The sequence below is a fragment of the Melospiza melodia genome, chromosome 3 (genome assembly GCF_035770615.1).
Source record: "Melospiza melodia melodia isolate bMelMel2 chromosome 3, bMelMel2.pri, whole genome shotgun sequence".
Taxonomy (NCBI): Eukaryota; Metazoa; Chordata; class Aves; order Passeriformes; family Passerellidae; genus Melospiza; species Melospiza melodia.
In genome coordinates, this window is record NC_086196.1 from 28,333,081 (window position 1) to 28,394,028 (window position 60,948).

Here is a 60,948-nt window from a genome sequence, read left to right on the forward strand (position 1 = left end):
TTAGTAAACGTAACTTTGAACACAGTTTATCAGATATGTCTTTCAAGTAAGCTCAGCCACCTTCAGCATCTCCTTAAGGCTCAGATATACTTTTCCTGATCCATATCATGTCAGTGACTTCAAGGCATCACAGAGTGCACCTGGTAAAGACTTAGTGATTCTGACTGAGTCTCACAAACAGTTTGGGAAAGATGTATGCCAACTTTTCTTGTCAATTTTATTCTGCTTTTCAAACAGTATTAAGAGAACAAAATTCATTAATATGGGAAAATGACAGTCTTTTTTTGAGGGTACTGATTACCTTTTGGTCAGTTTCAGTAATGATGTCACATTGATGATTCTTTTTAAACAACATACTGTTTTGTAAAATAGCTAAGGACTCTGTGTGCTCTTAGGTGAAAAGATAGTAGCCAAAGCCCTCAGTGCTTCTACACTATCATTCTCAATCAGAGTACTACATCAAAGCGGAAGTAATCATCCAGAATTGGATTATAATGTAGAGAAGACTGAAAGGACAGTCTAGTAATTTAACTTTCACATTGAATAGGTGAGAATTAGTTTGCCTTCTGTCTTCTAAGGCAAGAGATAGGAATGAAAAATTGAATGCAATTGTATGCACAGATTACTGGATACAATACCATTCAATACTGGATTGAATGGTTGTTTTTTGGTTTTTGATTTGGGTTTTTGGTTTTCTGGGTTTTTTTTTTCTAAGGAACTAAACAGTATAAACCTAAAGCTGTTCTTTTGACTCAAAAGGCTGAAAACAGAATATGTTTATTAAACCAGATCTCAAATATAAGGCCCAAATTGTTAGATTAGCAGTGTGCCATTCTGGCCATTTGTTTTACTAGCTCAGCCATTCCACTGGCAGGAAAGGCAATATGAGGTTTTGAAAGACATGCTAAGCTTTCTGACAAGTACAGAGCAAGAATGAAAACACAAAATTAGCTCAATTTTAAAAATTGATTAGTATTATTCAAAATGTTACATTACTTTGGTTATTTCAAATAATTGCTCGTAATGAGGAGTTACTAAAAATCTAGCTTCTGTTCTGTCTTCCATATAGGTTAGCCTTTACCAAACTAATTACTCTGCATCCTCTCTTTCTCTGAGTTGGGTCTGATTATTTTCCTGTGCAAAGATTAAGCCCCTACATGCTGAAATCTGGCATTTTGGAATTTATAAAATACTGTTACCATAATAAATACATTGTTTTGTCTTAGTCACATTTCTACCAGCTTTACTGTAGATATATCTGCTTGATTGTCTTGTCCAATGTAGTAGATCAGAGCCCAGGCACAGAGGACAATTATTAGCTGCACAGGCAGGATTAATCTTTACAGCTTCAAAGCCCAGTACTTAAAGCCTTGCCTTAAAGCCTTACATACTCTTGGGACAAAAAGTACTTGCTTTGGTCTAAAGGCTTGTGTTGTTAACCTGTCAGTAAAATGACTGTTCCTCTTCTTTTTTCTGCAGAAAAATGCAGTGGTTCCACTTACAGGACATCGTGTGTACTGTCTAATTTATTAATGTATCACAGGTTACTTTGTATTTAATGAGGCCTTATTGATCTGCTGAATCTGTTCCTACTTTGGTGTTCTCCTCTTACAAGACTGTAACATCATCTTTTTATGATAATTTCTCACAGTTTTCTTTCTCTTTAGTTTTCCTACCTAGTTTCTTCTGTTGTTGGTTACAGTAAAATTTAGGAGTGTGTCATACACATGTAAGCTTCAAGCTAACACAGCAAAAATGTTTTACTAACATTTTATAGATACATTTGAAGAACCTGCTGTGATTCTGTTTTCTTTTTGCATAAAATGTCTGTCACATCCTAATGCAAGAAAACAGTTCCAAATATTCTGACAACTTCCATAAATATTTTTATTTATCCTAAGACAGCATAAAAGTTTTTGTCTTTGGGTTTTGGTGTTGGGGTTTTTTTTTCATTGTTGCTGTTTTTTCTTAAGTGTTTTGTCACTTGACTACTTCTGACCCTAATTTTTGCATTCATCTTAGCTTAACAGGTAAAAAATATTTTATATGTTATGCTTGGTAATTCTGCGGCAGAATTCAGAAACGGATATAAAAAGTTTAAAATAAATTGAAAAGGACTTTGTACTTACTAAAAGATAAGATTTCGGGAGAGGAAAAAGAATGCATGTGCATGTTTACATTATGTAACAGAAGCCCTTCTGATTTTGGCAGAGTACAACTGTCATATGTTCATCTTTCAGTTCCTTTGGTAACTTTCTCCTCTAACTGTTTTCTGCCCCCAAATAAGAGTCTGTAAGTTTTCTTTGCTGTGAACTCTGTCCTTTTCAGCTCCTCAGTTTGGGGTCCTTGGCTGGAGTAAAGGTGTGTCATTCTTTTCAAAGCACTGAGTGTTTTAGTCTAATGCAGAAGAACTTTTATGTATTAGAGACTGTTTAAAGTAGTTCCTCAGGGGTATCAAGATCCAAAATGCAATTTCCGTGGACTGAGAATCCAGGTACTATCTTTGTACAGAAGTGAAGAATATAGGCCAAAGACTTTAGTGGGGACATATTTTTGTGGTTAGTGGGAGGTGTTTGGGTTTTTTCACTCTGGGTCTTTGTCAAAATGTGGATACCTCAATTGCCATTTAGACTTTAGAATATTTGAAAAGGACCTTCAAATTCCAAGAGGAGATTTCTCTCCTTCTCTCTCTCCCCACCTCCTAGTCCCATTCTGGAGAAAAACTTCAGTCTGTTTTGTTGTTTTTGCTTTGTTTTTTTCTTTTTCATAAAAGGTCAAAACTTTGGCCACATGTGTGTCTAGTTTCAGCAGCTGAATGTACTGTTCTCCTGGCTAATGCAAGTCTTAACTGTTTTCTTTTTTTTCCTTTTTATCTGAACACAAAGACATGCCATTTGCCTTAAACTTTGTGTTTGTTTTTCATTACTTTTAAATTACTTTCAACAATTTATACAATATGAGTACATACTGTATACAATATGTACATATACAATATGGGGCTTTGCTAAGCAAGAGCAATATGGTTCTGGAAAGCAGCAACTCCTTTTTCAATAAGGGTCAGGAAAATTTGCTGTGAAAGATAAAAAGAAAAGTAACTTCAATTTAAGCTTCCAGGTAATAATAGCTTGAGTTTGTTCCTTGGTTTGAAATATCACACATGTGCTTGGTTTTAGGGCATCTCACAGATCAGATACAGATATCTTCTAGCCTTGGACTTTTGGTCAGTCATATTCATATTGTAAGGTATGAGAGGCCTTTATAGGTGCTGCTGGAGAGTGTCAGTATTGCTACTATGAAGTTTTTCTGGTCACACACTGTGGCTACAGCCTCTGTAGTCCTCTGTTGGCACTGTGGTACAAAAGGACTTTTCATGGTGAGCCACTTAACACATTATCTTCAGTTAAAAATGAAGATAAGGCACAAACTGCTGTCTCGGAAGGCACAGTTTGTCTGATCCCGAAATGCTGACCATTCATGCAAGTCTAACTGCTGTATCTAAAGAGCTGTATAAACAATGTTCTTATTTTGGAATTTAAAGACCTCATTTCAGTTAATGTGAATGTTAGAAGTGCACAAACTTGTTTGTTCTGGTTCTTCAAGCTCATTTTCCTTCTGTCATATGACACTAAGGGGACAGACAGGTTCTTTTAAGGATCCTGGGCATCACAATGATAGCACCAACCTGTAGTTACAATTAAAACTTTATTTTCTTCACAGTCTACTATGATTAGTATAGAACAGAATTTACAGTTAGTATGGCACAGGATTTCTAGAAGCAGAATCAATGTAGTACAATTTATAACTGCATAATACAGCACTTGCAATGCAATTATTCTTACAATTCCTAATCACCTGGAGCCTCTGCAGGTTGAGTCAGGTCTTAATATGTGGTTTGCTGTATCAATATAATAACCATAATCTAGACTCACATTCATATACAAGAATACAAGTGACTCCCTCAAACCTCCAGCAGTACAGGCATCCCTGGTCATGGGGATGTCTTGAGTCTTGCAGTCCAGCAGCAGTTTGGGTCCAAGTTCTCCACTTAGGACTTGATGATTTTGCAGCCAGCTCTGTGTGCAGTTAGGCTTCCCTCAGAGTCGACAACAGCACATCCCTGGCTGGGTGCCTGGGGCCTTCAGGGCTGGCAGGCAAGGCAGTAATTGTCATGGTGCTCAGCAACCTTGAGACGGGTCAAGGGGAAAAAGAAATCTCTTTGCTTTGTCTGCTTGGTTCACAGGACCTTTGGAACCTGATAACAGGGGGAAGGGAATGAATCCTCTGCTCAGACACAGAGAGTGGTGGCTTGACTTACGAAACGCTGTTAGTTAGGCTAACCACAGTGGGGGATACTGGTCACAGATATGTGCTTTCCTTTCCATGAGCCTTTTGAGAATATGAAGGAGATGTTGTGGATGCTGAGAACTGGTCAGAGGAAAAAGTCAGATAAACTTTCCCAGGCATTGCTCCTTGAAGTTTTGGGACATTTCAGAGAAGGAATTAAAACAACTCCTAATCTTTGCAGCTGGTGTTGTTTTCTCATAAGGATGTTTACAAAAGGGCACTGTATCTAATTAGCCAATGGTGTGAGTAATATTGATTGAGGACCAGCCAGGTCCACCTGTATCATTATTGTCTATAAAAATGTGTGTTTTTAATAAAGTTGGTTTTTTATAAAGTCGGCTTTTTTTACCTTCTGAGGCTTAGGATTCTATGTGTTGCTTCATTTAGCCATACTCAATACAATAGCAACAAGATACTGACTACAGTAAGTTGTTAAGCGTTTGTTTAGTCTCTTTCCCACTGCTTTTATTCAGTGGCAACAACCATTTTGGTTGTTTTAGGGACTTTTATCCTGCACAGAAATTGGTAAGCATGATCTAGAGGAGATTGACACAAGGTGTTAGTTCATCAGGTTCAAGGAAAGCACGATGTAACTGATTCCACAGTTTGACCATTAAAACAGTATGTTAAACCCCTCTAAAGTAGGTATTTATCAGAGCTGAGCATATGTGTTCTCTCTTGGTTTATAGGTGGGAGGTTACTTGTTTTCTTTTTTCTTATTTTCATCCTCAACAGTCAAAATCCTTGTATGTTTGGGTACTGCTGGGAAAAGTAATTCCAATTTTTCTCTGGAAAACGATCCCATTATAAACCTGCACCACTGCTGGTTGCCATAGGGGTCTGCTTAATGGGATTGGACTGATTTGCTAATGAAATGTGGTAGCTAACAGCTTACTGTGTACTGCATTTCATAGGCTGGGCCACTGAATTTGATTTAGGTAAAGCACTGCCCTTTTTTAGCAATGCTGAACTACATTCCTAAATAACATCTTTAGGATCCCAATACTAACCAACTTAGTAATAATTTTATTTGTGACCAGGTATCAAGCAGGGAAGACAAGAAATAATCAAACTACTAAACTGAAGAACTCTAACTTGAAAATTAGATCTCTAAAGTCACCTTCTTCCAGTATGCAATAAATTACTTTTTAGATGTTCATGGCTCCCTGAATCTGGATTCATTAGCTTAGGTGTCATCTTTTGAGAGGCCTGAAGGTGGCTGAAATGCAGCATGCCTGGAGTGCCTTATGCCTGTTGCAGTTTGTTGAGTCCGATGTGCAACTGATTTATGAGAATGCATTTCTTAAGCAGAATTTAACATCTTGTAAAAGAAAGTTAGGGAATCTAAACTGCTTAGCATGTCATGTTCTTCTACAACCTTTTTTCTTGGAGAACCTCTAGTGGTGAAAGCCAAGGTGCCATCTGAGGGCTGGTACCTCACTGATACCTTTTCACAACTTTTGAACACTTTCCTGAAGAGTTGATCTTTAAAGCTACTTCAGGAGACGGTGTCAGTACCTTGGATAATTTGTCAGTACATCATTTCTGCTTCTTCAGGTGAATCATCTGTTCATGATGATTGTTAGCCAACTTCCTCTCCCATGTTGCTTCATGTTTTCTAATAGAAACAGCTTCTGAAATACAAAAAATTCTTTTATTAAACACCATTACAATAATGAAGTTCTTCCCAGTCCCCAGGGATTCAATTTCTTCCTGCTGCCTTTTTCCACTGAATTGCATTACAAAATTAACATAGTGTAAGGGTGCTGCTTTCTCAATCTAGGGAGTTCCCAAAAATGCAATGCTTTCTGATATATCAAGGCACTTTTTATTTGGCCTAGATTTTTTGCTGTGCATGACATTTTGATGAAGTGCTGTAACAGTCTTGAAACTACATGAATCTTGCTAAACCAGTATCCTGATTTTTCACTATCATCTCTTTGCAGAGACTAAGTGCGGTAAAATGATATATATCAGCTGAGGTTTGTGGAGGGAGGTAGTTGTCTTTTATTACACTGGCTTGTAATGGGACAGGCTGCCACACAAGCTTTTGGTCACATGGTGACCTCAGAAGGCTTATGTGCCCAGACGCTCATCAGGGTTTTCTTCCAGCTATATTAGTTAATCTAATAAAAGGAATTACCTCTCCATAGAAACACTGCCTGACTTGCAGATTTCATGGTCTAAATGTACAGCAACATGGTAACCATTTTCAAGTCTGAACAGTGTGCTTTTCTATGTAATCACACCATTTCTCTCCTCTTTTGTTTGCCATATGCACCCTTCTTTTCAGGTCTAGGGGGTTTTATACTTGAGATGTAAAGTCCTCTTTAATCACTGTGAATTGTAATTAAATTGGGAAACAAAATCTGTCTAAATTGAAATGGAAAATTTTGCTTTGCAGTGCCTCTGGCATGTTTCACCATCAATTTAGAGCACGTTTTTAGTAAGTGAGATCCATATTTATAACTCTGGGAACCTAAAGGTCATCCATGTTTCAGGTATAAGCAGGTGTAATCTATCACCATGTCATGTTTGCTTTAAAACTAATTTGTGTGCATCAGCAGTACAATGCTTCATGGGACATTTATTGTTGCCTTCCAGTTACTGAGTGAGGGATATTAGAAACTTGTTTACAAGATCTACTTTATGCAAGATTATTTCCTGTTTGAGATAACGATTACACTTAAAAGCAGTTTAACTAATGAAGTGTTAGAATGTGTCAGTAATGGTCTCTTTACTTGCCCTGTTTTATCTCCACAGATCTCTGTTTTCATGTAAATAGGCTTTACAGGAGCATGATTGTTTTAAAGAGTTTAATGTTGCTTACAACATTCCAATCTCCCTTCACCTTTTCTTCTGTAAATGATAGGCTTTTTTAAGATCCACTGAAATATTCCCCTTGAACTTTCAAGGGAAAAAGAGCCCTTTGAAAGGAAATTATTGATCTTAATGCAGAAACAATGAGGCATCGATAGCTCTGTTGAGGCAGTGAGTAACCATAGCTCCAGAGTGATGCTAAAACATAAAACTTGCTATGGTTTAAAATTGTGTCATTATGTTCAGCTTACTTAAGTACTTCTGACACGGAGGAGCATACTGTGTCCACCTGTGTTTGCCAACTGTATGGACTTCCAAGACAAATTTTGGCTCAAACAGGTAAAATATTGTGGAGGTTTATTTTGCTTCTCTCCAGAATTCTTTACTTACACCTGATTATTCTGAGGTATTTCAGGTTAAATATTTAATGTCTTTCCTTATCTTAGAAATGTGTTTGTATATAAGAAGTATCAATATGACATATCTGTCTATGCAGTTAAAATGATCAAGAGGAGGGAGACAGCAAGACACCTTTGCTCTGGTGGTTTTCACACTGTCAACAATACCTGTAGTACCTCTGCTTCATTAGTAATATTTTTTTTGCAGGCAATTTAAGGCTCATGGCTGTTCATTATGTAAGTTTTTGGGGTTTTTAACTGTGATCTAATTAGTTATTGAGAAAACTGATTTTTGTAAGAGCAGAAAATATAGCCATAGAGCCCAAAAATATACATTTTCATAAACTGTGTGCATTTACTTTTCTATTAAAATGTGCAACCATTCCTCAAGTCTTCTAATGACTATCTGAAGTCAGAGCTCTGTGTTTTCGATGTTATTGAAGTTACAATACTCTCATAAGTAATATATAAACCTCCAGCTGTAGCCTTCTCCAAGGCTTTTATTATGGCTCTTGAAAATTATGTATTAAATGAATTTTGGTCAGTTGCTAGTAGGTTATCCTTACCTTATCTATCCTTACCTGGGTATCAGTACTCTTCTGATTCATATCTCTTGTGTTGTTTTGGAAGTTACAGCATTCTTAATGTTAGGACAGAGGAATTTAATATAGTTAATGCCACCTCATGGTTCTGAGGTTTTTGTCTTATAAGTGAAAACAATAACTCACATGTTGCTTAGCTTGATTGTGAATGAACATCTGGAGTTCAACTGATGTAGGAAAAAATACTTTTACTAACTGGAGTGGCAAGTGGTCTGTTCTCCAGATCACATTCCCTCCTCCCCTCCCCACCCCCCAAAAAAACCCCTCACATTACAATCTTATAGTCCAACTCTTGGCCTGACACAAACCCAAACAAACAAACAAAACCACTAAATGAAAGCAATAGTGAAACTTTCACTTTCTGAAAACATTTGGCCAGGTGTTCTGCATTGTCTGTATCTCTACTATAGTATCTCCTATGGGTTCCTCTTAAAATTTCAGTCTCTTTTTTCAGATCCAATTTAAGAAATTTCATCTCTTGACAGTCAAGTAATCTAAATGTGTGGCTAGCGGGGTTTTAGTCCTTTTGCTTCATAGTTATTTGAGTTACTTAAAATTTATACTTCTACACAAGTGCTTGTAAATGACAGACACTTTTTTCCAAACCATTTTTTTAATATAACACCTTCTGGTGTTCGAATTCTACGTCTAAATCTGTTTCAAGCCTATTTCTGAAAGGAACTCCTGAAAAATTTGTTGTCTTATAATATGCGGAGTTGGAAAGAACCCATCAGGATCATTGAGTCCAACTCCTGGCCCTGCACAGGAGCCCCAAGAGTCACACCACATGCCTGAAAGTGTTGTCCAAACACTTCTTGAACTCTGTCAGCTTGATGCTGTGACCACCTTTTTGGGAGCTCTCCAGTGCCCAACCATCCTCTGGGTGGAAAACCTTTTCCTGATATCCAGCCTAAACCTCCCCTGACACAGATTCATGCCATTTTCTCAATTAGTGTCACTGGTCATGAAAGTGGTAGGTAAGAACATACATATACAGCACTTGTAATATTAATAGATTTAGATTTGTTTTTTACCAGATGTCTTTTGCAGGTCCCTTAAAAGTAAACAATCCATACCCTTGAGATAGAAGTTTAAAACTACTGGTCTCTATTCCCATAAAATTTGTTTTGTTTGTTTGTTTCTTTGTTTTCCCTGTATTCTCAGCCAGTAACTGTTCTATCACAAACCCCAAGAACTTACACTCCTCTCTAGACTAACTGGTGATGTTCAACACAAATTTGTGCTGTCATGCCTCCAGCTCACTCAGTCTGCATTTGAATTCACAGCTTATGGATAGATGTTACAATTAACAAAGTAGTTAATTCATAGTAGTAAACAGTCAGTTCTACTTGATCCTCCCTAAAGATGTTGAGAAAGGAATTCTTCCTCTCAGATGTTTTTCATTTGTCCCTAGGCTCTAACTCTCATTAGCTTTTTAGCTTAGTAATAACTATCATCACTTAATGCTGATGCAGCTAATGGAGTTTTTGCAGTGTTTGTTTTTCTTATTGCCAACGGGGATCTAAATAATATGAAAACAACAAGGAGTGTATACACTGAAAAATATGAAGTAACTTTTGTGACCTCCCTGTAAGAGTGCTCTCACTCCATTCTGTATAGCACCAGTGCAGTTTTTGGGTAGTCTCAGTGTTAAGGGGTGTGGGTGTTTAAATTAAAAGGAAAAACCAGGTGCTTAACTGGAACAGTTCTCATGTGTTCTGTTGTGTATTTTTCAGGGTCAAATATCTGATTGAAAAAAGTGGGTTCTTCATGGCATTGTGAAAATATGCCACAAATGACAGTAATTCTTACTACCTACATGTGGTCATTCTAACTTGCTGTTCTTTAAAATATTTTTAAACCTTCAAGTTAATATCATGCAGTGTTGAATTGGCATCTGTTCAGTCCTGAGACAAAGAATCTCAAAGTTGAACAAAATGTTTTAGTAGTCACACTATACTGTTAGCACAGTAATCTCAATATTTGGAAATTGAGGAGTAAGCTTTATTATTAGACTCATCTGGAAAATATTCACTTCCTGAAAGATATCCTACATAAAGTCTTGCTATGCTACTTAATATCTGAACTATTGAGCAAGAATGTTATGTAACTTGAGTTTAATCTTTTACATGCTAGTTGTAAGGGGCTGTAATTCAGCAAGCATGGTAAAAATTTTAAATTAAACGAGTACTTTTTTTTTTTCAAATCCTTTGGATTTTCATCTGGGAACACTCACTTCCCTACTGAACTTTAAAGTGCCAGATCCTTTTTTGGGAATAGAAAAGATCAATTTTCTGAATTTTAAAAGATTTATTTATTTTAAACTTCTGATACAACCAAAATATTGAAAGAAATGGGGTTTGGAGCCTTCAGAGAGGAGAGGGTTTTTGAGGGACTGTATAAAAATAGTATGCCCTACTGAAAGAGCAGGAAAATGAATTGGTGGCCTTAGAGCTGCAGTCATAAGAGGACCATATAAAAGCACTAAACAACCCTACTGACAAAAAATTATATTGTTAAATGTAGGGATGAAGATCAAAATGTCAGAAAATTTACCTTTCTCTGAAAAAGGGATTTTGGTAAATTCAATGAATCACATTTCTGAATTTGGAAATACAGTGTTAGGAAGCCCATTCTTGATCCTTGTTGATGTTGATCAACTCATTTGTGTTATTAATGACTGAAGCTCAAAGCCCTCATATGCTCTGTAGTACCTACACTTAAGAGCAAACCTACTACTGGAATGGGCTGTCAGGGAGGTGGTAGAGCCATGTCCCTGAAGCTGTTTAGGAAAAGAATGGATATGGCACTTAGTGCCATGGTTTAGTTGATAAGGTGATGTTAGGTCATAGGCTGGACTTGATGGTGTCCAAAGTCTTTTCCAACCTACTTGATTCTGCCATTCAAAGAAGATCTACGCTCTCTGTTGTCCCTAAACTGTGCTGAAGCAAGGCCATTTTAGAGGTTATTCAATACTGTCATTTCTGTTTGTGACTGTAGCACTCTTCCTCACATTTCTTGTATAATCTAAGCTAAACTTCAATAATTCCTTGCAACATAAATTAAATAGGGCCATACAGTTATGAATTTTATTTTTATTTCGCTTTACATTGATTAAAGATTTAATTGTTTCAAAGAAAAATGCAGCCTTGTACAGGGAAAAGTTTGGGGCTGGGATTTTTTTGTTTGTTTCTGTTTGAGGGGTTTTTTGCCTAAAAGCAACCATTGAGATGCCTTTTTTTTTTCCTTTCAGAGTTTGGAAAATTAATGTCATGGGACAGGAAGCAGAACCAAAGTTGAAGCTGGAGTTGGTGGTCTTGATCAACGAAGAGTTGGAGCAGACACATCTCAAACACAGAAAAGGACAGCTAAAGAGTAAGAGCAGTGTATTTAATTTTAGGAGGAAAACAGTTCCAGAATTTTTAGATCTAGCTAAGCAAGGAAGCTTAGCTTGATCTTGAAGTTTAGCGTTGTGCAACAAGGAGGAGAGAGCTTTTCTGTAACCAAGTTGAACTAATGTCCTTCCTTCTTGTATCCTGTTTGCCTTCAGCTGCGGCTGAAGTTGCCCTGATTCATGACAGCTGGTTCAGCATTTTTGAGCTTGTGATCACAGCTGGTTTGAGTTAACTGATTTTAAACTAAAAAGGGGAAAATTAGTAGTAGGAGAAAGGAAGAGTATTGTGTGGGGTAGGAGGGCATGTTGGGAAGGATCAGTAGATATTACACGTTTGAATGTTGAAAAGAGTAATGAGATAGCTAACAATAGTGGGCTGATCCATAACCCTACCTGTCCTTTTTGTTCCTGAATAAGAACAAGAAATAGAGCTTTTGCAAGTTCTAGTAAGATACAAGAAGGCTGGGAAGGGTCCCTTCTGGTGGCAGAACAAGGATGAGAAACACTGACATTTTTCTGGCTCTGTAGAGACTCTTTCCTCACAGACCTGCTGGTTTTCAGGGTATTACTTGTTTTTATTTGGTAAATTATGAGTTGAAAAGTGAATTTTGGGGTTTTTGTTTGCTTGGGTTTTCTGTTTTTGTTGTAAGTGGAGTTAAGGCAGATATGGGCAGTGATGAGGACAGTGTGTTCAGTCACTGTAAGTTGTTGTGTTCCAACAGTTGCTCCAAGTGAGTCATGACACAGATGCATTTCAGCTCTTGCTGTTGAGTGTGGAGTTCTGCCATGTACAAAAGTAAAGGCCTCAGAATGGCAGCTTGGGTTCAGTGCTGGTCTGAAGTGGGAATGGGCTTTTTTGGCTCCCTACCCAAGGAGTGCACGTGCCAGTTGTTAGTGCAACTTCTCTGTTAAGAACAGGTATTCTAGTTAGGCTCTTAAAAGGGACTTTGAATAGTATTCAGCATATGGGTATGCCAGAATGAACGTACATTGTGGACTCTGGAACTACCATCTGACATGCTAATGAGATACACCTTCCTGAACAAAACAAAGACATGAAGCTGTTGCTGTTTTGAATCCACTGCTGTTCTTTCAGACAGCTCAGGTAATACTTGAGATGTGCCAGGCAAAATCCAACAAATTTGAACCAGGTGTCCTTTGGTTTAAAACTGCCTCTCTAGAATATGCTTAAGAGTGTGTTAATCTTTGGCATATGTTTTTGCTGATGTCAGGTTATCTTGCAGAATGGTAATTTAATGAAGCTTTTTTTACATGGATAAATTTTCCTCCATGCTTTCTGGTGGGTTGGTGTTGAGAAGTTGTTGAGCAAATGTGTCCTATTTTGTAGTTATGCTTTAACTTCTTTGCTAGAATCAAAAGACCAAATAAGTTGATAGGCAGACCACTGTGTTTTGACTCCAAGAGAACAGAACAAAAGTTTAAGAAAATGTAGTGATTGCAGTCTGTATGCTCCTGGAGCTGCCTACCCAAATAGTATGAGTGAGCACTTCAAGAAGGCTGAGATTGAGAAGCTTGCTGCTAATTCTGAGGAACTCAGAGTACAACTAAGTTATTTCACATCTCTGCTGCAGGGTATATGAAACAGCCAGCACTTTATAAACAAAGTGAAAATTAGATCAAGATTTGCACAAAGTTTTGGTGTCATTAAATTATTTCACCAACTTCCCTGCTACAGTCAGTAGAATTTGTTTACTCTGTTGTAGTTTGAAGCATTTCTGTTGTTTAAAAGATTTACCTCTCCTAAGTCTCCTCAGGCTTCCCTCCAACTGCAAGATCATTAGCTGAAACATTCTAAGAAATAATCCAGATCTGGTCCCTATTGTCAGTGTAAAGTTATGGGAAAAATAATTTGTTTGTTGACTATTTACTGTGTATGCACACAGAGGTGCCCATGGTGCTTGTGACTTCCAAAAATGCTGAAAATTAACATATAGTTGAAATGACATGATTCTGTGATATCAAACAATTTGACTTGCTGATAGGATCCTTTGCTTTAGTGAAGAACTATCCTTTTTTACACCTTTGATCATACAGTTTGAGAGAGAATGTGCATAAGCACAGTAATATGAACACAGGGGTTAAAATGGAATTTACTCCATAAGAAGTCACTAAAACTGATGTGCAAAACAAGTCAGTCATTTAAGAAAAACACAGCTGTGGGCTGTGTACAACCCAAAATTTGCTCATCACTTGCATTTCAACTCCTGTCTGGCATGGTTACTAATCATGTTACCAAGAAAAACTCCATAACTGGATGAATGTTATCCTAACGTGTGCATAAAATCAAAGAAACGAAATTGTTAGTTAAAACTTCTGCTCATTTTATGCAAGGAGGCACGTGGCTGGCTTCAGTCACTTTTGGTTGTTTTTTTCAGTAGGTCTAATTTTTATTGGGGTTACCTTTTATTGGAACACTTCTAAATAACTTGGGGTTGCACAGCACATGATGAGTTAATGCTTTCTTTTTATTTTTAGTATGCTAGAACTATCTGTTCCATCCTACAGCATGAGCTGGCTTTTTTTTTCCCTTGGTCACATTCCTTACAGTTCATCTGCCTATAAATGTTTTTAGACTACATCAAATGATGATGCTAAGATACTGCTGTGTGAAGTCATTTACAATAAAAATCAAACATAAAATTTTGTGGCTCATTTTGCCCAAACACATTCCACTACTACTACAAAATCAACCAACCTCTACTTTTAATAAAAATCTTATTTGGAAGCTTTTAATCTAAAATCAGCATTTGTGACAGTTGTTGATAATGTCTGTGGGGGACATTTTTGTTTCTAGTAAAATGACTTGAGGTTTGTGGAAAGCAAAGAGCAAAAGTTTATTTGTGATTAGGGCAGGCAGTGTGAAATGTCTCAGACTTGGGGAGAATCTGAATGTGTTTTCCAAGACACTAAGAAATTAAGGAGCCTAAAAGAGGATATATTCTTGTTTGGCTAGCAAGTTATGTTTTCTGAGAGGTGAGTGATTTTCACTTGATAATCTTCATCCAAAACAACACTGTGATTTTGGGATGTTGTGGTATAAAGCATTGTATATTTACAAAGCAGCAGAGGTTGCTACTTCTTGCTTTACCTCAGTAATTATTGATCTAAAAATACTAACAAATTTAGAGCTGCCTGCAGTTCACAAACTGTAGATTTTGCAGCAGGCTCCCCTGGATTTCCGAGCATACTTCACAAGTAATGCTTCCACTGGTGCAGCCTTGAACTTAAACTGCTTTTAAGTCATAGATCTTGTGATCCCACAGTGGAAAAAGAAAACAGGTGGTAGGGCTAGATGTAATGGCTCTTTCCATTTTTACCAATGCTCTGACAGCTTGCCCTAGGAAGCTTTCCCTTTAGAAAAGAGATAAAATAGTAGGCAGAACTGCCCAGGCATATACAGTGCATGTCAGCCTCTGACTCTTCCCATAAACCTTTAAACTATATATTAAGAATTGGTCCTTTACTTGTTTATGCAGCAACAAAACATTTTATTCTTCCTTGAAAAAAAGCCAAACTTTTGTTGTCAGTGTAGGACATGTCTGACAATGCCTATGCATGGCTTTAAAAAAAGTCTTGAGTAATTGATTCAATGCAATATCTCTATATTCTTTACCAGATCCAGACCAGTATCTAAATAGAGCTGCATACACCCACAGTCTTCTATGTAATAATTCTTGTGTATTTAATATTAGTGTCTTCTAACACAGTTCCTTTTACCTCATGGTAGAAAAGGTTTTGAAATGAGAAATCTGTATGTGTTTGAGTCAGTATAAACAGCTTTGCACTGGTATAGTTCTCATCAACAGCCACTCGGGGATGAGCAGAGCACCATGTCACTGGCACAAACCTAGACTGCATCAAGAAAGAAGGAACAAGCAGAACTGATCCTATTTTATCTGTATCACCACAGCAGATACTATGTTAGGACTCTTCAACACTCAAATGAGCATTGCATCCACATTTGGATCTTCCCTATAAGAATGCTCAGGGAAATGAGGCTTAAATACCTGTGCATAATATGTCATGTCTGGCATGTCAGTATCCAAATCTTGGTGGGTTAACCAAGCTTTTTTGAAAAAGCATGTTGACTTACTTCACTGATTTGATATTATTTTCTTCTATGATGCAGCCTTTTCTTCAAATCCGTGTGCTAGTTAAGTATAGCAATGATGGCTTACATGAGTTATCTCAAATGAGTATTTAAAGGGTTAGACTCTTGATTCAAATCATAATGATTTTATCCTTTAGATAGTGGGGTGACTCAAAATGCCTTTGTCAGATGTCTTTAACCTCTCCAGCTGTCCTGTCAGTGAGGATGAGTCAGAAACTGGAGTCCTACAACTAACACGCCCTAAATGTGGAAAGCTCAGCTGTTGCCATAACTGATTTGGCAGCTTGGAGCAGGATGGGGACTGGTGTATTACTGAAGTGACAGTAGCTTTTCCAGAGTGCTCCTGCATCTTTCAGAGAAGAGAGGAAAGTCTTGTCCTTTGTTTTATTCTACACTGGTAGTAAAAACAGTATTTTCCAAGGGAACTGAGCTGACTGGGCTATAGTAGAAACAATGACCTTGGTAACTTCTGAGGCTGACAGTATGGAATGCTTTGTTCACTTCCTACGCTGGCATTTGGGGCAAGGTGCTGAACTTGTAGAACATGTATGTGGTACAGGATGTGATTGGTCTGTGGTCCCCTGGAGTCTGAAGAAAGGTGTCTAGTCCAGGCAGAGAGGACTCCATTAAGAACTGGGCATTCCCACTGCTTGGTAGATATATATTTATATATATGTATATATACATATATGGCATACACACAGACTGAATTCATGTGTTCAGTCCTGAGATATCTATACCTGTGTCACCCAATGCTAAGGGGACAGACAAGTTCTTTTAGGGATCTTAGGCAGAAGGATGATCATGATGATAACCTGTAGTAGCAATTAAAGCTTTATTTTCTTAGCAAACTATTAAAATTAGTATATCAAAGAATTTATCGCTAGAATGGCACTGGATTTCTAGAAGCAGAATGAAGGTAGTCCAATTAAGAAGTATCCTAATACAGCATTTATAATACAACTTAACTTACAATTACAGCTCTGTGTGCTGTTAGGCTTCCCTCAGGGTCAACAGCACCTCTCTGGCTGGGTGCCTGGGGCCTCCAGGGCTGGCAGGCAAGGGAGTAATTATCCTGGCGCCCAGCAACCTTGAGGCGGGTTGGGAGGGGAAGAAGAAATCTCTTTGCTTTGTCTGCTTGGTTCATAGGACCTTCAGGGCCTGATAATGAGGGAAAGTGAATAAATACATTACCTACTTGGTTACAGAGAGCAGCTGCTTGGCTTATAGAACAGCATTGGTTATCCCAACCATACAATGTAGGGTCAGGAGCAGGGGGTACTGGTCTCATACATATGATGGTTTTTGTAGCACTGTCCTATGGATGTTAAGTAGAAATACCCTTCCTCACAGTGAGAGTAAGAAAATACTTCATAGAAAGCCATTCTGCAAACTGTAGTTAGAGTAAGTTGCATTTGTGGCCTTTGCTGCCTTGAGGCCTTCCAAAGGGGAGCTCTGCACTTCATGACCACCTGGCAACTGCATATACAACAGTGATTTTACTCTTTTCAACTAGCCATAGTTATAATCTGCTATGGTCATATATTTTTTCCCCTGATCCAAAGAAACTCCACAGATCTAACAGCAATTTTTAAATTTGTATTTGTTTTAAAATTTCATTTAAAATTTCAGGTCTGTAGGAATAACGAAACAATGCTTTCCTGAGGTTTTGTTGATGGTTACTATGGCTGCATGTTTGAGTAGATTTGTGTTTTGGTTTTGCTTTCAAGGTAATGTTAAGACTATTACACAAACAATGCTTTCATTTTACTTCCACAATGTCTACTACAGGCTTCAACAGAAATGCACACAGGAAAGGATATTTAGTTTTAGCATTTTCATTATTATCTTTAAAATGCAGCTTTTACAGCAGTAATAATAAAATTTTCAACTGTTTTTGCTTGTTTTTTTTAGCTAGCTGGATTTTGAGTAGTCTGCTGAATAGTTGTGAAAAGGAATTAGTGTGTATAATAAAGTTACTAAGCCTGAGATCTCCTTTAGTCAGGATCTGTTTTCAAGTACTTGAAAATAGAATTGTCTTTCAATTGGCTTTTATTGTGCCTCACCTCTCTTCATAAATCCTTTGCTGGGTGGAGAGAATCCCAAGGTATAGTGTGCCCTAACTCAAGCTTCTTAGCTCTTCACTTCCAGAGCTAGGACATTGTTTTGGCTGGGATGCTGCAACTGCTTTTGGATCTGAATTACTTGAACTGGACTATAGAACTGATACAGGATAAAAGCTCACTCCCCCCAGGTGTCTAAAGAATTATTTTTGTGTGTGTGTTTTTTAATTCAATTTGCCTTGATCTAATAGTTATTGCAACCTAGTGTGGGAGGTAGCACAGCAGTAAGAGAGTGAAAAGCATTGAATAACACTGCATTGTAAGGGAAGACAGAGCAGGGAGAAATTTTTATTGAAGTAGAGTCTTTCATGTTCTCAGGATTCTTGCAGCGTTCTCTCTGTGAAGGAGCAGCACTTAGTTGAAGTTAGGAGGAGCAGTGTCCTAACAATAGCATGGAGAAAAACCTTTGTTTCTTTAAAAGACATATTATTTGAATGTAACTAGTAAATGTGCAAGTGGAATGTCCTACTGTGTGTTACTGGCTTGGTAAAAGAAGAACATAGGATACAGCTTTCAGAGTACAGATTCTGGTTCATAATACTTGCCAGTAATGTCATGCTTTTGAAAGAAATAATGTGGCCAGTAAGACCAGAGCAGTGACTGCCCCTCTGTACTCGGGACTGATAAGGACACACCTTGAGTCCTGTGTCCAGTTTTGGGCCTCTCGCTACAAGAAAATATTGAGGTGCTGGAGCATGTCCTGAGAAGGGAAATTGAGCTGGTGAAGGGTCTGGACAAGTCATACGAAGAGCAGCTGGGATTGTTTAGCCTGGAGAAAAGGAGACTCAGAGGAGATCTTATCACTGTCCACAACTACCTGAAGGGAGGGTATAGCCAGGTGGAGGTCAGTCTCTTTTCTCAAGTAATAAGCAAAGGGACAAGAGGAAATGACCTCAAGTTGCATCAGGGGAGGTTTAGATCAGATATTAGGGAAAATCTCTTCACTGAAAAGGTGGTGAAGCATTGTAACAGGCTGCCCAGAGAAGTGGTGGAGTCCTCATCCCTGGAGATTTTTAAAAGACAAGTAGCATGGTGCTTAGGGACATGTTTTAGTGGTGCACTTGGCAGTGCTAGGTTGATGGCAGGACCTGATTATCTTAAAGGTCTTTTCCAACCTAAATGATTCCATGGTTTTCTAATTTTCAAGTGCTTTGCTCATACAGCAAATTATGACTACAATCATAAGGTGCTCTAAGAACACCTGACACTTGTACCCCAGCACTGAAGGATGGACCTTAATGATGAGGAGTGAAGTCAAATGAATATTAATTTATTTGTTATGTCCCCAAAAGATGTATTAGCCCATACCCATAGATGGGCTATGACTGTACCTCTTATCTAGAGCAGGGGAGAGGAGAAAGAGACAGTGTTGAGACTACATTAAAATTCCAGGATAAGGCACCAAATATGTGTAAACCACAGACAGAATCTGCCAGAACTGTGAAGTCAAGATGCTCTGTGTTGAGCTCTTACATCTGCATAATACAGAAAACTACCAGTTGCAGGGGGTTCTCAATTTAATGGTCAATTTGTGTGGGGAAGAATAAGCAGCCTAGCACAGCAGACAACATTGATGCACATTCAATAAGGGCTTGATTACATTTGACTAACTTACCAAAGGTGATGACAGCTGCAATTGCAGTTACAGCATAGATAGCCTTTCAGTCACCAGCTGTCCACTCAACTCTGGTGTGTGGCTGCTTCAGCAGTACTTTTAACCAAACTGGGAAGGAAATAGCAAAATCCTGCGGAAACTACAGTAAATCATTGCTTTTCTCCTAGTATCTCTGACAATACAGGAAAACTAGTAAATTTGGGCATGTTTCTGGAAATCAATTTTTTTTTCCCTTTATAAAAACTTATGGGAGCCTGAACAAACAATGAGAACAGTAGATCAGGTACTGACATAGGATATTACAGTTCCATCTATTCAGATTCAGGTAAATTAGATTGAAATTAGCCAGTTTGGTTTGTTTTGTTTTCAGTCTCGGTGTTTTAGGGTTTAAACAAGCTGAAGAGAGTTTTTAAATGGAGATTAGCATGGGGAGATATGATATGACAGATTCCATACCCACAGAGCAGGTGGTTTTTATCCATTCAAATCATATCTCTGAATGGCCTTGAGAGCAGACTAATCTAATCTAATTTAATATTGAAATAATGTTAATTTTAAAACTTAATGAGAACGTTGTTACTTTTCTGTGTCAAATACATGGTTAAGATTGCTAACTGGTACTTTGCAAAGAATTTCCACTGTGCTTTTGATAAGAATAAACCATTGCAAGGGACCTGCAAAACAATGCAATTCTGCATGGAAGAAAGCTTTGCCATGCTCTGGAATTGAGCTGATAGAACAGTTATTATATGGAGTCCTAATGTTTGGAATGTGAAATTCCTAATTCCAGTCCTAATGTTTGGAATGTGAAATTGCATGAGGTGGAGGCCTTAGAATAAGTAAATCATGCATGTAGTATGTGGTTTTAAACTAGCTTCCGGCGAGATGAAAGTTTCTTTTCATGCTTTACTCTGATTTATGAGCCCTTCATTGTCACAATGTTCTGAACTTCTATGCAACAAAATCTTTTTTGAAGCACAGAAAATTGTGCTAACAGGTTTTTGTATCTACTTTTCATTTTAGAGTAAAACTGTTACGTTTGGATGACCAAATGAGCACAAGTACTTTGGGTTTTTTTTTACCATTGAACTTCCATAATTGCTAAGACATGGTCACAGCAAGCTGCTCTAAAACTTCAATGAAGTTTTCTCCCAGGTGTACAGCCCATGAAACCCCCTTCCCTCTTTTTTACAAATCTACCATATTTTTGAAAGCTTCAATATAAAGATTAACTTTGTAGAAAATGCTGAAAATCAGGTAATCTGGCCTGAACTCATTGTTAGCAGGTTAAGAAATGGGTTTCAACTCAGATATTTCTTGCCTCCTTTTTTTAAGATAGGTTTTTTATGGCTTCAGGCCTTTTAAATCTGGAATTTTTTAAAGACACTAAGTTTAATTAAATGCTATTTCCACTAAACAATGCTATAGCTTGTTTAGAATATATCTTTTCCAAGTTTGTAACTTTTCCTCATATTATGAGAAAACAGTCTTTACCAAACACCAAGCATTTTCAAGGTATATGGAAGATCTTGTCTAATTGGGAAAGTCTGTTTCAAGTATTCCTCACACATAAGCAAATAAGAAATGGATACCATTTCTGTGCTATTTGCACAGCAAGCTGTCTTTGATGATTTGTAGTCAATATGAATGTAGGTCTGAATTTTCCTTTCAAGAAAGAAAAGCCATTGATCATGAATGGAAGATGGTTTCAGTTATCATAGCTTAATTTTAAATATACTGCGGGGATCAGTTATCAAAACTTAATTTTGAAACTTGATGCCAGCCTTTGTTTTATCACTGTCTGGTGTGCTGACTGTGCCATCTGTTCTTCCTGCAGGGCCTAAGAAGGAAAATTAATCACTCAGCCATCCAAAACACTGAGTGGTACTTGAATCACATGCACAAGGATGGCATAACACTAACTGAATAGATATTACTTTGGAAGATTAATTGTCTTAGGGTAACTTTATGATGCTGACTGGTATGCCCATTCTTCTGTTTAGCCCAGAAATAAGTTTTGCACCTTTAAAACTAGTGAAGTGGGGGGAGAAGGAGAAGCAGTGGAATGTCTGAGGCAGTTGTTTTCAAAACATAGAGAGCTTCAGCATTTTTCTCTCCTGGACTGTGTTGTCTGCAGCATGGATGGACAGCAGGAGAAGGCTCTCCTTTGCTTTTTAGTTAGTGTTTTTTAGCTAGCTGAGGCAGTGAAGTTCCCTGGACTATGTTTTTTCTTTTTCTTGGAACTGTTCAAACCTGCTCTGGACTGAAAACCCACAGGAGCACCAGCAGCTCACACCTGTGGCCCACTGGGGCCTGGGATGTGGCATTTTACAGTGCAAGAGGGATTGACGAGAGATTGAGCAAGCTGAGTTACAGCCTACGACAATGACTTGCTGAATTTGCCATCTCTTCAGAACAATTAGAGGTTTTATTGTTTAATATTATTTATTTTTATGCTTGTGCGTACTTTTCTTGTTAAATAAAAAGTTTTTTCCACTTTTCTCCAAGGAATTTTTTTCCCAAACCAACTGGAGGTGAGCCTGCTTGGGTTTGCTTTCTGGAGGGACCCCATTTGGAGGTTTCCTCCTAAATTTGCCCTAAACCACAATTAATCTCTATAGAAGCTCTCTGAAATGTCATCTACCTTGTCTACTCTAGCTGGTTTCATTACAAATACAGCTATCTCAGACAATCCTTGGTTCAAGAAGGATTAATTTAAAGCTAGGCCTCTTAGGGCCACTTTTGATTCAAGGAGATCCTAGTGTGTGCAGAGCTGGGACTTCCAGGAACACTTTCAGTTATTTAAGTAGTGTAATAATTTTTTAAAAGTGGAAGTTTGCATGAAATTTGGCTATGAGGTGCTCTGCAGTGTTTGATCCAGGATGGCCTACTTGTGGCTGGCTGCCTGTGCTTGTTCCAGGGGTAAAATTTGTGCAAGCTCAGTGTCTTCTTTGTGTCTTGCTTTCATAGGGATCAATACAGTGAATCAATAAAGATAACCTTCAAATGCTGGCCTTTCAGGCAGGACAAATATTGGTTGCAAAAAGAAGAGGGTATTGCTTTGTAATCTGTCCCCCTGCCTTTGTCTCTCCTGTCATTTCAAGTTTCTTGTTTTGCATCATGCTGTTTGTCTTAAGGAAAATCTGCAGACTGGTATCCCTTGGGGAGCTGACTCAGGCTTTAGTCAGGGTCTGTTGTAACTGGAGTTCACAGAGAATGCACTTCAGACTTACAAGAGCCAGACTAACAGCACAAGCAGGGCTGTTGACCCCTGCTGCATATCCCATTGTAGGGGAAGAAAATAGGAAGTCAGAGAAGATAGGTTAAGTTCATATCAGAAAAGTATTGTTACATGAGGGCTGCCTTGCAACCCCTATTTGTAAATGTGCTGTAGAACAGAGTCCCCATCCCAAATTATTTTTCTTAAAGCACATCAAAACTGGACTATAAGTGGTCAAAGCTCCTATAAGAGTATGGCAGTGCTGTGGGGCTGCCTGCTGCTCCAGCATGAGAGGAAGAGACCAGTGATGGATGTGATTTTTAGGCACCTGGGATGTCAAAACAAACAGACAGTGATGTGAACAGCTATCTAACTTTATTCTTTGGCCTCCTGCCCAATTTGAGGTGCTACTAACTATGTAGCCTCTCGTTGAAAGCTGTGGAAAAAAAGCGCTGGAAATCAGATGTTTCCTGTTGGCAGTGCTCCCTTAGTCCCCAAGCACTAGGTCTTAGTTGGAACTCTGACATTTGGGGGATCTATGGGCCCAAGGGAGGGGGGAACAGGAGAAACAGAATCTGCTGGGGCTTGAAGGGTTAATTCAGAGATATGGGAAGAGATCTGAATTCCCAACATTTCACAGTACCTGAGAAGTTTTAAAGTGTAATGTTTTTCTGGAGAGGGCAGGGTGAGAACTGCATCATGGAAGATTTAAATAGCTTGACCCATCTCAGAGCTGATAATTACCAGATTTCTGCAAGCTAGGTAGAGGAAAAATTTACTGCAGTGTGGAAAAAGATTACAGACTGCTTATGAAGATACTGGGAAGTCAAATAGACCCAGATTAAAGACTAGTGAGTCTTGAAATGGCTGGATTGTAAAAAAATGTGACCAAAAGCTTTATGAACAAGGACAAACAAGTACCTTGTGCTCAGACCTTATAAGAAAGTAAAATAAAAACCTAATGGAAGCCTTACTTGAGTTGTACATTGCTAACATTTTATGTTAAGTATTAATAAATGACTTCCAGTTCTTAAGCCTTGAGGCTTCCGAAGAAAGCTTTTTTCCTAAACTGAGGTTTAGAAAGAAAGATTTAAAGACTTGCCTCAACTGTAAGACACTAGAAATCAAGTTACACAGCAGTCTTTTTCACTGTGGTGATGTTCAATCTACTGGGGAAATGAAAAAAATTAAGTGTGTGGTTCCACTTCTGTCTCAGCTAAAGACATCAATATAGGGGTTTACCTTTTGAAATACTGTCCAACAATTCTGCAAATCAACTTCTGTTTTCAGATGAAAGTTGTAAACAAGAAATATAAGATGCAGAGCAATACTGAGTCCAGATTAAGTCACAACCATTTTCTTCTCTCTGCTTATCTAGCATTTGTATCTGGATAAACGGAATCTGGTGAGAGCTTGCTGCACATGCATGTCAGGATGAAAAATTACTGGGAAAATTACTGCAAATTTGTGTTTAAATTCAAAAGGCATTAAGTTTTCTCATTCCAAATACTGACCCTGAAAAGCTGAGCCTTAAACTTAGCAACTGTGACTTCTTTCAGGAATGATCTAGTGATTGTCAGTCCAAGGGTTTGTTACAGGCTATGGTAGGCTGCTAATGATGACAAAAGGGAAGCTGTGTGATACACAGCTTGAAACAGAAATATTAAACTTCATTTTCTTGCTGCCTACCCTGTTAAAGGTTCTGTTATCTTCCCTTTGCCATTGTGCTTCGTTTTCACTGTAAACTGAAGCAGGTAAAACTGAGATTTTTTGAGACTTTTTTTGAGAACTTTCCACAAAAATATTAGTAACACTACCAGTCAATGAAGGTTTGTTGTGAAAATACTAATTTTAGTTCAATAGAACAACTTCTTAAAAACTATCTGCAGTTAATATGTGATTAAGTTTTGCAAAATACTTGGTAGAGTATAAAAAAAATTAGTGTATTTCACCATTCATTATTTTCTTTTCCTTGAGATACCCAGTTTCTTTTCACAGTTTCAGCAGCTGATAAGTCTGAAGTCTAAACACAAGTTGCCACGCAGAGGGGTCTGCTTAGGGCCTGCCCGAGATGCTTTTGGGGAGAGTTGGTTTGCACGTTCCTGTTGTGCACACGCCCTGTGTACTCATGTTTTTGAGCTATTAGCTACTCTTCGCCTCTCTCCCAGGCGGTTCGGAAACGCCAGGCTGGGGTGAGGCCTTAGAAGGCCCGCTCGAGGCCCTGGCCCGCCGTTCCCCGGGCGCCGCAGCGGGGCCGCTCCCGCTCACCGCCCGCCCCCCTCAGCCGCGCGCCCGCCCGCCCCTCGCCACGCGCCACCGCCCCGCCGGGAACGTGCGCCCGCGCGCCGCGGCCCCGCCCCCCCCGCCGCGAGGCGCGCCGCTATTGGCCCCGTCCCCCTCCCGTGCCCGCGCTGTTGTGACACGTGAAGGCGGCGCACGTGGAGACGTTATGTAAGGCGCAGGGGGAAGGGGCGGGGCCGGCACGCGCGCGAGCTGCGGGGCCGCCGCGCATGCGGGGTGAGGGCGAGGGGCGGGGCCAGGCCGGTCTGGTTGTGCTCCCTCCCGGACAGAGGCCGCGGAGGCTCCCGAGCGACAATGAAGCAGCAACAGCAGCAGCAGCCGCTGGCACCGCCGCCCCCGCAGCCTCCCCAGCAGCCGTCGCCTCCCTTCGCCAGCCCGGGGGTCCCGGCCTTCCTCAGCAAGCTGTGGGCTCTGCTGGGCGAGACCCCCAGCAACCAGCTCATCACCTGGAGCCAGGTCGGCCCTCTATCCCCCCCCCACCTCCTACCCGCCCGCGTGTGGCCGAGCCCCCGCGAGCCCCCGCCATCCCCCTGCGCTTCGCTCCGGCAGGCATCGGGGCCTGCTGGGGCCTCGGCGTGCCCGTGGGGAGGATGGAAAATCAGGGCACGGCCACATGGCTTGGTTGGGCTCGGGCCGGGCTGAGCTGAGCTGCTCGGCAGAGGCCGGCTCGCCTCAGCCCTCAGCCTCTCCCTTGTGTGTTAACTGTGGAGTGGGAGCTGCGGTGCCCGCCCTGGGGGCGCGTCCCACGCACCGCTGCGGAGGGCGGGGGTGTCTGTCTGGCGGCTCTGACTGAGCAGGCTCGGGCGCCCGTGGGGGTGCGAAGGGGCTCGGGAGGCGGAGGATTTTGCCGAGCGGTTAAGGAGCCAGCGTGTGGGGAACGTGGGGCTGCGGGGTGGTGGGTGCGCCGGGAACGGGGCTCGCCCTCTGTGAGCCGGGGCTGCGGGAGAGCTCCGGGCGATGGCAGAGCGGCGTGCTCAGGCCCGGTGCTGTTTCCTGTGTGCTGCCCCCGGGCCGGATCCCGCTGGGACACGGCGGGGCGGCCACGTGGGGCATGGCCGGGGGCTTCCCGGGCTCGGTGTCCACCTGCTGGGGTGGCGGGAAGGGGATGGGCCATGGGGGAGCTCGAATTGGGCCCCAGTTTTCTCACAGGGCAATGAAGGGCTGGCACGTTGCTACAGTGAGCATCATTGACAGTTCTAAGCACGTATTTTAATAATAACTGCTTCATTTTCCCCCCTATATGCTGTTTTCAATAAAATCTTGTTCTCAAATCGTATCAATATCTTTGTGGTATTGAGTTAAACTCAATTGAGAACTTCTTATTTTAAATGCTCTAGAAATAATGAAATGTCTTAAATATTTTACTGGAAATGATTTACCAATACCTTCAACCAAAACTTCCCAAGGAGGGAGGCAGGAGGCCTCAAGAGATTATGGCAGCTTTTCTTTTTTTTTTTTTTTGTTTTGTTTTAGGATGGGATTTTTTTGTGATTTTCGGGTTTTTTGTTTTTTTTTTTCTTTTTTTGTTTTTTTTTTTTTGGAAGAGAGATACTAAAGGCTGTATTGATATTGTCTACATTAAAATTGATATTGTCTACATTAAAAATGCTGGTTTTGCTGCCTTATGCTTTTGATGGCGTATTTCCAAATCTATTTTTATGTTTATTTAAAGTAAATGTACCAATACCTGTGTAGGTATCCTTGTATTATTTTTAAAATTAAAAACAGTAAAAATAGTTGAGATTCTGCAAAGCTGTTTCTAGAGGGGAAGGTTCACCCATCACAGTTGATATTATTAACAACCAGAGGTATAGGGATTGCTTGTGATGTGGGTGAGGAGTACCAAATGGAGCACTTGGGAGACTGCTGTGTGCTGGAGTCATTGGCACTAGGAGCTGACACTCGTATTTAGCTGTGTAGTGAAACTTACAGTTAATGTCTGTGCAGCTTTGCTCTAAGTGACTGTCAGGGCAACAAGAGCTTGTGGAGGTGTTTCCCACATTTTTCATGTGCTAGGCCTGGACAATGTCAAGGTGCTGATAAAGTGAGGCCTTGCATGGAGGTTGTCTGTTGGTGTCACAGGTCACTGTAGTGTCACTTGCTTCAGCACCTTCAGTTTGTGCATTTAACACACAGCATTGGCTAAAATAGTCTGTTCTTGCATTTCTTTTGCTTCCCCTTTTTCTTCCACTGATTGGTTCTCAGCAGGAGGTAGGTGGGCATTATGGGCAGTTTTAATCTCCCCACCTTCCTCTCAGTGTTAAGGCCCAAGTCATCCAGTGGAGAGCCATGTGTAACATCCTGTTTCTGATGCTCCCTGCTGACTGCTGGAACGAGCTGTTGTGGTTTAACCCCCACTGGTAACTAAGTACAGCTCAGCCACTTGCTCACTTCCCCACCCCCTGGTAGAGAAAGTAAAACTCGTGGGTTGAGATGACCATTTAACACTGAAATGAAATGAAGTGTGTGATAACAGTAATAAAACAGAAAGAAAACACAAGAGAAACAAATGCCCAGTACAATTGGTGACCACCTGCGGGCCAGTACCCAGCCCATCTGGAAAGAGCAGTTGGCCCTCCTGCTGGGTAACTCCCCAGTTTATATAGTGGGTGTGATGTTCCCCGGTATGGAGTATCCCTTTGCCCAGCTTGGGTCAGCTGTCCTGGCCGTGCACCCTCCCAGCTTTATGTGTGCCTGCTTGCTGGCAGTGCTTGGGAGGCTGAAAAGACCTTGACTTAGGGTAAGCACTGCTCAGCAACAACTAAAACTTAACTTACTATCAACATTATTCCCTCACTGAATCCAAAACTGAGCACTCTACTAGCTACTACAAAAAAAATTCTATCCTAGCTGAAACAAGGACACCTGCCTTTGGACAAGGACCTACATATGGTCTTACAGCTGCTTCTTTAAGCTTCTTGGGATCACAGAGCTGCTGGCATTTGAGGATAAGAGAAGTGACTCACTAAAGTAAAAAGGCCTCTTAAGAAGATGCAGGAAAAGTGTTGACATTGTTGAAGATAAGACTTTTTATTAACTACAGAGTGAGAGTATTGTGGATGTGTAGACAAAACCTAAACCATTTTGAAGTAGGTAATTTGCATTCTGCCAATTACTTGCCCTGTAGTTTAAATGGAGTGCAGTCATTGAAGAACAAAGATCTGATCCTTCTATTTTAGGTAAAGCCTGTGGATTAAATTAAAGATCAGTCTTCCCTCACAACTGGCATTCCAGGAGGGGAATCTTGCTTTAGGTGACTACCTTTTTGGTAACTTCAAAACCCAGTGGACACACTCACCTCTTTGACAGCTTCATCTGCTCTACAGATCCTATCAAACCAATCATGGTTTTATACTGAAAAGCAGATGGGACTGTCAGCTGGTTGTTGGTGTTTTTTCCTTGCTCAGGTTCTTTGTTAAAATTCCCTACCAGGGCTTCAAGACTACATTCAAAATTGATAGTATTGTCCTGTAGTGAAACTGATCATTGCTGGTAAACAATTATTTCATATCGTCAAGCAGTGTGTAACAGTAGAGATGTTTGCCTTCAGATACAGGTAATGATGTAATTGATAGTACTCAGTTGCTTTGCAACTGCAAGGTTTGTACCCTTTTTGTTTTGGAAAATTGTAGGCAAGCAGATCAGTAATGTACTGCGTGCACAAAGGAAACATTCCAATCTGGTGATTAATTCTAAAAGCCCAGTGTGTTTTCTGCTATGGTTTTTAAGTAGCTTAATGTGTCTCTCTCATTTTAGAATGGAAAGAGTTTCTTGGTGTTGGATGAACAGAGATTTGCAAAAGAGATTCTTCCCAAGTACTTCAAGCATAACAACATGGCAAGCTTTGTCAGACAGTTAAACATGTGTAAGTTCCTGGATTTTTGCATTCTAGCACAGTTCCAAGTCCTGTACATAAAAGTTAAGTTGTCATTTCCTCTGAGCAGGTGCTTTGTGTTCTCTGCAACTAGGATACTGTCTTATTCTCAAAGATAGTGGGGACAGCATATTTTGAATTTCTTAATGTGGGTTTTGAGATTTTTCTTTTGTTTTTTTTTTGTTTTTTTTTTTTTTAAGATGGCTTCCGTAAAGTCGTCCATGTTGATTCTGGAATTGTCAAACTGGAGCGAGACGGTCCAGTAGAGTTTCGGCATGCATATTTTAGGCAGGGCCGGGAGGACTTGCTGGAACACATTAAAAGGAAGGTTAGTGAAAATCCAGTGTGTGGAAAGCCTGTACTGTTCAGTATTGATAAATAGCTAAGTTCATGTCAAATTTTAATGCAGGATTGTGAGTGCAAATAAGTTCAGACTTTATGGAAACAAACTTCCCTGCTTTCATTTAGATCTTGAGCTTGTAAAGATATTTTGGGGGATTTGACAAGGCTTTTTTTATCTACTTTGCTGTCATTGTAGTAAAGTTTCACAGGTGGCAAAAAAGTGTGAGTTTTATGTAATATGACAATTTGCAAATGAGTATTAGAAGTGCAGAGCATACTTTGACTTTACCATCAGCAATGTAAGAAACTGCTCATTTATGTAGCTTCAGAACAAAGCTACTGTAAGCATTAGACTGTACACCCAAGAGAATGGGGCAAATGTATAAACACATTTGTTATGCTTCTGAAATGTGCTCTTCTGTTACTGAGTCAAGTGCATATGGATAGCAAATAGAAATATGGCAAATCAAACCTGATGTCATGGTTAATTCCAGCCAAGAGCACAGCCCCACACAGCTACTTGCTCAATACCCTCATGTCAGGATGTGGAAGTGAATTGGGAGAGTAAAAGTGAGAAGATCCTGGGTTGAGATGAAGGCAGTTTAATAAATAAAGCAAAAGCTACACACACACAAGCAAAGCCAAACTGGGAATTCATTTACCACTCCCCAATGGAAAGCGGGACCCCATCACATGTAATGGTGACTTGGGAAGACAAATGCTATCATTCTGAGCATCCCTTCCACTTCCTTCTTCTTCTTTCCCTCAGTTTTATGTGCTAAGCATGACACCATATGGTAGGGGATGCTCCTCTGGTGAGGTGGGGATAACTCCCAGCTGTGTGTGTGCCCTCTCAATTTTTTGTGCAGCCCCAGCCAACTGGCTGGTGGAGTGAGGTGAGAAGCAGAAAAGCCCTTGACTCCATGTGTAAGCATTGCTCAGCAGTAACAGAAACATCTCTGTATTGCCAGCACTGCAGCACAACTGCACAAGTCTAAAACAGAGCCTATGCTATGAAGAAAATTACCCCATGCCAGCCAAAACCAGCACAGGGTGATGTACTGCTTATCACCAGGTTTTGTGACGCAGTTATGATGAAATAGAACACTTGGGAAAATGCCTGAAGAGTCAGGAGTGTACACAAATATTTGTAACAACTAAAGCTAATGTGGTAAAAGCTGTGTTTCTGGTTTGGGGGTTTTCTTTGATGCTTGGTTTATTATTAAATTAAGTGTATATTTTGCTAACATTAGTAAGAAAATATACTTCATCACCAAAAGAGAATAATAGTTAAGCATGAGTTAAGGGAAGTGTTGTTTCTGGATTCTAATCTTTTAAAGGTTTCTTCTTCGAGACCTGAGGAAAACAAGATCCGTCAGGAAGATCTCTCTAAAATAATATGCAGTGCTCAAAAGGTGCAAATTAAGCAAACAACTATTGAATCTCAGTTGTCTCTTTTGAAGAGGTAAGTTGCTTCATCAGTATCTCATCCTTAATGCTGAGTAATTGTTGATACTAGATATTGGACAAAGACATGTTTCTAGGTGTCTCTTGGTTTCTGGTTGCCTCATTTCAGTTATTGCTTTAGGAACATAAGCTTCCATAAAAATTGCTTTAAAATTGAGTTTTTTGATATTATTAAAAGTTACAGGCAGTAACTAGGCAATTAAATAACACCTTTAATAATATTTCCATATAGATGCTGAGTCTGAATATTTAAATCAGCTCTTAGTATAAAGTATGCTGAGTATTTTTGTCTTCAAGTTTAAAATAGCTAATGTATTGTTTTGAGGCAGAGTTTGGTTTGTGCAGCTTGCATATAATAATTTTGTAGGACAATTAATGTCTATGCTCATTGTTTTTATTTTCCTGTTTTGTCCTTACGCCCCACTGTTAAAAATTGTGGAAGTGTTAATACCCATGAAAAAGTGTTTAGAAAATCTAATTTGGAAATTCATTAGTTACCTTATCGACAAAGAAACGGAATTGAAAATCCAAATGTAAATAGAGTTTTTGTAGAATTTCATTACTGCCTGCTTAGAAATTATGATTTATTCTCAACAGTGAGATAAGTGTCACAAATTACTTAATTCTTTAGAATATTTACATACAGACTAGATACATAAGCATAAGGTCATGCACTGTAAGTCACATCATCTCAGTAGAAACTATTAGAGTTTCTATTTCATCTTCTAGAAGATGGTTTCATGACAGTGTACCTCTGTGGCAGAGGTCAGTGATTACTTCAGGTTTTAAGAAGTAAATTCTCTCATTTCTAGACTTCAGTTCTACTGACTTGAGTGGTAGAATATTTAGAGGCAAACTTCTTTTGCTTAGGGCATAGTCTTTGTTAGAATTTGGACAGTCTAGAGTCAAAATCATATTTGCCCTTTTGAAATCCTGGATGAATTTGGGTTGAAAGGAACCTCAGAATGCCATCAGGTCCAAACTGCTGCCCAGAGCAGGGCTGGCTTTCACTGAAATGACAGCCAGCTGCTAATTAAGTGACAGTTTGTAGAGATGAGAACCTAGGGGTTGGTCTTTGACATCCATATTGTCATCTCATCAGTTTAAAGTGAATGAAGTAGAAACTGGAGCTAAATCAGAACACCTGGTCCTACAAAACATGTTGAGAAAGCTAGTGAAAAAGCTGAGAAAGTTCAGAGTCCCTCACTTCTGCTGTTAATTTTGTGATGGAACTGTACTCTTAAATTGTGTGTTAGACATAGGAGCACTTGGAGGAGTGAGTAGTACCCTTCATCACACTGCACATGAGCTGCTGTTTCTGAAAGTGTAGTTTAAAGTTTCCTAAAACCCCATACACCAGTGCGGTTTGCTTCTTTGTGTTGAAAATTAAACTACAAAAGAGAGGAGAGTGGTCTGTTGTCTGCCCATATTCACTGAAGCTTTTGGTACTCATTATCTACCTCTTAACATGGCATACACTGTGGAAGCAAAAAGGCTTATGGTTACAGTAGGGCAGTTTTTACACTGTCTCAGTAATTGGAGTCCTGTCAGTACTGGAAGAACCAAGGTTTCTAAAACAGTGTTTTGTGAAAACTGCTACCTCTGACATGCTCCTGTTATTTTTGGTCACCTAACATGCCTGTTTACTGGAGCTAATGGAGGTAACTGTTAAATGCTGATGGTTAATTTTTAATTGCTGAATGTATGGGTAATGATTATTGCCAAATTTGGGAATTTTGGTTTTTTTTTTCCTTTAAAGCAGATGGAAATTCTCTGCAGGCTATTTGTTGTGTTTGAGTCTTTGTTTCACAGTTACTTTCCAAGGCTGCTTGGTGACTATGTGACACTCCCACTCCAACCCCCAATCTAGAAACACATTTCAAAGTGTTTCAATGAAGCCAACTGATCTTTAACAAAAATTAAATACTAGTTTTAGTGTGACTTTTAAATCATCATTTTTAAACAGAGAGAATGAATCCCTTTGGAGGGAAGTGTCAGAACTGAGAGCAAAACACTTGCAACAGCAGCAAGTTATTCGAAAGGTAAGGCTTCATTCAGGTGTTGTGTGTGCTTGAGTGAGTGCTTCTGAAACAGGAATGCTTTGCCATGTTATCTTGCTTTGCCCTCACTCAGCTTTTTATAATGTCAGATCTCTCTTTAATAGAAAAAAACAGCAGGGTGGTATATGATGAACAAACCCTAGTAATACAAACATTCAGGGTATTTTATTGCATAAGCAGAAAATAAGGCCAAAGTCTTGTGAACATTTTCAAAGAAAGAGGCTCAAGAACATCCTACATCTGTTATTACATTAACCTTAATATGGTCCATCCATTTTTTTATTACTTTGGGAATCAGATGTCTAATTCTCTGTCAGCTGCTTGGGAGTAACTTGCTCACTGCAAGAATTTCAAGATTCTGTATTGGAAGTTCACTGCTGACCCACTTAACTGACTTACTGACTGTACATTCTAGTTACCAGAGGAATAAATAATTGAGTGGAACCTATTGATAATATGTTAACTTAGATTATTTAACAGTTAGATTTATGATCGACCAAAACTGATATAAATGCGTAGAGTTTATAATCTTTTTTTAACATATCAGGGCATCACTGCAAGTAGCCTTGTAGCAAAGACTTACTGATTTTTTCTCCCAGTTTCTTCAAGCCAGATACATACTTTAAAGCCTTAGATTTAAAGCATAAGAGAAGGAAGGCAAACATTTCAGAAGGAATGACCGGTGATGAATACTGTTAATTGTACATGTAATTTTTTTTTCTGAATCTGTCAAAAATGTCTTTCACCAGAACCAGTATTTACAGATTCAGGTTATGTATATGGTCCACATCCCTATATGCCTTTTGTCATTGCTAATTAGAATTCTTTTAATCATTTGAGTTGCTGCATGTCTTTCTGTGTCTTGTATGATGTTGTATAAAAGCTGGCTCTTATCACCTGCTATGTGAAGTCTTTAACAATTGAGTAACTATTTAGATATTATCAGCACTGGTTTATACCTTGATTTTTAGGTTTTCTGAACAGCTTTGTATAAAAGTTATTATGCAAAGAAAGTGTTCTGCTGTTTATGTATAGGTTTTATTATTGGTGTCTTTTGCTATAAGATGCCTTGGTGCTTATGAGAAACAATTACAAAGTAAAGCAACCAACAGTAGTGTTCTCTCCCTTACAGATTGTACAATTCATTGTTACCTTGGTGCAGAACAACCAACTAGTGAGCCTAAAACGTAAGAGGTAAATATGATCTTGGACACTTCCTGTCCACTTGATAAACTGACACGCCTTGTTGACTCATGACCAAAGAGGTGGGTTTGAGATGGCTGCCTCACTTTGCTCTTTCTGATGTAGGCCTCTACTTCTGAACACTAATGGACCTACAAAGTCGAATGTATTTCAGAAAATTGTGAAAGAACCAACTGACAGTAGCCACCATGTAAGTTTTCTATTATGGGTACTCTCTGTTTGGATGGAGTGCAGGTGGGCACTTGGATCAAATTCATTGTCATATGGAGACTATAACTCAGTTGTGTACTGAGAGCTGTCAGCTTGTACAGCTGATAGGCTGTGTTGTTTCCTTTCAGAAGCTGGAGGGGTGATAATCACCATTCACTTTCCAACATAAGCATATATAAACCAGTTATCTGTGTATTAAATACATGATGGTGCTGAAAGCAGTTTGCTTTTAAGAGTGGTGCTATTAGAAATAGCACATAAAATGTTTCAGTGTTATCTCAGGAATGTGGCATCCCTGGCCCCATACAGGGACAAGGGCCCAGGGTGCTGCTCAGTCATGTCATGTTCCTGTTACATTTGAATGAGTCACACCGCTGAAAGTTGTTTTCAGCTGTCCAAATAGTAATTGGTGAGGAAATTGTTAAAACAAGCTCTCTAATGTGGCACTAGAATTAGCTTTATAACAAAGTATTGTTTAAACAGCAGTCACTGTTTTAATATGTTTAGTTCTAATGTCTGACAGTGCTAGTATAATTTTATTTCTACGCCTGTAGTATTTACCAATTCTTTTTCCTATAGCTGTTATTCTCCAGCATGTTTATTTACTTGTATAGCTTTTTCTGTTAAACATAGATCTATACAAACAGCTTGTAATCTCCAAGGTGTAGAAAAGCTCTTAGACTTCATTAGATGTGAAGTATTTTAAGATACAATGATAACTGTCAAAATGCTGAAGCTCATTGTCCCTCTACCCTGACTCTTTTAAAAATAATTCTCAGGTACCTCTCAACAGAAATGAGGGCTTAAAAAAAAGGGAACAGATTTCAGATGACATTGTTATTTATGATGTCACTGAGGATGTGGGTGAGGAAGAACATCCCATGGCTGATGAAGAAAATCTTCCTGTTACACCAGAAACAAGTGAAGATACCACTTCAGATTCTTCCAAGTAAGAAGTCTCAACATGTTTGTGTTGATAAATGACTTTCAGTGTTGTATAACATGCACTAATTCAGATGTCTTAGATAATTTTTTTGGTGAAGTGGTTAGAATTATTCAGCACTCCTGCACGTACAGAAACTTCATCTGTGAATTCACACTAGCTTTTGACTTACTGACCTCTGGATTTGTTCCAAAATAGTTAATTGGCTGTTGGAGTTTTAATATCGCGAGGATAGATAGAAACTGGTGAAAGCAATCTGTATTATTGCATAATAGTTAAATATACTAAAGCCAGAGTAAGAGAAGTCTTCTTTACTTTTTGATTGTGTGTACATATAGGAACGACTTCCCTTGTTTTTCCAGGTTTTTGTGGAGAAAAATTTACATGTGGTGTATGTCAGATTTTGGTCCTTGCATTAAGCCAATTAATTTCAGGGTTCTGGGTTTTTTGCAGTCCAGTTGTTTTTTGTAATTGAGTTCCTTCCAGTCTGTACTCCAGTTCTACAGAAGTTCTTCATCTTTCAGCTACAAGCAGGTTGAAACTCGGTCCAAGGATTTAGATGCAACTCTCTTCTTGAGTAGCGTTGGACTGATAGGGCCTGTATTATGCCTCAAGGAAAAAAAAATAATATTTGTAGCTTATACTTGAATTGGCACTATTGTTCTTGCTCAGCTGATGCCTGGGAATGCATTCTCTGATAGAAGAGCTAAATAAAAAAAAGGCTGTGATAGAGAGGCAGCGTAACTAACAGCTTCTTAAGGGTTAAGAACCAGAATAGGCATGAAGGCAAATCATTTGAGGATCACTCTTGGTTTTCAGGTTTTGTTCCTGGTATGCATAATAAGGTTAACTACAAACCTGTTGACTGGGATGCTTTGTTGTGGGTGCTCCAGAGTTGATGCTGTTCAACAGGAAATAGGCAAAATATATACTCTCTGTCTGTCTGTCTGTCTTGGTGACCTTGTATGATGTGGTACATACTTCACGTTTATATGCAAGCTTATAGTGGTACTAATGACAAAAGTGTCAGTGTTCCTATAGCTCTTTAGCAGTTGGTTACTGTAGTCTGGCACAAGAGTGTCTGCTAACTGAGCTGCATTAAGTGTATTGATCATTACAGAGCTGTATCAATGAAAGATAGAGATTTCGAGTATCTTGTTGTGTTTAGTATTAAAAAGCAGTAGAAAAGGTTCTTTCCTGATAGTAGCTTGACTGAAGTGAGAGGTAACTAAACCTGTGGAATAATACCCATTTAAGTGTGTATGAAATGCTGTAATTAATTTATCTCACATTACAGCTGTAGCTGTAGCTACCATTCTCCCGATATTGTAATTGTGGAAGATGATAATGAAGATGAATATGCCCCTGTAATTCAAGGGGATAAAAACACTGAATCAGTTGCTGTCCCAGGTAATGCTCCAGCCAGCCATGTCAGTGACAGCACGAGCCCGCTCATGTCAAGTGCTGTACAGCTGAATAACCAGTCAACTTCAACTGCTGAAGACCCAGTCTCTGTGATGGATTCCATACTCAATGAAAATGGAGTAATTTCACAGAATATAAATCTTCTTGGAAAGTAAGTAGTCTGGTCTTTTGTTTTTTCTAGTATTAGAACTGATTATTTGACTGAAGTAAAAAGAACTGAAAAGCAGTTTCTGCTGAGAACTTTAAACTTACAGGCTACTGATATTCCATCCAGTTTCTGAAGATTCTTCTATTTTAAGTATTTTAAGATGCGACCTCTGATTTTAATTGTTGAGTGAGTTGTTTAATCTGGCAGTGTAATGTTGTGGAGATTGCTGAAATCGTCAGGATTTATTTTTGTCATTCCTGCAGGTGGATTAGACCCATAAGGGCTGTGCAAGAATTGCATCTCTGCTAATGTCATGTAATAGTGTTATGTTGACATGATTCCTGTGATACCTATTCCAGAGCACCTCTCTGCTGACTTGGGTTCTCTCCTAAAGAGGCTAAAAGTCTTCATTTTTCCAGAGGTCATTTCTTGTGAAAGACTTAGTTCATTCTAGTTCTGGTAAAGATTTATAGATGCATGTAGTACATCTGTGTAAAGCTTACTTAAGGATTTCTCTTGCTTTATTAAGGGATACAGCAATAAAATACTGTTTGCCTTCTAGAGTTGAACTTCTGGATTATCTGGACAGTATCGACTGCAGTTTAGAGGACTTCCAGGCTATGTTGTCAGGACGACAGTTCAGCATAGATCCAGATCTCCTGGTTGATGTAATTTTGACTTAAAATTAAGTATTTTCATAATAGGCTATAGGAAACATTTGTGTGTATTGTTGCTGTTTAATATGATTTAAATCACAAATTATCTTTTTTTCCTTCCCTTTACAAAGCAAAGTTATAAATTTTTATGAGTTTCTGGAGCACTGGTATAAGTCTTAATGCTACACCACTGCTCAAGTGAATGCTTAAGTTTCTTACTGAACAGTGGCTTGCTTAATGAAATAATGCTGATATTTGTTGTGATGTGAACTTAGATGTCAAGTCAATTAGTACTCTTGCTTGGAAATAACCCAGCACATTATCTTTGGTCTTCTCAATGAACTGGGGTTAAAAAGAACCTTCCTCCCTGTTGCAAGACCACGTTGCTGGCTGGTAGCAGGGTGTTGTCTGCCATGATTCACATGTCCCCTCTGAAGTGCTGCTCCCTGTCCATTTGTTCCTTAAGCCTAACCTGAGCCCCAGTGCATGAGGTTACTGGGTCCTGGTGACATGTGGCTGCTGAACCTGCTGGAGTCCTGTTGGCTCCCTCTCACTTCACTGAGATCCCTCTTAAAAGCACCTCTGCTCTCCACTTACTGATGGCTCCTTCCAGCTTGGTGTCACTTGCAATTTCATCCATCTTGCAGACAGAATTATCCATGCAGCAGTGTCAGTAGAAATTGGTGTTTTAGGACTGCAGCAAACCATGTTAGATGCCATACAGTTGTTTCTTTTGTGATCAGGGTTCATGGAATTCCACACAGTCTCCAGTCCTCATAGAGGGTGGAATAAGTACAGGGGTTTTTCTCACACATACAGAAGCAATGGTCTTGTATTCTTAATAGCAACACTGAGATACCTAAAACTTGGATGTCTTTTGTCTTATTCAGCTTTTTACAAGTTCTGTGCAGATGAATCCCACAGATCATGATCATATCACTAATACCAAAGTAAGTCTTAAATCCATTGCTCAACATATGCACTAGTGAGAGATGCAAAATTCACTCATCTTTTGCTGTTTTCTTTACTGGAATCATGGCACTTTGTGCTCTGGCTTTTAAGACTTGCATGAGAATAGGAAGACTGCAGCTGAGTTCATCCTGTTGGGCTTTAAACAACAAAGTAAAAAGCACCCTAATTAATTAGACCTTTAAAACTTGTATTACCTCTACATTATACCAGTCCCTTGACTTTTATATCCCCGAGATGTTTTTATTTGCAAACATGGTATGCACTTCTATCAGAATGGTTTCATCTGTATTGTCTGGTGGGAAGAGAAACCAGTAGTAAGCAGTGAAGCAAAGATGTAGTGCTTTGAATTTGTCCAGTTCATTTAAAGCATTAGTTTTGGTTCTTGCTTTGTAGTCTGTGTTTTCATTTCATGTTTTCTCAGCCAAGGTATGTTAGTGTGGATAATATTGATTATGCCACTGCATCTTATCACAAATAAAAAAATATTTGTCGTTATCATTCAGCTGTCCTCCAGTAGCATTGGAACAAGTTTTAAAAGTATATTTTAAAAGTTTGCTTTTGTTCCCAGGTGGAAACAAAGGGAAAAGAAGCTAACAAGAATAATGCTGGTCCAGCAGCTTCACAGGAAACACAAGGTACTAAGCCCAGATCAAGTTAGTTGTGGTCATCTATTGAAACGTTTCCACAGTTGAACATTAATTACTCTAAAAGCCATCTCAGTTATTTGCTCCTTATCTGATTTTATGTTATGCTGATAAATAACCAAAACACAATACTTAGTATATTTGCTTTTTAGATTTTTGTCTGCACTAGATGCAGAGAAACTGATGTTTTGCAGGTGAATCTGCACTAATAATGTTACACATGAACATAACAATTCTTTAAAAACACAAACACCTATTTTAGTAATTATTCTTTAGATAAATAGTGTGGGTTGGATTTTGTTTTTTCCTTCTGCACGTAGAAAGGCACATGAATTGATATTCTGGGCATTTTTTTTCCCCACAGATAAGCAGCTGATACACTACACTGCTTTTCCACTCCTTGCATTCCTCGATGGGAACCCAGGCTCTGCTGTTGAGAGTGGGGGCTTCACAGCTGAAACTCTTTCCACTGCTGAAAAGTCCCTGGAAGGGGATGAGCTCCTGGAGAGCAGCCTGGATCCCCAGCCCACCCAGAGCAAACTGGTGCGTCTGGAGCCACTGACGGAGGCAGAGGCGAGCGAGGCCACGCTGTTCTACCTGTGTGAACTTGCCCCAGCACCCATGGACACAGACATGTCCTTCTTGGATAACTGATGTGAGGGAGGCTCTGTATATAGTCATGAAGATGAACTATTTATTTAGAATATTGTTTGGTATGAGAGTTTTTTGTACATCACTGTTTTATGTAACCAGATATGTGGAATCTGAAGTACCTTTCCTATCTTATACAAGCAGTTGTTTAGCTATGGAGTTAGCCAAGCCACCAGGCACAGCTGGCACTGCTGAGCCCGGCTCCTGCTGCACTGCTGTGAACACTTGGTGTTGCCCACATTGCTTGTACTGCAAGTAACCAACACTTGTCAATAGTGAGCTTTGGTTTATGGTTTCTTATACTTCTTGTCTTACATATGATGACATAAACTAGTAGTGTATGGTTAGGGAACACTGACTTTCTGTATTTTGGGGTTTTTATTTTTTACATTTTGTTTAACACACATGAGGCTTTTTTGGGGTGGGGGGACCAGGACCTGATGTAGGCTTTTATTTTCCCTGCTTCAACTGGGAACAAAGTGCCTGTACCTTGCTAAATCTTGGTTCTGCCTTACTTTCACTTCAGTGGAAGTGCTCACACATAGCACAAACTGGGGAAAAGTTGTTGACAGCTGCCAGGCCCCGTGACTGCATGAGTACTTTTAACTTGGACCATCTATGCTGACAAAATAAATGTTACTTAAGTGTGATACTTGTCAAAAGTTTGTCTCTTATTCTGTGTGCCAGGTGGTTATGGATTTAACAGCATCTTGTTTTCCTATCATGTGCAAGGTCTGCTATGCACAGTTCCTGAAAAGTAGTTTCATTATGTCCAGCCTGACAGGTTTATTGATAAGGCTCCAAAAGAAAACTAGGTTTTCTTAACTTCATACATGCAACACAAAAGCCACATTCCCCAGCTCTGGAAGTGGATCCAAGGTTTTTTTCCAGAGTAATCTGGCCACTTGTACAAGGAGCTGAATCCATACAGAGCAGTCTGCCCATTTTCTGAATTCAGCAATTTGTTCTTTGCTACAGGACTCAGGAACTTTGTTACAGGACTGTAGAAGCGGTGTTCAGGTGTTTTACCTGAATTCAAACAGGTGTGATCCAGTGAGGTGGCAGCAGTTGATGAGGCAAGAATGCAGTTCCAGGTGCAAAGCATGTTAGTGTTTACTGGGACATGGCTGCCAAGGGCATAGGACTGTGAGAGAACTTCAGCCAGGGGGTTACAGGTGACCTCCTGAAAGAGCCAGGGACTCACAGGTGTGCTCTGCAGCACTGTTGGTTCTTCTCAGAACCTGACAGTGCTACAAAGCATCCCCAGAAGAGAGGATGAGAAGGTTACACAAACCCTTGCAACAGCCACATCCGGCAGCAGCATGACATCAAAAGTCATGGGACATCTTCATCCAAATTTATTTATTAATAAGGTAACAACATATTCCAAATTATTACAAGCCTTTACTAATCTTTCCATTACTGTCTCAAGTTTGACTTGACATGTCAGATTTTTTGCAGTAAATGTCAGTGTTCAGGTGCAGAATTAAAATAAAAGCTTAGAGAATAGCAACAGGAAGTCACAGTTACCAACACCACAGAAAGGGATGAGCATGACATCTGCTGCAGGCTCCAGGGTCACTCCCAGTCAGGCGGCTCTAGGCTCATGTTGTAGCAAGTAACAGAGAAATTATGCAGCTTATGTACTTCAGTTACAAAGCAGCAAGCACAAAAGCATTTTAAGATTTCGTAACTGCACAGGAAGTGCCTAGATTTAGACTTTCTAGGCTCAAGTCCATCTCTGGCAATGGACAACAAGCAAAATATCTAATACAGTAAAAGATTTCAAGATTCAGAGCCCCAAATATTTTAAGAAACCCTTCAGTTGAAGCCTCAGTAAATGCAAACCTCCTCCTTTAGTTATTGTAACTTCAGTGCTTCTTTTTCTCCACGTTTTTTTTAAATCGCAATACTCAATTCCTCTAAAGGGCTTACAAGCTTTTACCACTCGGCCCCCTGCAAACTTCATGATTGTAGCTTAGCCAAGAAAGTGGCACACAAAACAGCAATAAATTACAGCACAGCTATGCTACTTAAACTACTTAAAAAACCAATAATACTACGTAGATGCACATTGTAAACAGGTGCCTTAAAAACATGCTTCTGATACCAGGGTATGCTCCCCAGGGTGCCTGTCCTGTGTGCAGTGGGGCACACTGGACTGGCTCCTCTGCAGCTCCAGGTGCAAGTTTTCCCCCTCACATCTGTGCTGAAGGTACCGCTGCCCTCGGCATGGGAAAAGTCAGGCTGGTAGTGTCCAAGTGCTGCAAGACATCCAGTGAACCCACAGCGCTCCTTTGAGTCTAACAACACTTACTCAAGGCTTACTTTGGAATCAAGGCAACAGGGATCATCAAAGGCAGACCCTCTTCACTTGTAAAGCCTGTAGCGCTGTTTAATTACCCTAATTAACACTTGCACTTCTTTTCCTACAACCATTTAATGCAATTGAGGGGAAGAAAACATACTTCCCAAAGCTCTCGATCTTACATCTTGTGCTCCCAAAGCACTCAAAGGAGGAGTAATCCTCTGAAAACTATCGTTACAGCAATTACCACTGAGCTGAGCTAGAAAAAGTCATTTACTGAAATGACAAGACATGATTCAAGGTAATCATGCAGGACAAAGCAGGGAATACTACCTGGACAGCACACACACATGTATTTACACCCGCACTACTAGCTGGAATACTGTTTGTTTCAGGGATGCGTGGTGCTAGCACAGCCTCCTCCAGAGCAGCACAGCTCAGTCAAAGTCGCGGTTGGTGAGAACCAGCGGAGCCACCAGAGTCCACACGTACAGCACGATGCCAATCCAGCTGGAAGAGATCTTCACCCACACCGACGGCCACTTGCTGGTCATTGTCTCGTAGGAAGAATCTGGGCTGTGAACCAAGGAAAAGACAAAGGATCATTTGCAATTTTTTTCAATATAACATACTTGTGTTCTAAGCTACCCTTCAACACTGTTTTCACAGGAGATCATTCTTAATTCACACACCAAAGGACCCTTCTCCCAGGCAGTTCACACCAGTCTGTACAAGAACACAACTTGTATGTAGGTGTCACAGGAGGTGGAAAAACAACCACAGCACAAAAAATACTCAGTATGAGAAGCTGCCAAAAAGCAGAAATAATTACAAGGAATCTCTAACAAATCTGCAGAAAGGCAGTAAATCGATAGCACTTCGAGACAAAGAGAATGTATTTTGCCTTGCCAAAGGACACCACTGTCGCAGTACGACACGAACAACACTCACACACTGATATGTCCAAGGCAAAAAAGAGTGCATTTCCCGACTTTGTTATTTACAGAATTCCAAAAGTGACCATGGATTGGAGGATGAAATTGCCACCTCTCCAACCATACTGGTCAAACCAACAGTCCATCAATTCTCTCCTCCTCCAGAAAGGAATGCAAAACAATCATTATTTACAAGAAACGCCATGACAAAAATGTAAACATCAGAAGGCTTAGAAGAACTTTAGAAGAACAGGGCAACACACCACCTAGAGAAATTGACCATCTTGATGTCATATTGGACCCAAGTAGGGCCACAAATCAATTTCACAGCAGGACTATCTATTAAGAGTTATTTCTGAAGGAAGTAGCTTTTAGTGTTGCTTTTTCAATACAAATTGTTCTATGCCATGTAACTACAGACCGTAAGCTGTATTTTTTAATTCTGATCTGATTTAGCTGTTAGCAACAGTTCACACACAGGAGGACTATTTTATTGTTAGGATTTTTTCCAAGGATCAGACAACATAATTTCCTTCCACCAAGCCCCATCAGAGAATGGCTGTGATTGGAAGAGACTACTGAAGGTTCTCAAGTCCAGCTCCACTGTTCCAGCGGGGACACCTAAATCCAGCTGCCTCAGACAGCTTTGGAGTGCCTCCAAAAATGGAAATTCCACAACTTCCCCTGGCAACCTGCACCAGTGCTCAGTCACCCTAGCAATGGAAAAATGTTTCCTGATGTTCAGAGGGAACCACATATGTCTCAGTTTGTGCCTTTTGCCTCTGGCTGTGTCACTGGGCACCACTGAGAAGTCCTGGCTCCATCCTCTTTGCACACCTCCTTCAGGTGTTTCTACACATTGGTGAGACACCCCTTGGGCCTTCTCTTCTCCAAGCTGACCAGTCCCAGCTCTCTCAGCTTCTCCTCATATCACATATGCTCTAGTCCCTTAATCATCTTTGTGGCCCTTGGCTGGACTCTCTCCAGTATATGCCCTTGTCTCTCTCATATTGGGAAGCCCCAGAACTGGAGGAGATGGGAAGAAACACCTTCCCCTTGACCTGTTGATATAACATGTCCTTTTTCTAGCTCTCTGTACTAGGCATGGGCCTAGTGTTTACTAATTTTTAATTGTTATATAATTTAAGACTTTATCCTGTTCACTTTAGCAGGATGCATTTCAGCAGTTCAGTGAATAACACGAATCATCCTAGAAAATATGGCAGGCACTTGTGAACAAGGTTGGCTACAGTTTTCAGATACACTTCCCTTGAGAAGGCTCACTCAAGACTGACATTCCAGAGCATGCAACTTGTGCCTCCTTTTCCAGCAAGAGACAGCCTCTTGTATGCTCATTATCAGCACAACATCTAATCAAAGATAAATACCTGTACCAGTTGGTAAGTGTCATCATGATATACAGTGATGCCAGGAAAAGCATGAAGTGGAAGAAGGAGTAACTGTAAGTAACTCCATCCCTCTCATTATCTATAGCTCGGTGAACATCATCCCCATCATCAAGGGAGCCATCACTCCTGGGCATTCCATCCTCTATCAGCGTTGACTCATCGCTGGTCAGCATCAGCTTGTTAACCTGGCTGTTGTTGGATGTCCGGATGCTGGATATGACAGGAAAGGACATGGTACAGATACCCAAATAAATACAATTTCATATCCAACAATAAGAAGTGATACAAATTAATGTATTTTTTTAAAGGAATCTTACCTTGAATAGAGAACACACAGCAGAAACAAAACCAGTCCTACAATCCCTTGCGCGTCCCACCACTGCACTACCTGACCTTGGGTTGGAATGGTGGTGCTGTTGTAACCAATGATGCTCAGCAGACTGGGGTTACAGCGCCTGTCTGTGAGGGAAACTGCATTAGAACTTACATAAAACAAAAACAGGACAAATATTTAATAGCACATATCCATGCTGAATGCACAGAAATAGAAAGGAACGTCGTGACTGTGACAGTCTTTAAGTGAAATTTGAATTTAATTTTAGCCTACTGAATCTCTCTAGAGCAGGGAAATGACAGTATATGGCATAAAAATCTGTCTTTGGGCAGATAAAAGGATTCTGAACTTATGTAAGATATGCATCAACTGCTTTACTATTCCATCTGACATAATTAGATGCAACAAAACAGAAATTTCTGTATAATAAGCTTCAGAAATTCTACTGCTAGAAAACAGGTTTGACAAACATATTCTATAGATGGGGTACCCAAGTCATCCCAGAAATGGAAAACAATGCCAGTAAGTCAGTTTTTTATTATGAGTGGTTCCCAACCCACAGCATCCACAGGTAACACTGATGAAGCAGCTGAAAGTAGTAGACAATCTTATTTTCCCATAATCATTGCCTGAATTAGATGACTCATGTATTCCATGACACAGAAGCACAGAAGACTGTCCACAGATAAGACAAAAGGGTGAGAGACCCAATTAAAACCACTAAAATCAATATCTGGTGATTTATTTTAATCATCATAATTTCTGCACTGGTAGAGAGATGAAACTCCTAGACTCCTCAGGGGAGTTGCACTGATCTGCAAAATCTAAGCTTTAGAATACTGCAGTTCTGCCAGTAAAGAGCAGAAATTGTATGCCATACAAGCAGGGGGAAAAGACACAATCTTTGCATGCTAATTGCAGGGGGGAAGAGCTCAGAGATGTGTGGGCAAGGCCATGTTGCTATTTTACACATCCCACATTGTTGCTGGGAGTGTGGCTCTGGGGGGAGGAAAAGGTGAGCACCTCCCAGAAGAAGTGGCACTCGGCTTCCCTCTCCCCCTCAAGGGAACTTGCCTGGACCAGCCAGGCAGACCCTGCCCTCCCTCCCTGCTGCCCATCCCTTCCTATCCCTCAGGAGAGTGGGCTCCTAGCAGTGCATGTAGCTGAGCCCTACCATATGCACATTCTGTTACCCTGCTCTAATGCTGCCCTGCAAGAAGTGGAAGCACAATTTATTTGGTTACCCAAAATGCTCTACATTGTTACTACACTTACCTGGCTCATTGGTCATGGCTGACCAAGTCAAATACATGGTGTAAATTGTGATCACCGAAGACTGCAGCAAACCAGATCTTGGCTGAGATTCCTAGACAAAGGAGTCACAGAACAGGGAAGTCAGGCAATCAAAAGTTGCAGGCACAATTATATTGTGATAATACAGGAGGTAACAGAATTAAAATTGTACCTGAATCCTTGGCAGAATTGACATTACAGAAGCACCAATGCACAGGAGCATATTAACACTAATGAATGTCTTGTTTTCAGAACAACCTTCTGGATGAGTGTAATAAACATAAAACAAGACAATAGCTACCAGAGACAGCAGATAGTTGACAGCTGTAGCTGACAGGAGAGCTGTGAAGAAACAAAACCACAGTTAAACTGGTTAATAACAGAGACTACTATGATTGGAATAAATACTGCATGATTATCAAGTATGGGATACAATATACAACAAGAATTCTGAGTACTGAAATGTAAAAGAAGTTCTCAAATAGCCTGTGAAGAAACAATACATTGGAATCCTGAGGCCATGCTTCATTCTCCAGTGCTCTAACAGCAACCAGGAAGAGCAAGGAGGATAAAGGAACACAGATAGCTGTACTGGACACACTTTGGCTAACAGCTTAAAAAAGAAACTGAAGAAATACTTCAGCTTCAGAGGCTAACACAAAATCTCATTTCCAAATTACATCTTAGAACAAACACTAAATAGAGAAGCAGCCACTGAATTAACACAGGCCATACTGTCTTCTGAAACACCTAAATTATAAGATCTGAAACACCTAAATTATAAGATCTGAAACACTTTATTAAAATAACATTTCTCCAGTGAGATGACTTTACTCTCCTTCACTACCTTGACCTTTCACTCAGCGTACACCTCCAAAGAATGATTAACTGGCAACCAGAAAAAACAATTGTTTGAGATGATTCCACTCAACATGATGCACTAGCAGGTTACTTTGTTTTTAATCACTAAGCACTGAAGAGCTAGCAAAAGTTACGACTAAAAAAAAAACAAAAAAAAACCCCAAAACAAACAAACAAACAACCCAAAACCAAAGAACCCCAACAAAAAAACCCCAAACTGACCCAAAAAACAAAACAAGAAAAACCCTAAAAGCTGCAGTTGCCACTTTTCTGATACCATGATGCACAAAAAGCTCCACCTGAACATGAGGAAGATCTTCTTTACTTTGTGTATGACTACACCCTGGAACAGATTGCCCAGAGAGGTTGTAGAGTCTCCCTCACTGGAGATATTCAAGAACCATCTGGACACAATCCTGTGCCATGTGTGCTCCAGGATGACCCTGCTTGAGCTGGGAGGCTGCATCAGATGAGCTGTTGTGCTCCCTTCCAGCCTCACCCATTCTGTGATTCTGTGAAACTCATGCCTTGCACTCAGGGAACAGATCTTATTACTCAGAGGCTGCTGCATCACTCCCTGCTTCCCCTTATTTAACCTGACAACAGAATGACATCAATGGAGCTGAACTACACATCTGAGAAAATGACACTCCTGCATGAAGCAGCCCTTTCTGCATTGGTAAAATTAACTATTCAGTAAGTAACTTATTTAACACAATGCACATTAAATTAAAGTTAAAACTTGACTGTAGTATAGTCCCTCCATACCTGCATACCAGCATCTTGAGTTTCCTTCCTCCATTTTTTCAACCCAAGATTCATTCCAAGAATGGGCAAAGTCAATAAGCAAGACCAGCTGAATAAGAATAAAGCAGAATGCTCCAGCCATACCTACATAGAACCACACTAGAAGAGAAGTAAAACAAAATCAGTTAAGAACCATAGGTTTACCCCCCATCGCAGTGTCCCTAAACACACAGAAGCACTACAGTTACACAGCTACAATTAAAACTGTATGACATCAGCATGCACTTACTTTATTTAAAACTAAGTATGATTGCACCATGATACAGAGGAAGACAACATTCCCTCACCAGTTGTAAATGGTCCCTCTGGGATGAAGAAAGCTCCAACACTAATCGCAAGCGCCGTCGCAAATTTAAAGAACCAGAATCTAAAGGGAAATAAAAGAAAATAAGGCAACTGTTAAGTCTGGTCTAATTCATATATAAAATACACATCTTTAAGAGTTTGTTATTTTTTTTTTTTAATTTGCTCATTCTTAACTTGCCTTACTTGAAGCAGGATAAAAATTTTATCTGCCCAAGATTTTTGCTCTCTAAAAAATTATGCGTAACCTGTGTTAGACTGACACAGAGTTTGACACATTTCCCAGATGTATCTTCTTACTTGCGAGTTCCAAATTAGGCCAATTGTGAGCTGCTTTTTTTCTTCCTAAGAATGTTTTCAACCAGAGCAGTGAGATTGTTGGTTTGTCTGCATATCAGAAAAATGGGTTAAAAAATCTCTTTGTACTTTTAATATCAAAGATCACAGTGATGCCTACAATGACATAAAATATTATGCTGGAGCTCCCTACCAGTCCTGGTTCACTTCCTACATGAGAAAAATATACAAACGTCTAGATTCTTCCCATCCAACTTCAGATTCTTTAGGCCTACTGAGCTGATGAGGATTTACCACAAAAACAAAAGCAAATCATTTATCCTGCACAGAAAAGACACAATCAAGTTCCAAGTCCCTGCTTCAGGGCAGTGTCATTGGAATTTTTCTTCCAGTAAAAGACATGAACTCACAGACCATCAAAAGAGATCAGATGTTTCCAGAAAGCATACATGGGAATATCCTTCACCAAAGATACAACAACTCACCCCAAACACTAACTGTATAAATATACCCTGCATAGAGAACTTCAAACTGTTATGCCAACAAAACTGTAAGGAGGTAAAGACTATTTTTTCTGATCCCAGTGACAGGCAGCTCCAAAAACAGGCATGATGCCATCTACATGCACTTCAAAACTGAATATAACACCACAAAGATATGTACCACACCCCCACAATGTCAACCACTTGTCAGTTTTTCAAGTTTTCTATCCCTTCCCATTTATTCCCATACTTTAGCAAGTTTAATCTCTCCTGCTGGCTGTTACAATCAAGTGATGGATACCAGAAGAACAAATTCCAGTTGTGTGGAGAGGAATTATGTGAGATGACAGGAGTGTAGAATACAGAACAAAATGGACTAACTCCCTGGGATAGAAGGTGAGTGGTGAGAGAGGTGACAAAATCCAGTCTGAAAGTTGAATTAAGTTGTAACATTTACAGTGCAATACAAACCCCACTAAAAGTAGTTTTAGAATCCCCTTTTTTAATCAATGTCATTCTCAATTATAGAAATAGAAATGGGTTCAAGTTTATATATACTTAATCTCTAATTCTAGACTTTTTTGATGGATCTTACTGCTCTACCCCATTCTACAACTGAAAACAACAGTCATCTGAAATAACACCTAAAGCTGCTGTGCATTCTGTACAAGCTAGCAATTATCTTGTGGATATATTTTATTTTTTTCTATTGTCATCATAAACCTGAGAAAGAAACCACTCTGACTACCATTAAAAAAGCAGAGAAGGTGAACATTGGCACCAGATTGTATTATTGAGCTTAACTTGCATGCAAGCATGAAAAAGTTAATACACCTATATGCAAAACCCTAATATTCTGAATATTTCAAATCACTGAAAAAAAGATTACATCTCAAAATATTACTGAACATACAGACAATTTCAAAAATTAAAAGCCATAATGCTTTTCATAAAGCTCACTGTAATGCATATTATTGAAGCAACGAGTTATTACAGAAGTATTGAAAGTAATGTTATTTAAATATTTTACCAGCAACAGTTAAATTTTTCCTTTTATCCTAGTGCTGATGTTAGATTGGCTAAGAAGAGCACACTGCTATGGGTTGCATAAACAGTACCTAAATTTGTATTGGAGAGCACAACTCCAAATAAGGTTATCAAGAAGATCCCAAACACTTTAGAAAAAATTTAGGTAAAAAACATTCCTCATGATGGGAAATCACCATGTGCCTTTTTCTGAAAAAGAACCAAAAAACAACAGAGCTCTGATACAGACTGTAGCTGAACCACTTTCTTTTTGCTTGCAACAAGCATGTTCTCCTGAACAAAGCAGGGTGGAGGGAAAGGCTGAACTGAGTTACTCTTGCTAACATACCTTAATATGTACTCTCTTTTTCTTTTCCAAAAAAACCCAAAAGTAAACAAAGCAATATTCTGCTCAGTCTTAATTATTTTCCCCTACAGAAATAATTTGAAGCTTTTTCTCTTTTTATGTTAGACACATTTAATCCTACTATACTGAATACAAAATAAAATTCTTGGCTTAGCTGTTCATAGCTTCTGTTAAATACAGTCACCTCTAAAAAGCAGTAGTCTAAGCAAACACTGTGACCACCAAGATTAGGCACCATAAATGGTTTTAAGCTTTTTAGCATCATGTCCTCTCACAAATATTTACATTTCCTTGGTTCAAGGAGCTTCATTACACATAGGCAGAACTTGGATGAAAACTACTGCTTGTGTCAATACACAAGCTGAAATTCCACTATATTCTTCCATCTGATAATCTTAACTAAAATGAAATACAAATGAAAATTCACTGGGAAGCTCAGAAACTAGACACATAACTCTTTTCGTTTTGCAGAGGGGCAACTGAGAAGATAGCAGAAAGAGAAAAGATGTGTTTTATACATCTATATCCATATATATGTGTAACTACTATAACCTTTAAAACAAAACTGTTCAGAAACGAAAAAAAGTTCTTACAAACTTCAAAGTTAAGAGGAACATAATTCAGATGAGGCTCCCAAGTATTTTTATTTCCTGAAAAACTCTCTGTGGAATGAAACAAAAATTAATCACTAACTCATGTCAGCACTCATTTCTGCATCTTACCCATTGTGCACCGCTGCTCTGGGGTCATTGCTGCTCTTCACTTTGATCATCAGCAAGGAGAAGAGCAGGAAGAACATGGCCATGCCAAAGCACACGCGGTACACAGCCTTGTAGCCAACCAGCACATCACAGTTCACGTGGCCCTGCACACCAGGAATACTTGTTCCCAACCCTCCGTCACAAAATCCAGGAATCTGTGATAAATACAAGACACATCAGTCATCATTAAAAGACTTCCTGTCAGTAAATGAATATTAATACATTTCCAATACTCAATTTATTAATATTGTAACATTATGTAACTATAAACACTGTTAGAAAATATGATATTGAAGGACTGCATCATTAGCTATAGTCCAACTAGAATATCAAACACATGCAAGGAAAAAAAAACCTGCATAGGCGGGATAAAATGAAATAAATCTTTCCACGAAATAGTTTGGGTTGGAGAAGACCTTTAAAGCTCACCTAGACTAACCCCTCTGCCATGGGCAAGGACATCTTCAATTACATCAAGTTGCTTGAGGACCCATCCCACCTGACCTTGAATGTTTCCATGAGTGGGACAGGGATTTTATTAACAGGTTTTTTATGTTATTAGCAATTTCAGAACTTCTCAAAGAAATGCAGTTTTCCCTTGCTGATCTGAATAAAGAGATAATTAAAGATCTGTGAACTTGTAAATTTGACTTGACAGTTACTATCAGGCTTATGACATAGCTAGGAGGAGGCAGCCTACTTACATCTCTTTAAAACAGACACAGCCTTTCCCAAGAAAAGTACCCTCACTATCAATTAGGTGTGTCTGTAATTTCCATATGAAACAGCTCAGAACATTCTCTCCAGTCGCTACCAGGACATGAGCAATATCTTTCAGAAGTCAAATCATACTCCAGAAGGCTGTAATTTTCTTTCCTAGGTAACTAACTTGGCTCTCACTGAAGCTCTAAAGTGGTAACTACACCAACCTACAATACACATTTACAGATGAACAATTTGGGGGAAAAACCATAAAAATCATGCCTAACCGAAGCTACTATCTACTGAAAAAAACTTAAGACTGTAAAACAGAACTGAAGTACATGCAACCCAAGTTCAGTGAACCTGTAAGCTCTACTGTAATTCACATTACCATTCTCCAGTTTTATATTGCACCTTTATATAGCTAATAAACTGTAAGATGCTACAAACACTTCCTAATTCCCTAGGTGGAAAACAGGCTACTATGATGAGTGAAAAATACTTTTGTTACACACTGCAGAATTTAAAATAGAATTTTAACTAGCACAGCATGACAAAACTAGAAGACATCTTAGAGTGTGGTTGTTTTTTTTTAATCACAACCACAATAAAAATCAATTAAGTGCCATAAATACAAGCATCTCAATAATACTTAATTTGAAAGTACACATACGTAAATTTTCTTGTTTGATACAAAATCTTTTCTGCTCTGGAGAAGAAGAGGCTTTACCTCAAAAGAGTGCTTTTCACCTATAGCGGGATCTTCCCACAACATCTCTGACTCACAAACAAATTAATGGTGACTGTGAAGCACAGCTGGTAGCAAAATGACATATTTCCAAATAAAACCCATGCTTTTCAAGATGTCAATTACTATTATTTGTAAGATTTGTTCTCCCAAAAATGCTAGCAATAAATAACCTGACCTTCTTCAGCTGCTCTTCCATGCCAGGTATGAGCATCACACAGGCAACGCTGACGCCCAGAAGTAAAAAGAAGGCATAAATCAGCCGAGTTATGGTGGAGTTGTTTCCGCTGGGGCAGCATCGGCACAGCAGGCACGGGGCACTTCCACACAAGCATGGTATCTGACAAAAAGACAGAACATGAATTATTCAAAAAGCTTTGGATTACTATATTACTAGATTTCCATATTTAATCAGGCTGTGCAGATCATCAGATATGATGGAAAATTACTCATCCTGTGCATCCCACCATCGGTGCAGACTAAGTCACTGTTACATGCCACCAAACAACAGCGCTTCCCAATGCGCCGCTGCACGGTGAAATTAGTGATTTCTAATACCTCTCAATAGTTGCAAGTAATCATTTAGCCATTCAGAAGAAATAAAGACTGGATTCAGGCTCATTTGTTCTCTTGAATTTTATTTCATTTCAGCCAAATGACATGCAAGGAATGCTTTTGTTAGCAACTACATCCTCCCTTCCACAGCTGCAGAGATTAAACAAACACACCACAGGAAAAAGATATGAGCACAACTGTTATGTAGGTACACTCTCAGCACCTGGCACAGTTGGGATAAAATCCTCACTGGGGTCATAAATATTTCCAAAACACAAAAAAACAGGTGATAGAGCCTAAATCTTAGGTTGCAAACTATTTCATATTAGCAGTTACTCACCGCATGATTCTGTTAGTCTGCAAAATTAACTTATGCAATGTAAAAGTTACAAACAGTAAGAACAGAGCAAATATGCAGAACATGTGCTATTGATACCAAATATCAACAGCAGAAGTTGATATTTGCTATCAATACTGTGTGATATTGATACCAATATCATGGTATCATGGGGAATGCTGTACAGTTGTAATACTACAAGGGGGGAAAACCAAACAGGACAAAATTTACCTGTATTTAATTCTCACATAGAAAATTGCAGGAAGAAAAAAAGGGAGCTATTTCACCAGGAGAGGGTTGGGAAGCAGGGAACAATTCTCTGCCACGTGCAGTGTGACAATTTGGGAAGTAAAAGAAAGGCAAGGTCCCACAAGCAAACATTAGCCAAAGGAGGAAAGGTACAGTCAAAATGTGTGATCACTGCCCTTCTCTGAAGTACAAGAAACCATGACACACTAAGATACAGAACAGAGTTAAAACCCAGCTTCTCCCCCAGCACACATACTGGGACAACTCCACCATGGGACAAAATCCACAGGTGTCCATCACTGCTTGAGACACACACTCACCTAAGGACAGGAGCAGTTAGAAGGCCACATGACCAGGACATTCCAGTCACCCAGTATGACAGGCATGTGTCAGAAGGAGTTCTCAGCAGTTTAATCATAAGACAACCAAAAATGCAAGCAGTCCGCTGCTACCGGAAGAGCCCCAGGGGTTGCCGGGAAAAGCAGACAGACTGCCACAACACTCCTGGGAAACCCTCCGGACACGGCCGATTAGCATTCCTACAGTTTCAACCAGACTCACACAAACTTCATCTTCTAAATAACTCCCCTGTATTCTTTTTGGCACGTGTTCCTTCTCAAGGAGCCAACAATCTTCACTCCACTACGCTACAGAATCATCTTTAAATTGGCAAACTTCACCATTACATGTGTCTGCTAAACCACTGAAACTAGGCAGATTCTCATTAAAAGTATTTCAGGATTTAATAGTTATTATTTACACTGAGAGCAACCAGTCCCTGCAACAACCTCCCCAAGGATATGGTAAGAGTCTCCACCACTGGAGGTGTTCAGGATGCAACTGGACAGAGTACCAGATCATCCCACTCAGGCCCTCTTCTTCATAAAAGATGGAGTAGGTGTCTCGGACTTTTGTGGTTGAGATGACTCTTGAGGTATTAGAAAGTCTTATTTTCTAGCCCCATGACTGAAGAAGAAGTCGAGATTCACTGGTTCTGCTTTCCAAGGTTGTTTATTTGATCTATTACATTCTTTCTCCGACCTGCTGAGATTTGTCTGGCAGGTTGGTTTGTGGCACACTGACTGACTTTGGGGTGGTGTTGACTTTTTATACTAAGAACTACGTGTACTTTATTTACAATAATTTTCCAATACCTTTTACTTATGTTAGGCAGTCTGTCTCTAAACCAATCAAAAAATGTCACCATCACAGCAGAAGATGAAGGACAAGAAGGAGGAGAGGAGATGCTCAGATTCTTTTATTTTGCTTCTTGAACCCCCCTTCTAAAATCTCAAAATTCTACTTTTTCACTCTGTGACAAATTAACTATCATTCTACTTAAACTCTTGTGGCTTGTAAATCTTCACACAAAGTCAGTAATTTTTTCTATGGACTAAAATCAAAGACACAGGTGTTTTTGACTCTGTGCCAAGGTCTCTGAGCTCCTTGCCAGGGTCTTGGATCACCCAGGGCAGCCAGAGGAATGTCCTGACATAGGTGGACCTTTGAGGCTGCTCTACAACTGCAAGCAACTACACTAGGTGCAGCTACACTTTGTAAGCAGGAAACGTATGGCAAATATTGTCTGCAAATGCATCAGAATTTTACAGTACTACTGTCTTACACTATTTCCTACACACACAAATAACCTTTCCAGTGAAAAATATCTCAGTTCTCTGTTCAAAAAATTACTTTCTTGAACTAATTCTGTCTGCATTAGTATTTCTAAACATACTTTTGAATAAAGGTTGAGTTTGGCAGAATAGAATATATGATTAGGCTCAACTGCTGCAGAAAACACGGGGACAGAAGCACTGGTTACAAAAACTCACTTCTGTAAGGCATCCCAGTGTTTGTTAGATACCTAAATAATTCAAGCAACTTGCTCCTTGCCGCAGTGGAAGCACAAGCATGAATGTTTCTACAGACAGGAGAGACTTGCAGTAGCTGGAATGAAGATGATTGTCTCCACCTCACTGGAGCAATGTGCCTCAAGAGAGGCTGTATACCTCACTGGAGTGTCTGAGCTCCAACACCAGCTTTTAAAATGTTTTGCCCCTACACAGCTCATGCATATCCAGCTCTGAACAAGAGACACCTGTTGATACATGACACTATTTATACAAGCTGGCTTCTTACACAAGGAATCACGTTACAGTCCAATTCTCTCTTTGGCAAAAGAGAATAAAACGCACACCATTCCAACAAAATAGCAGTATACTATCAGCAAAACTACCTGTTACAGACTTCACAAAGAACAGGAACCAAGGAACATTCAGCCCATGTAATTCAGCTTATCAGCAGAGGAGACAAGGTGAGTTTGTGCCACTTTCTTCCTAAATTTAAAGCACACCTCCCACAAAAATTTCAGCAAAAAAATAATACCAACAAAAACTACTCACCCTGACCTGCAAGATACTACCATGGAGATCAAAGCTCAACTCCCCAGTGTGACTCAGCTTAGTGACAGATGCAGACAAAAAGTTACTCCACAAGTACTTTTTCATTTGCTTCTGTAAGGAAGCTTAGACAAAAGTTACTCAGACACAGCTGAATAAAATCTATTGCCTTCCAGAAACTTTACTTACCTACCAACTCATATCCCTTTACATTTTTGAGGAAAAATAAGCAGCTCAATGGTGCTTACTAAGGCAAAATAAGAAAAGACAAACCCACACACCTATTCTGGGAGCAGCCAGCAGGGCTTACAAGTTAATTCATGCCTGCACAAAGAGTCATTTCATTCCCCAGGGCAGTGGAAATTGCATGAGGAACACGTAACAAGATGTATACTGAAGGAGAGAGAAGGAGACAGAAAACCCCACAAAATCATGAAAGGACAAATTTTACTGCCCTTGATGCACACAGAACAAGTTTTTAATATTAAACATAATCTTCCTACTGGCATAATGACTAAATGATTATATATTGAATTAATTATTTGCAAAAACACTAAACCCCTGATGGGCCTAGCCAGGGTTTAGCTACATTATCCCTACTCTTAAGCTTATAGACACTGAATTAATCAAGATCTTTGCCTCGACAGAGAATATTAAAAGAGCAAAACAGCAGCTCAGTTGTTTCAGAGAAGAGAACAATAGAGGCAAGACACAGCAGAGGGAAAACAGCGCTGCCTTATCAAGCCTGGCTGTCAGGAGCAGAAGACTTTTGCTCAGATGACTCTGCTCTTATGGCTTTGGCCTCAACCTCATCTCTGACAGGCTCCCCCTGCTCTTAAAAATGCTACCGTGAAGCACTGCCTGATCAGCACAGGGGAGCGCAGAGCAGTCACACACAGCAGCAGCACAGCACAAAAGCACAGAAGACACAAGCACGGCAGGAGGCTGAGCAGAGAGGCTCTGCACAGCACAACGCGCGGCCCTGCTGAGGAGCGGCAGCGACAGCAGCGTCCCCAGGGGCAGGGGAGCTTTGTGGCCCTGCAGACAAGCAGCAGTGACAGCAGTGTCCCCAGGGGCAGGGGAGCTTTGTGGCCCTGCGGAGGAGCGGCAGTGACAGCAGTGTCCCCAGGGGCAGGGGAGCTTTGTGGCCCTGCGGAGGGGCAGCAGTGACAGCAGCATCCCCAGGGGCAGGGGAGCTTTGTGGCCCTGCGGAGGGGCAGCAGTGACAGCAGCGTCCCCCTACAGGCAGGGGAGCTTTGCTGGCAGTGCCACAGCCCGCACCACACCAACCCCACTGCACCTGGTCCTGCGGCTCCCTCACCCTCACTGGGTGCTTCCTCCTCAGAGCCACAGACGGAGTTTGTACTGACATATTCCTAGAGAGCAGCGTGGACAGATTCCTCCTGCTCAGAACTGCTGTACAGGCTCCAAGGGCTGATTAGCTGTGGTTTTAAATGTGGAAAGAAAATGATCCCTTTAAAGCCATCAGGGGAAAGAGAAAAATAATACCAACAAAAACTACCCATCTTGATTTGTTTGAGCATTTCAAAGGAAGGGACAGGGGTTAACTACTCACAGTAAATCTGATTTAAGATTATGATCTCATGGAAATCATTTTATCTAACAGGCTGAATTTCTCTGCAGAAAAACAAACAATCAAGAACAAGTAGATAGGGGTTCTTCAAACACTACAAACACCAACCAGTTGTCAGAAAGCCTGTTTATGAACTTGAAAACACAGTATATATTAACTCAAGCATTTGAAATAAAGCCTATAGTTACAATGTCATGAAGTATTTAACAATAATTTAAAATAATACTGTTAACTATATCCAGTTAGTAATTCAAACCTAACTGGCTAAACCATTAGGTAGTATGCAAAATGTTAATGAGAGCAAAATGAGCCCTGACAGCAATTAGTAAAAAGGATATTATCAGTGTTCTAGTTGATTATTTACAGGCATATCAGCCTGGAAGTTAATTTATGCAGATTTTCTAATTCTATGATAATTTCATATAATTTGTACGTGAGATTAAGGGATTATGGATCATCTCTCTTAATTAAAGGTCACTCTGTACTAGAAGAGCCAAAACCCATACATTCAGATGTAGGAGCCTGGATAAATATGAGGTCTTGTTATATCACTAGAAGTGTGTGCATGAACGCTTTAATAATAGGTAATGTAATTTGATTCATGCATGGTACAATTATTTTTGGTATTAAAAATTCAGATTTTCACAATCCCACTGACATTCTTACTGCAAACATCTAAAAACTCACAAACCACTTGACTGTGTCAATATAGACAGGGACAAGACTTGGAAAGACATATCACTTATTGATATAAAAGCAGTGTCTCAGCTGAAGACTCTTTACCAACTTCTTCGCTTTCCTTCATCGTGCCAAGAGTCTTAATGCCATCTCAATCTACTGTTTCCCGTGAGCAAACATCACCTGAGTGACGTGGTGACACATTACCACGGATTACTGGAAAGGATGGCTCGGCGAGACAAAGACGCTACAAAGGGTGGAGCTGCTACAGACAAAGCCGTAAGAAAGAAGCATTAAATACAAATATTAGAATCGGGGAAACGTGCAGGTTTTGATTTTCCGGAAAGAAAGGCTGAGTTCAAAGCATTTGACCGGACTCTTTGGAGATTCGGGGAGGTGATTTCAGCGGACACCGCGGCACCTCCCGCACAGCAACGCGGATTGAGCGGCGCCCAGCAGCTCGGCAGGCCGGCCTGTCGGGGTTAAGGACGCAGCTCCCCACAGCGCCGGCCCAACGGCTCCGACGGATCCCTGCGGATCCCGGGAGCAGCCCGAGAGGGAACACGGCGGGGCCCGCCCCCTCCCGCGGCGGGGAGAGAGCCCTGCCCGGCGGAGCGGGGGCCGCGGCCACTGGGGCAGACCGAGCTCGGACGGGCCAGGCAGGGGCCGGGCAGGGGCCCGCAGCCTCCCCGTGCCGCAGGAGCAGGAGGGAAGGCAGCGCCGCAGCCGCCCTGGGTGACACAGCCGCGGGGAGGCGACGGGCGAGGCCCGGGTGCGGAGGGGGGGGAAGCGCCGGCTGCCGGCTCCGAGCCTGCGGCGGGCAGGGAAAGGCAGGGAGAGACCCCCGCGCCGCCCGCGTCCACCTTACCCAGCTCGCCATGGAGCAGAGGCCCAGGACGCTGCCCATGGTCCCCGGTGGGCTCGGGCTGGGGCTCCTCCAAGATGGAAGCGGCGGCCGCGGCTCCCGACGCCGTTGTTTACTGCTGCCAGCGGCGCTTCCGGCCGCTGACGGCGCGGGCACGTCACTGCCGGCCTGGCGCGGGAGCGCGCACGCAGGGATTCTGTGGGGCCGGGTGGTTCTTGGGGATCGGGGCTGTGCACGCCTCAGGCCTAATAATCACAGAATCACGAGGTTGGAAGAGACCTCTAAGATCATCAAGTCCAACCTATGCCCCTAGCACCTAGTGCCATGTCCAGTCTTTTTTTAAACAGATCCAGAGATGGTGCTCTACTACTTCTCGGGAAGAGCATTCCAGTACTTTATTCTCCTTTCGGTGAAAAATTTCTTCCTAACGTCCGACCTATACCTTCCCTGATGTAGCTTTGAGAGAGAGACTGTGTCCTCTTGTTCTGTCAGTGATCAGGAAAGGAGATCCAGTCAGGGCAACAGCAGCAGCCAGCATCCTTCAGTCAAGGGAGCTAAAGCCTAAAGCTTGTTAGTTGTCAGCTGTGGATGCAGCAAATCAAGGTGCAGAGAACTGGATTTAGTAAAGCAAATTGTTGTATGACGGTAAAACAGATAGCCAAGGACACCTAGGAGCTAACAAACTTTGAGGATGTAGTAAATTAAGGTGTTGATGCACGCCTATGGATACATTATTAACTTGGCAAAATATTTAATGTCCATGCGTTCTATAGCTGAACTATGTCCATTATAATACTAATAGTCACACAGGTCACAGAGACCCCTGGCCAGGTGCAGACCCTCACCCTCTGTGTGCACAGATGTTAGCTGGGGTTATGTAGACTGTAAGGAAATTACCAACTAATCACAGTAGATGAGCACAGCCCCAAAAAAGGGAAAAGGCCCACAAAAAAAGAAAATAGTTCTGGAAGAAAAAGTAGGGCCTGAAAATCTTTTAAAAAAAATCAATCAAGAACCAGAAAATTTAGGTTATATATTTAATAATACAAACATTATAATATATACTTATATTTATTAAAAATATTTAATAATAAGGGTATTATAATACCAAGGATACTGTCTCAGTACAACCCTTTCATTTGTAAAAAATCTTAAGATCAAAACTAGACACTTAAGAAGGATACATAAAGAAATTGGGTGTTAAAAATAAAATACTTGGAAGTATACATTGTTTTGCAATTTAAGAACATTTTTGTCTCTTACAATTTTCCCTTCTTACTAACATGCAGTCATTACACTACTACATGCTGGGCTCAGATTTGATTTATCTGTGGATGTTGCTAAATTTGTCACTTTTAATTGATTTTCAAGGCAATCCTATTTTCAAAATCAAACATGAAAAGGCTGAGAAAGAATTTTTGCAGGCTGAAGGTTGAAGGCTGCAATTGTCTAGTGAGAAAAAGTGTGAATAATTAATAAAATTATTATAGCTATTTGTTTGAAAGGTAAGTACACAGAATCAATGGACATTGAAAAAATTTGGAGTACCTTTAGTTCAGCCAGTAGATCCAGAACAGTAATTCTTAACGTTCAGTTTTGTTTGTGCACTGATTTGAGCCAGCGAGGTGTGCTGTGCTCATCTCCCACATAACACCACCGCAGTAGCCACAAGGTGCTGGAGGCGCAGCATCAGCTCACAGCCAACATTGCAGCTTGCTTCATGTGATGAATGCATAATCTCCATTCCCTCTCCTTTGTGGAACCTTTAATCTTCTTCAAAGATGAGTTTTCATTAGCTACTGATTTTTTTCCGCTTCAGTATTGCCATAATTTTCACAGTGTGCTCTTTTTCCTTGCAAGAATTTCTGATAGCCATGGCAGCCTATTTCTCTCCATACCAACCTGATCTCATTTTTTTGTTCCAAATACTAAATCCAATCATTGTTCTCTGATTCAGTCATTACTTCTGCTATCTTATTTGGAGTATCCACTGTGGAAAGATACTGAAGCATTATGTACGCTTCACTGAACCACATCCTGCTCCTCCTTCAATACACATATTTTCTAAGACATTGTAAAAGAGAAAAGATCTGC

General features: G+C 40.2%; 2 protein-coding genes across 4 annotated transcripts; one reads left to right on the forward strand and one right to left on the reverse strand.

Moving 5' to 3' along the window:
* The first annotated feature begins 25,178 nt into the window (after window positions 1-25,178).
* Window positions 25,179-40,194, forward strand: HSF2 (heat shock transcription factor 2). 3 transcript variants are annotated; one of them, XM_063151090.1, is made up of 13 exons: window positions 25,179-25,405; window positions 28,706-28,814; window positions 29,024-29,151; window positions 30,506-30,630; window positions 32,599-32,674; window positions 33,825-33,886; window positions 34,001-34,085; window positions 34,885-35,054; window positions 36,346-36,624; window positions 37,184-37,289; window positions 38,168-38,227; window positions 38,818-38,884; window positions 39,258-40,194. In XM_063151090.1, exons 1-13 carry the CDS (start codon window positions 25,244-25,246, stop codon window positions 39,545-39,547), a joined length of 1,719 nt encoding a protein of 572 aa, XP_063007160.1. In that variant the 5' UTR covers window positions 25,179-25,243; the 3' UTR covers window positions 39,548-40,194. The 3 variants fall into 3 exon arrangements, with proteins under 3 accessions (XP_063007160.1, XP_063007161.1, XP_063007162.1); XM_063151091.1 differs by lacking the exon at window positions 38,168-38,227; XM_063151092.1 differs by lacking the exons at window positions 37,184-37,289; window positions 38,168-38,227 and having other exon boundaries at window positions 39,258-39,308.
* Window positions 40,195-40,879: 685 nt separating this feature from the next.
* SERINC1 (serine incorporator 1) lies at window positions 40,880-59,013 on the reverse strand. Its single transcript, XM_063151093.1, has 10 exons — window positions 58,858-59,013; window positions 52,356-52,517; window positions 50,689-50,882; window positions 47,779-47,858; window positions 47,453-47,590; window positions 45,996-46,165; window positions 45,806-45,896; window positions 44,514-44,655; window positions 44,176-44,406; window positions 40,880-42,428 (listed from the first exon to the last, which is right to left on the reverse strand). Exons 1-10 carry the CDS (start codon window positions 58,894-58,896, stop codon window positions 42,290-42,292), a joined length of 1,386 nt encoding a protein of 461 aa, XP_063007163.1. The 5' UTR covers window positions 58,897-59,013; the 3' UTR covers window positions 40,880-42,289.
* Window positions 59,014-60,948: the final 1,935 nt, after the last annotated feature.

Excerpts from the sequence above, each read along its gene's own strand:
- HSF2 (XM_063151090.1), top strand. The coding sequence starts at position 25,244 with ATGAAGCAGCAACAGCAGCAGCAGCCGCTGGCACCGCCGCCCCCGCAG. Across the intron at positions 28,815-29,023 it reads TGTCAGACAGTTAAACATGT|ATGGCTTCCGTAAAGTCGTC; the intron begins GTAAGTTCCTGG and ends TTTTTTTTTAAG. Across the intron at positions 38,228-38,817 it reads ATCATATCACTAATACCAAA|GTGGAAACAAAGGGAAAAGA; the intron begins GTAAGTCTTAAA and ends TTTTGTTCCCAG.
- SERINC1 (XM_063151093.1), bottom strand. The coding sequence starts at position 58,896 with ATGGGCAGCGTCCTGGGCCTCTGCTCCATGGCGAGCTGG. Across the intron at positions 45,897-45,995 it reads CAATTCTGCCAAGGATTCAG|GAATCTCAGCCAAGATCTGG; the intron begins GTACAATTTTAA and ends TCCTTTGTCTAG. Across the intron at positions 44,656-45,805 it reads AGCCATGACCAATGAGCCAG|ACAGGCGCTGTAACCCCAGT; the intron begins GTAAGTGTAGTA and ends TTTCCCTCACAG.